This window comes from Sus scrofa, chromosome 13 (genome assembly GCF_000003025.6).
Source record: "Sus scrofa isolate TJ Tabasco breed Duroc chromosome 13, Sscrofa11.1, whole genome shotgun sequence".
Classification (NCBI taxonomy): domain Eukaryota; kingdom Metazoa; phylum Chordata; class Mammalia; order Artiodactyla; family Suidae; genus Sus; species Sus scrofa.
Window position 1 is genome coordinate 24,029,692 of NC_010455.5, and position 70,819 is coordinate 24,100,510.

The following is a 70,819-nucleotide window of genomic DNA, read 5'->3' on the forward strand; positions in this document are numbered from 1 at the left end:
GTAACCCCTATCTTTAAGGGATAAAAAACCCTATAGGACAATAGGAAGGGGGGACTCCTTCTCCCTCCCAGCTGTCCTGGGAGTTGTTTGCTTTCCTGTAATAAAGACTTGGCTGGCTTGCTACCTGTGTGTTAGTGAGGTTCATTCTTCCCCTCCCTTGAATAAGAACCTGGATTCAGGTAACATCTTTCCAGTATCAGTTTCATTATGTAATAATGTAAAGATTACTCAGGAGATTATTTTATCTTATTGCCATGTTTTATTTATTTACTTATTTTTGTCTTTTTGCCATTTCTTGGGCCGCTCCCACGGCATATGGAGGTTCCCAGGCTAGGGGTCGAATTGGAGCTGTAGACACCTTCGCCAGAGCCACAGCAAAGGGGGATCCGAGCCTCGTCTGTGACCTACACCACAGCTCATGCAACGCCAGATCCTTAACCCACTGAGCAAGGCCAGGGATCGAACCCACAATCTCGTGGTTCTTAGTCGGATTCGTTAACCACTGCACCACAATGGGAACTCCTCGCCATGTTTTAAAAAATCTCTTCAGCACATTTCTGAGGTGAAGTTTTCAGCGTTTAAAGGGAAATGTGGATGTGCCAAAACAAAAAACTCCTGTTTAACCGGAAAATATTCCACATTGCTTCGGTTTTTTAAAAAAGTTAATTAAAATTAAATGAAATGTAAAATTCTGGTCTTCAGTCACACTAGCCATATTTCAAGTGTTATACAGCCATAGATGGCTACTGGCAACCCTATAGGTCACAGCAGGTCTCGACCGTAGCTGTTCTCCAACCGGGCCCTCAAAAGCATACGTCGGCGCAGATGACCGACCTAGTAAGCTCTGGGCACAAGAAAGCCACAAATCCTGCAGTTTCAGATCTCTCCACCAGGTGGCACTAAAGAGCACACCCTCGCCAGCGCGTGACGCGTTTCCAACCCCGGAAGCTAAATCCAGCTGTTCTATCCAGTTCCTCCCGCTTTCTCCACCTCCCGGTCGCACCCAGGCTAATATTCTCAAGTCATCAAGTCGGCAGCAGGGCATGATGGGCAGGACAGCAGGGCCGCAGAGTCTGCGAAGCGAGTGAAGAGAGGCGCCTGGAGCACACAAGGGCAGTGGGCTCGCAGGCCGGGACCCCTGACTGGCGCAGACTACAAAGAGGCCCCCGCAGTAGAACGCGTCGCCTGGCTACCGCCATCGAGTTGTCTTCTCCAGGACCTCCAGGGTCGGACCTGAGTTCCCACGGTCGGCAACCCGGGCCCAGTACACTCGCAGGCCTCCCCTCCAATGATCCAGAAGTCACGCCCGGCGCTGCTGCAGCCTCAGGATGTTGGAGACAGAGTGGAAACTCTTATGGTAAAGTGCGAGGAAGGGAAGGCAGGGGTTCCTGCATCGTCGGCTTGGGGAGGGAAATGTGGAAGGTTGCCGAGGCTCAGCAGCCCACGGTGAACCTTTTTTTTTTTTTTTTTTTTTTTGCGCCCCAGATACACGCATAACAGGTTGGGGACCTGGCAGCAGAAATGGAGTTTGACTAAGATTAAAAGAGGGAGGGAGAAGGAAAGAAGTTGCAGTCCAACCCTTGGGACAGGCAAGCAGAGGTCTCGATACTACATTGGGTAGAGATAGGCGGAATTGCTGGGGCCTTGGGAGGTATGAGGGGAATGTGCCCGTGTGGCCCGGAATGAGGTGCGAGTGCTACAGGAAGTTGCTTTGATTTGGAAGTCTAAAGTGACAGATGGGAGGACACCTGGGTAGATATTTGGACCATTGCAAGGCCTGGTAGTAGCGCTAAGCCTAGGAAGCGGTCGGTCCTCGAGGGAGGTGGGTTCGGACTGTACCGCTCCCACAAGCTGGACGAGAGGACCCTCTGGGTATCCCCCACTTCGCGGCTTGCCTGGAGCAGTTGCTGTTTGCTTGAGCCTCCAAGCCACGCCCCTCCCATGTCTGGATTGGCTGCCATGGTCGTGTCGCGGGGCTGCTATTGGTGGGGGCGGAGGCGGGGCTGGGCAGGCGGGGCTAGGAGGAAGGTCCCGCTGAGTTACTACTCGTGGTGAAACGAGGCTTAGTTGCCGCTTGGCCTTAGGCTGGGAGCGCTGGTCTGCAGCGGCGGCGGAAGCTTTCCTCTCTGAGGTCAAGGTTATGGTCCACCTGCGCTCAGGGCAGGGCTGGAGTGTGGTTTTTTGTTTTGTTTTGTTTTGTTTTAAGCCAAGGCTGTGGTGTCTTCTCTACGTCTATATCTTTGAACACATGCTTACCTGTTTCTCTGGGTCTTCCAGCTCCGGCCTGGAGATTTGAATTGGATTTAGAGATTTCTTTTTTTTTAAAGGAGGATAGGAGTTGCTTGGGAACTTATTTGCTAATTACTTAAGTGCTGCTTATTGCCTTTATGTATCCGTGTATTATTGTTGGATTGGGTTGTTTGTTTTAGTTTTCGTTTTTTTGTTTTTTGGGGGTGCTGCACACGCATCATGCGAAACATCATGTTTGGTTGTATTTATTGCCCACCCCCTCTCAAAACAAAACAAAACCCAGATGTATCACTTAGTTTATTTACCTTGAATAACTTTGGGCCGTTTAGAAAAAAAAAAAAAAAAAGAAAGAAACAGCAAGCACAGCTTAAAGGATGTGCCATCTACCATTGACAATACGCTAAGACTATTCCGGGGTTTTCTTTTCTTTTGGCCCCGAGGGTTAAGGATCCAGTGTTGACACTGCAGCGGCTGGAGTTGGTGCTGGGGCCTGGGTTTGATCCCTGGCTGGAGAACTTCCACATGCTGCAGACAAGGTCAAAAAAAAAAAAAAAAAAAAGGACTATTCAAAATGAAAATTGTTTTTTGGAGTTCCCTTTGTTGCTCAGCAGTAACAAACTCAACTAGTATCCATAAGGATGCAGATTTGATCCCTGGCCTCGCTCAGTGAATTAAGGCCCTGGCTTTGCCATGAGCTGTGTTGTAGATCAAAGACTCAGCTTGGATCCTGTATTCCTATGGCTTGTGGCTATACCTGGCAGCTGCAGCTCCAATTCAGCTCCTAGCCTGGGAACATCCATATGCCAGGGGTGCAGCCCTAAAAAGCAAAAAAAAAGAAAAAAAGTGGGGGGTTTGTTTTTGTTTTGTTTTACGCTTATATTGCCAGGTGCTTTTTGAATTTTAACTATTAGAGGTCAGTCTATACTGCTGTTATATATTTTGCATCTGCTCTATGCTAATGAACCTAGAAAATCACAAAGTTTAAAAAGTTATGGGCTCTATTCATGTATTCAGCAAATATTTATTGAGGCAGTAATATGTCCAAGCAAATAAAAACAAAAACATAAAGGAGATAGTTGCTGCAATGGGAAAGAGTGTGGTGTGTGTGTGTGTGTGTATGTATGGGTAGGTCCCTGCAATCCCCAAAAGAGCATGGGAAAAAGCACCAGTGAAGAGAACAGCTTAGAAGCTGTAACTGCAGGTTATTCCTACAGCCTTACTGGAGCAAAGGGCTCCATAGAGAGGTACCCTGTCCAGGGATGGGGTATGCAGGGCCTGTTCAGCTTTATCCTGTGGAATTGTATTCAGCAGAGAGTCATGTGCAGATTTCCTGTTAGATGACAGGATTCACTCACTCTTGACTACTGAGCACCTGCAGTGGACCGGCCTCCATGGTCAGTGCCTCTTCTGTCCTGGACCCTCAGTCCTAAGGGAGGTGGGCCAGGGCACAGTGGAAGCACTGAGGAGTGCAGAGTGCCGTGTTAGGGTCTCTCCGAGTCAGTTGAGATCTAAGCAGAGGCTCCCAGGGTGAATTAACGTGGACAGAAGAGTGGAAAAGAAGAGCTTCTTTGCATGTGAAGGAGGGGAGGCCCGGGAAGTAGAAGGAAAACCCGGACAGTGTTAATCTGAGAAGCCAGAGGCAGAGTGTATTTCAAGGAGGAGCTGGTAGTGGTCAACAGCCAACAGTGGAACAGTGCTGAGCTCCCTGGCAAATGCCCTGAACTGTTGCTGAGACTGGGTGAAAAAAGTGTGAGCTTTGAGTCCTAGGCAGTGGCTTCGAACCCTGGGACTTAGGACACATTGTCATCTCTTTGAGCTCCAGTTTCAACTGTAAAGTGGGTTTGACCATCAAGCTCTTGAGAGTGTTGTAAGGGTGTTCCTGTCGTAGCTCAGCAAGTTACAAACCTGACTAGTATCCATGAGGATGCAGGTTCGATCCCTGGCCTCGCTCAGTAGGTTAAGGATCTGGTGTTGCTGTGAGCTGTGGTGTAGGTTGCAGACAGGGCTTGCATATGGCATTGTTGTGGCTGTGGCGTAGCCTGGCAGTTGTCACTCCAATTTGACCCCTAACCTGGAAACTTCCATATGCTGCAGGTGTGGCCCTAGGAAAAAAGGCAAAAAAAAAAAAAAGTATTGTAAGGTTTCCAGGTGATGTGTATGGATGCCTCACTGTGCTGCTCTGGGAGGGAGGCTGGCACTGCTGAGGCTGGAGACTCCCCAAGGAGGTCACTGGGGCAGATGGGTGGGGGTGGGGAGGCAGGCTGTGAGAGGAAAGAGAGGATGAAACAGTAGGCAGATCAAGGAGTCTTATTTGTCTCCTGAATGTCCTGCTGGAACATCTCAGTGTGGACTGAAGGAGAGGCAAGCTTGTGGAGAACGTTGTGGAGTTTCCATTTTGGCTGTGGAGCTGGAGAAGGCTGCACACCATGGGAGGGGAGGTGGGGGAGGTGTGGGGATAGTAAAGTCTGGAAAGAGGCTGGACCGGGTTGTAGATGTGGGCGTTGCCAGCATGTGTGTGTGAAGCGTGGCATGGGTGGGGTTGAGGTTCCCCCGAGAAGCTGCAGCTGCAAGGAGATAAGAGGAACAGCAACATCTGTGGACTGAGAAAAGGAAACTTTTAGAAGGGCAGCTAGGAGAGGAGAGAGAAACCAAAAAAGAGAGGAGCTGCAGTCAGCTGTCTCAAATGCACCAGAGAGGCCAAGTAAGAAAAGGCCACGGATGGGAAGGGGGTCCTGGGAGGCAGCAGGGCCTTTGTGAGCACGTGGGGCAGCTTTAGCCGAGAGGCTTTCGCTGGATGGCAAATTTTGGGGACCTGAGGGCTGAGCAGTGAAGAGGGAGTGGAGCTGATGTAGTATCAGGCTGGAAAGATGGGGAGCTTTTGAGCTTGTTTCCAGTCAGAGGAGAAGACGTAGGAAGTAAGAGGCTGAGTGTGCAGGGGAGATGGACTCATTGATGCCATAAAATCTATCTAGGATGAGGCTGAGAAACAAAAGACTCACAGGAATACGGGTTAGCAGAAGGAGCAGGCCCCTTCTGAGGCGCACCTGACAAAGAATACCCAGTTTGCTTGGTTATACTTGTCTTATCCATTCTATCAACCTTTGGTGTTTTTTTGAAAAAAAATTTTTTTGAAGTATAGTTGATTCATAGTGTTCTGTTAATTTCCTCTGGTGCTTTAAAAGCTATTTGAATGTGGTTGTAAACTCCCACATACATAATGTGAAATCATTTAGTCCTTTTAAAGGACTCCAGTTATAATTTAAGACTTTGCTCATTTGGTAGAATGTGGAAAAATCTCTCTTCTCGGTGCAACAAATACCACAGATTACAAACATTTTGGTTCTGGTAGGTAGTTGTGTGATGTGTATAACAGGCAACTTCATATTCATCTTAAGAATTCATCTTAATTCATGGAGTTCCTGTCGTGGCTCAGTGGTTAAAGAATCCGACTAGGAACCATGAGGTTGAAGGTTCGATCTCTGGCCTCGCTCAGTGGGTTAAGGATCCCACGTTGCTGTGAGCTGTGGTGTAGGTCGCAGACAGGGTTTGCATATGGCATTGCTGTGGCTGTAGTGTAGGCTGGCAGCTGTAGCTCTGATTAGACCCCTAGCCTGGGAACCTCCATATGCCATGGGTGTGGCCCTAGAAAAGACAAAAAGACAAAAAAAAAAAAAAAAAAAAAAAAAGAGAGAGAGAGAATTCATCTTAATTCATCTTTAGGCCAACAGCATGCCATCTATCAAAAAATATTAGTGCAGGAGTTCCTGTCGTGGCTCAGTGGTTAATGAATCTGACTAGGAATCATGAGGTTGCAGGTTTGATTGCTGGCCTTGCTCAGTGGGTTAAAGATCTGGCATTGTCCTGAGCTGTGGTATAGGTCACAGACACAGCTCGGATCCTGTGTTCCTGTGGCTGTGGCGTAGGCCAGTGGCTATAGCTCCAATTCAACCCCCAGCCTGGAAACCTCCATATGCTGTGGGTGTGGCCTTAGAAAAGGCAAAAAGACCAAAAAAAAAAAAAAAAAAGAAAGAAAGAAAAAAAATATTAGTGCAAATGCCATTTAATGAGGAGAGCGCTTTTTGGATGGTGTTTGCCAAGTGTCTGTCTCCTTGGGCTTTTTATGCCTGGATTTTTCAAAGTGCTTTTTCACAACCATTTGATAGAGGCTAGATTGCTTTGCAGCCACCGAGAGTGTGTTTGGGAAGTTGGTCCGAGAGGAAGTCCTGCCCTTCTGGATGGTGCCTCTAAATTAGCTGGAATGTGTGACTCTCCACACTTAAAGCACAGTAGAGGAAACCCAGGCTTACAGTGCCTCTGCAATCTGTTTAGGTCTCAGTCAGGTGAATGAGAAAGGGAAAGTTTTTTTTTTTAATAAGGGCCGCACCTGTGGCATATGGGTGTTCCCAGGCTAGGGGTCATATCAGAGCTACAGCTGCCGGCCTACGCCACAGACACAGCAATGCGGGATCCGAGTCTCATCTGCGACCTACATCACAGCTCACTGCAATGCCAGATCCTTAACCCACTGAGCGAGGCCAGGGTTGAACCCGCATCCTCATGGATAATAGTTGGGTTGGTAACAACTAGCCACAGGAACTCCAGAGGGGAAAGTTTTAAATTCTGGAAATGCTTGGGTTTACAGGAAGTGGTACATAGGTTTCACAATGCATTTGCTCACTTATGCTTTCACTTCCTTTGTCTTACTCCTCTAAAAAATCTGCGGGTCCTGCCACCAAGGGAACCTGAAACCAGCAGTTCAGAGTTCAAACACTGTTCAATTGATTTTTTTTTCTTTTTTTTTTTTTTTTTTCTTTTTTAGGGCCACACCTGAGGCATATGGAGAGTCTCAAGCTAGGGGTCTAATCAGAGCTGTAGTTGCCAGCCTATGCCAGAGCCACAGCAACACCACATCCAAATCACATCTGTGACCTACACCACAGCTCATGGCAACGCCGGATCCTTAACCCACTGAGCAAGGCCAGAGATCAAACCCGCAACCTCATTGTTCCTAGTTGTATTTGTTTCCACTGTGCCATGATGGGAACTCCGTGTTCAGTTGATTTTGCTTTTGGGAAGGAGTCGGCTGATAACTTATCATCAGGACAAATAGGGGGTTGTGGCCTATGGCATCATTCACAGATGGAAATAGCCATGGTGTCTAGTAGGTGCAAAGTTATTCTCAGTAAGATTTTATTGTAGGTAATTACTAAGGTTGTTATCAATAAGACCAGAGAGATACCCCTGGGAGTGTGCTGTGTTCTCAACAACTTTCCAACTCTGTTCATTCCTGGCTACCCTTTTCCCTTCTCTGAAGTCTGAAGATAATACAGGGTGCCACCAGGTGAGTATCTAACAGTTCCTTAGAAAGGACTTGCCCAGGTGTGGGAAAAGGTGGGGCAAAGAATGCTGACATGCTGTTCTCTTGCCCTGCAGTTGCAGCCAGTGGTCAAAGCTTTCTTATGTGGCTCCATCAGTGGGACTTTCTCCGCCCTCCTTTTCCAACCCCTGGATCTCCTCAAAACGCGCCTGCAGACTGTCCAGCCCTCAGCCCATGGGTAAGGCCTGCTGTCCCCGAGTTCACTGAGGAACTGATTTCAACAACTTCTCTCAGACATGGGAGCATCTTTAGTGGGTTAAGTCAACTTCCATTCTCTTGGATGCTCAAAGAGAAACACAGGCCTGGCCCAACTTTCCTGTGCTTTGTATATATTCTTTTTTGTTGGCTGTGCCCATGGCATGTGGATGTTCCCAGGGGTCAAATCCAAGCCACAGCACTGACAATGCTGACTCCTTACCATTGGGCCACCAGGGGATTCCTGGATATATACACATTTACATCACATGTTAGTTAAGTGGAGTCATACCCTGAGCGGCTTCCTGGGATCTGCCCTGGTGACATTTGTATTTTATTGTGCTAGCCTGCAATGTTATAATTGAGCTGCCTAGCACAGGCAGTGGGTGGTTTTCTGGAAATAACATAAATATTGTCTCTTGTGTGCCCCCTTGTTGGGCTCAGCACTGTGCCAAATGTGTGTCAAATGAGAGATCATCCCATTGTTTGCACTGTGGATAGACAAATAATCATGTACGAGCCACATCCTGAACACATGGGAACTCCAGGTAATTCCAAGATGCATTGTGGAGAGTCTCAAATTCAAGTGTTCCAGAAAAAAGTCCATACAGAGAAGTCTTTGAGAGGGGGGTTCTTGCATGAGGACCTGATCTAAGTGTTTTTTTTCCTTCCTTGCCTCTGTTTTGTCTGCCTTCAGATCCAGACGCATTGGGATGTTGGCTTTGCTCTTGAATGTGGTTCGCACAGAGAGTCTGCTGGGCCTTTGGAAAGGGATGTCTCCTGTAAGCTGCCTTCTGGGTCTTCTGCATCCTCTCCTTTTATAATTAACCATTCCTCACCCACCTTGCACATACCCTCTTTTAAGGGTGCGTTAGAGTTGGAGGTGGTGGGAGGGCCTTTGTGGTTCTGCCTCGCTCTCTCACTGTCACCCTGGGTGCCCTGGGCATGACTTAGTCTCCAGAGCAGATGCAGCTGGCGGGCGGGGGTGTCAGCAGGGCCTCACCCTCCCCCATCCAGTGCTTCTATACCTGCATTTCTTTGCCTGGAAGGCTTTTTCTGCCCTAGGAACTCACTTTGCCAGAAATGAGGAATTCACGCTCACCCCAACCCCACAGCAACCCCTAACCGGTGAAAGAGGCTTTTAAAACCTCCCTTCCCTCAAGTGGAGGGATAAGCCAGGCATTCAACACTGATTCCCAGTGTCCCCCAAGGGGATTGCCCAGGGCGATAACTGATTAGATGCTGCACCCTTTTCCCATCTCCTTTCCCTTCTGCCTTTAGTGTTCCCGGCACACCTTCAATCAACTGCTTGCAGGCACATCCTGGGTCTTTGGGGGAAGCCCCAGCTCAGCTTGGGGTCTTCCACGTTGGTCTTTGATTCCTTTCCTCCCTCTGGCTCTTCCTGCAGTCCATTGTCAGGTGTGTCCCTGGAGTTGGAATCTACTTCGGCTCGCTCTACTCTTTGAAGCAGTACTTCCTGCGAGGCCACCCCCCGACCGCCCTGGAGTCAGTTATCCTGGGGGTGGGCTCCCGCTCAATTGCAGGGGTCTGCATGTCACCCATCACTGTGATCAAGACACGGTATGAGGTGAGCTCGACAACTTCGGGCCCTTGGGATGAGTAAACAAGACACTGGGCTCTGAGTCAAGTGGCCACTGATGCCAACTCCCAATTTAGAACCCAACAGAAAGGCCGACATGGTCAGAGAACCCATCTGTGTAGTCAGGCCAAGCCACAAGTGAACCGGAGCCCCCTTGGTCCAGGGAGGTACCCTGAGGGTGGCATGGTTCAGGGCGCAAACCAGGTCCACCTACCAGCTGCTGGTTCTGTGCTTCCTTTGCAGAGTGGACGGTACGGCTATGAGAGCATCTACTCAGCCCTGAGGAGCATCTATCACAGCGAGGGGTACCGGGGCCTCTTCAGTGGCCTGACAGCAACACTCCTTCGTGACGCCCCCTTTTCTGGAATCTATCTGATGTTTTACAACCAGACCAAAAACATTGTGCTCCATGGTACGGTTAAAGGAAGGTGTGGTGGGAAGAGATACGCCTTGAGAGATCACATTCTCACCACTTTCTCTGAGATGGGAGACTATCCCTGTTCTTAGCAGCTCCAGATTCTAAGCCTAGTCTTAGGAATTAAGCCATGTCTGCATTGTGTGAGGCATGGGGCCAATGCTGGGATACAGCCGTGGCCATGACAGGCATGGTCCCCACCTTTCTGTGTTGATAGCTTACTAAGGCAGAGGACTGATGTAATTCCTAAGTCAGGGAGGGGGTGGAATGAAGCATGTTTTGCACAGGCCTTGTGCTGATACTCCCCACATCTGCTCGATCTTGATTTCTGGGTCCTACCCAAGGCCTCCTAAGTCAGAAGCTTTGGAGTAAGACCTGGGAGACTATATTTTTCTTTTTCTTTTTTTTTTTTTTTTGTCTTTTCTAGGGGTGCACCCATGGCATATGGAGGTTCCCAGGCTAGGGGTTGAATTGGAGCTGTACCACCGGCCTACACCAGAGCCACAGCAACTCAGGATCCGAGCCGCGTCTGCAACCTACACCACAGCTCACGGCAACGCTGGATCCTTAACCCACTGAGCAAGGTCAGGGATCGAACCCGCAACCTCATGTTCTTAGTCGGATTTGAGCCACGACAGGAACTCCCCAACCTATAGTCTTTAATTTCTCCAGTTTTCCCAATAATGTACTTTGTAGCAATTTTTTTTTTTTGGTTGTTGTTGTTGTTGTTGTTGTTGCTATTTCTTGGGCCCCTCCCACGGCATATGGAGGTTCCCAGGCTAGGGGTCCAATCGGAGCTGTAGCCACCGGCCTACGCCAGAGCCACAGCAACGCGGGATCCGAGCCGCGTCTGCAACCTACACCACAGCTCATGGCAACGCCGGATCGTTAACCCACTGAGCAAGGGCAGGGACCAAACCCGCAACCTCATGGTTCCTAGTTGGATTCGTTAACCACTGCGCCACGACGGGAACTCCAGCAATTTTTATTTATTTTCAAGCATATAAGCCAACTTCATACTCTTAGCATGGGTTTATCTGATATTTGCTCTTGACTAGAGTCATTTGTACCTTTTTAGCAAGAGGAGCCATAACTGATCCCAGTACCTTATATCAGGAAGCTAAGGACATCCACTTGACCCACTGTGGGTGATGTTAACTTTTTGTCACTTTTTATCACACGATAAAAATTGTATCTCCTCTGAAAGCCCAATAGTTTTTTTCTTTTGTAATTTGTAAGTATCTCTGTGGGGAGATATTTTGAATTTATATGAATCTATATAAACCCCCCCTGTTTTATCATCCATATATTTTAGCATCAGTCAACAATTCTTGCCTGAATCAATGATGATGTGCATGGTTGTGAAAAGGTGAATTTTTAGTCCCATTTTTCTATTTGCATTCTATTTATACCTTTAAATGTTAAATTCTTGGCTTTGTTTGAATCCCAGCCCCTCCTGGCTTTGAGGAAGAATTAATGGGCACTGGCACTGCTATTTATCTGTGACTGTGAGATTTATCTATAGCTGAATGTTGCCTCTGTTCGTTTCAGACCAGTTGGATGCAGTCCTTGTACCTGTTGCAAACTTCAGCTGTGGGATATTTGCTGGTATTCTGGCCTCACTGGTCACTCAGCCCGCAGATGTTATCAAGACGCACATGCAGCTCTCCCCGGTGAAATTTCGGTGGATTGGCCAGGCAGTGACACTCATTTTCAAAGTAAGGCTTTAGAATAAATATTGGGGAGTTCCTGCCATGGCTCAGTGAAAATGAATCTGAGTAGTATCCATGAGGACACAGGTTCGATCCCAGGCCTCACTCAGTGAGTTAAGGATCCAGTGTTGCCCTGAGCTGTGGTGTAGGTCACAGATGCGGCATTGCTGTGACGGTGGCGTTGGCCAGTGGGTGCAGCTCTGATTGGACCCCTAGCCTGGGAACCTCCATATGCCACGGGTATAGCCCTAAAAAGGCCAAAAAAAAAAAAAAAAAAAAAGAAAGAATAAATATTGGTTCATATTAAGACCTGCTTTCTAAAGCCATAGCTCACAGCCTTTACGCATTAGAATCACCTGGGGAGCTTTGAAAAATCCCCCTCCCAGGGTGGAACCTGGACTCATCATATTAGATTCTCTGGGGAGATGAAACCCTGGTGTCAATATTTTAAGTTCCCCTAATGATTCCAATATGTTTCCAAGGTTGAGAATCACTGCTAAAAATCTATAGTTATGGGTTGTTTTTTTTGTTTGTTTGTTTGGATTTTTAGGGAGGGAGCCTTTCATCAGGATAGCCCGAGATGTTTGCTAAACAAACATGCACATGGGTTTGTTTTGTGGTGGTACCCACCACATGCAGAAGTTCCTGAGCCAGGGATCGAACCTGTGCCACAGCCACAGAAGTAACCAGAGCTATAGTAGTGACAATACCAGATCCCTAACCCTCTGAGCCACCAGGGTACTCCACATTCTTGGGCTCTACCCGGACCTACTGAATCAGGAGATCTGGGCGGACTTACTAACCTAATTAAGGAGCTAGGAGGAAATGTAGTCAGAAAAAAAACCCAGAAGGACATTGTTTGTTTCTGGAGTTTGCTCTAAATCAGATGGACAGATGGTACTGAAGATAAAAAGTACAGTAGATGTAAAGGACACTAAAATGCTATTTAAAAGCCACCCAGTTGGCCCTTTGGAAACATGTACTTTTAACAGATTTTTTTTTTTTTAAGGGCCACACCTGCGGCATATGGAAGTTCCCAGGCTAGGGGTTGAATCAGAGCTGCACCTGCCAGCCTATGCCACAGCCACAGCAACGCCAGATCCAAGCCTCACCTGTGACGTACACCATAGCTCAAGGCAACGCTGGATCCTTAACCCACTGATTGAGGCCAGGGATTGAACCTGTATCCTCATGGATACTAACCCGCTAAGCCACAATGGGACCTCCCAGATATTCTTGTTCAAGGTAAATTTGCCACCTAGATCTTTAGATTTTTCTGTACTTCTCAAAATTTTCTACATAGCAGAGGAAACATGTAAGCATATGCAGCAAGTATCTGTCTTACCTTAGATATCAGCAAATATTTGTGAATCTGATCATATTCCTCACAAGTGCTTAGGTTGCCTGATTTCTTATTCTTCATACCTAAAATCGGGAAGTTTGAAAATTTATTTTTCAGTATATGTGAAAATGGCAGGAATGATAACAATAGGAAGGAACCATCCAGATTAAGAGGCATTTTGTCTTTAATTCCTATATAGGCAACCAAGAACATGCAGTGAATTTAAAAAAAAGATTCTCCCCCCAGACAAGCAAATTGCCAAAAAGGCACATTCTTCTTTAGCCTGGAGCCAGGGCCCAGGGCTTGGCAAGCAGACCTGCATCTGGATTTCAGCTGCCGCTTGGGGTTTGGGGCTTCTGTGCCTTGTATAAGCTGTACCACTGTACAGTGTATATAGTAACCCTATAAGATTGTCATCTAAGAAATAAATTTCCCCTGGATAGAAGACACCTTAAGTTTAGCAATGATACCCCCCAATTTTTTGCTTCCGTTTTCTTCCCAGGACTATGGGCTGCGTGGCTTCTTCCAAGGCAGTGTTCCTCGGACCCTCCGCAGGACTCTGGTGGCAGCCATGGCGTGGACAGTCTATGAAGAGATGATGGCCAAGATGGGCCTAAAGTCCTGACCAAGTGGGGACTGGGCAGAGATGGGATCTATTGCCCATATTGTTTTATGCCAAGGGCCACTTCATCTCACTAGCCGGGAACAGGATGAAGTCCTACCTGGAAAGCCAGGCAGACATGTCACCCTCACTTACCCAGTTCAAACAGAGAATTGGTGGGCCTTGACTCAAGCCTTCCAAATCTCCAGAAGAGGAGTCACTGATACGGACACACAGTGGGGAGTTAAGAGAAGGGTTTGCATGCCCTGCAATGCTACTTGAAAAGGTATTTCCAGAGAGAGCTCTGTCAGGTGGCTCTGCACAGCCACCTACACCACGATTCCTCTTTGGAACTGCTCTTGGGCAAGGAATTGCAACACCAAGGACGCTGTGGGCTGAGGACTCCAGCAGGGATCTGGATCTACAGAGAGGAGCCACTGTCACCAGTGGCTGGATCTGCATCTGAGGGGATGTTAGGATAAGGAAGAAAAGATGGCACCACTTGGTTCCTAATCAATTTCTCAGAGGCTCCAGTGCAGGGAGACCATGACTTCCTAGCCTCTACATATCCAAATAATACTTTTTGATCTTGGCCCCTGCACTGCTTCAACTCCTAGTTGTTCTGCCACTTTTCTGCAGCTGAAGTTGCGATAAATAAAGTGAAGCACTTTATCACTGAAAAACCTCAAGTGTCATCACTGTTCCAAAATAACAAAACAGTCTAAGGTGGCTGGCTTTTGATCTGTGTAGGTCCTCAAAGCTAAAAATTTTTAAAATATGTATTATATGATTCATCACTGCCTGTGAGGCAGGGTGTTCAGGTGTCTTGATCTCTTCAGTCTTCCTTGACTCTCATCTTGGGGTGATGGGAGGCTGATGCCATTGAGGGCCCTGTGGGAGCTGGGGGGCGGGGGTGGGGGGCTGGGGTTGGGGCAGAGATGAGGCCTGAGGTCTGGAGGTACAGGCTTCATTCCAATGCAGATGAGCTTATCTCATACACAGCTGGTGGATTCCAGCCACCAGAGTCCCCTTCCTTGCTCCGCATTTGTTCTTTTGGGGGCAAAAAAATCTTTTTTTTTCTTTTTTTTAATTATTCAAATGAATTTATCACATCTGTAGTTGTATAATGATCATAACAATCTGATTTCACAGGATTTCCATCCCACAGCCCAGGCACATCCCCTCCCCCCAAAAAATCTTAAAATTTGGAGAAATAGTCTCATTTTCTCGAAATGGGGTCAATCTGAAACTTGCCTTTATGAAGTCTGTGGTCTGCATATCCCAGTCCTCAAGAATTTGTTTTTTCTGCTCCCGCAGTCTCCCACAAGTATTAAAGCTGAGAAAGGAAGTGGTTGATGAGCTTCAGCTGGCTTTGGGAACACTGCCCAGTGCCCTTTTAAATAAAACTGATTTTGGAGTTCCCGTTGTGGCACAGCGGAAATGAATCCGACTAGGAACCATGAGGTTGCAGGTTCGATCCCTGGCCTCACTCAGTGGGTTAAGAATCCGGTATTGCCGTGAGCTGTGGTGTAGGCTGGCAGCTGTAGCTCTGATTTGACCCTTAGCCTGGGAACCTCTATATTGCTGTGGGTGCGGCCCTAAGAAAACAAAGATATTAAAAAAAAAAAAAAAAACTGATTTCGTTCTTGGCTGCCTCAGACTTGAAGCAAATTACTTAGGGGTGGGGCTTTGTGGGAGTAAACAGTCATCTGGCAGCTGGAGATAAGACCTAGTAAGGCTCCAGGCAACAAGGACAGAAACACTGCTTTCAAGTTGTGTTATACTCAATTTCCAAGAATATATTATGAAATACCTCAAAAGATCACAAGAGTAAATGATACATTGCCCCTTCACTCACGTCACTCAAATGGAACAATTATCAGGATTTAATTTAACCACTTTTGCTTGTCTTTCTCCTCTCCCCCACCTCCTTTTTTCTTTCCTTAAGGAGATTGCAGACATCATACCATTCCACTCTTCACACGTCAATGCATTTCTAAAAATTATGGACATTCTTCTTACATAACTACAACGTTCTTATCCCACCTGAAAAAAAGTTAACAATTTTCTTGCTTATCCAACACTCAGCCCATATTCACATTTCCTTGATAGTCTCAAGAATGGTTTTTTCAGTTGGCTTATTTGAGTCAGGATTCAAACAAGTTCTGAGATTGTTTCACCGGCTGTTCTAAATGGTAAGTGATTTTGAGGCAATCCAGGATTAGTTAGTTCCTAAGGGCCCAATCAAGTTAGGGAACCTAGCAATTAAGGACTCTGGGGGTTGCAAAGCTGAGATCTGCTGGCCAAGGCAGTGCTCCTACCAGGGTCCCCAGGCCAGAGCAGTGTGCATTTCTAACTTCTTGCTGACTTCATATTGTCAGGTTAACAGCTTTTCTCACCACATCCCGGTCTGGAGTCGAAAATCAATGGTTCTCAAACTTGGCTGCACATTGGAATCTTCTGAAGACCTCTGAAAATCATTGGTGCCCGGGGTTGCCGCCCAGAGGTTCTAGGGTAATTCAGCTTGGATTGTGGCCTGGTTATGAGGAGTTTCAAAAGTCCCTCTGGTGATTTTTTTTTTTTCCCTTTTACCGGCCACACCTATGGCATATGGAAGTTCTTGGGCTAGGAGTCCAATTGCGGGATGGGAGCCGTTTCTGTGACCTAACGTGGCAACGCCAGATACTTAACCCACCGACTGAGGCCGGGGATCGAACCCGCATCCTCTGGGATACTAGTCGGGTTTGTAACCTGTTGAGCCGCAACGGGAACTCCGCCCCCTAGTGGTCCTAATGCGCTGCCAAGGTAGAAAACCACTGAGGAGCCTGCAAGGCCTGACAGCTCAGCTTCAGCCTAGCGCTGCTCCAAGGGTTAAAGCAGGAGCTTCTCTGGGCCGGCATAAGAGGGACTGGGGGATGCGGGGCGTGGCTCCAGGACGGGGGCGGGACGGGGGCGTGTCTTTGGCCTGAGAGGATAAGGCGGGAGCGTCTAGGCCGCCGGACAACCTACCTCTGGCGGGGCTTTGTAGGATAGCGGAAACGCCTCTATTTTTCAAAACAAAGAGAAGCGGGAGGCGTGTGCTGCGCGCAGGGCTCACGTTGGTTCGTCTCACCCAGGCTCTTCGGCATCGTAGGCTAACAATGGAGGAAAGCCCGGGAAGCGGCCGGCACTTGGAGAGGAACCTTTGGAGGACGCCTCTGAAGCTCCCGCCCTTGCCGATCCGCTTGCAGGAGACGCTGGACCAGCTGTCCCCGCAGGAGCTGCGCGACTTCCGTACCATCCTCAAGAATGTGGACGCGGAGCCGCGCGTGAAGGAGCTGCGGTTGGAGCTGGAGGGCGGCAACGCGTCGGGGCTGGCCCAGCTCCTCGCCAAATACTACGACTCGGAGGCCGCCAGGCGCGTCATGGTTCAGGTGCTGCAACAGCTGCCCCGCGCCGACCTGCTGCCGCGCTGGCGGAGCGCCGCCCCTGCTGTGGTCGCGGCTGGCCAGGGTGAGCTCGCGGGGATTCCAGGGGCGGGGGCAGTGGAGCGGGTCCTCGGTGACCGCGGGATTAGGCCACACAGCCCGGGGATTCTCGGGCTGAGGGAAGGGGAACTGGAGAGGGGAGAAAGGACTGGCGGGGGAAGGGTCGGATGTGAGCTCCAGGTTAGGCCCTGGCGTCCAGGTGAGCGCCAAGGGAGCGGAGCTGGAAGATTGCGGGCTGCTAGGGACCGAGTGAAAGCGCGATGGGAGATGGGAGCCCTGGGTAAGCGGCCAGGAGAGAGACGGTTCCCAGGCACCGAATACAAGTGACCAAAGAGTAGCCATTAGAGTCTACCAACTCCTTCTGGAGCGGGCTTAGAAATCACTGACTCAGCAGGCTTGAAATGCATTTTTAAACAAGTTCCTCTTAACGATTGTGGGAAGGAGAAGGGAAAGATGATGTGAGAAACCCAGTGTTGGAATCCCTCTGAAACACGTCCATACCATTAGAACATTTGCCATAAATTTGGGAAGTTGCGGCTTAGGATCAAGGAATAGTAACAAGTGGGGAGGTTAGGGTTTCTCCCCACAAATTTAATAAACGTATGCGTTTGTAATATGCGAGTGTGTGTATGTGTGTATACATAGAAGGCGAGAGAGAGAGAAAGCAGTTCTTAAACCGGGCGCATTGAGGTAGACACTAAAATAAACCGTTGCTGGTCTCTGCCAGTCCCGTGCTTATGATCTGGTTGAGTTTTGAGGTTTGTTCCTTTGCCAATTGTTTTAGGTTTTTACTAGATGACAACTGTAAACCACCTCAAAACATGGTCAGTAGGAGGAATACCTGCCCTGTGAAGCCTTTCATTCTCCTTTGACTTCAGCTGCACAGCACTTATGATAGTATCTCTCTAGGCTTAGTTGATGTATCATGCTTTTCTCATCACTCCTTTAGACTGTGAGTCTCTTGCAATTACAGTGGTTTCTTTTGTTCCTTTGTTAATTTTTAGAATCAAACTGCCCAGTACAATGACTACACACTATAGAAACCCAATAAATATTTGAATTGAATTCTAAGAGATTGTTTAATTAAAAAAATCAAATAGGGTCCAGTTTATTTGACTTCATTTTTCTCTTTATTGATGTCTTGGTCTCCTTTTCAGGAGGCGCATGTGCAGTCGTGTTCATTGGTCCTTAACCTTTTCACCTCTGCTCTGGGTCTCCCTGTCCCTGAGCCTGACTGGGGTCTAAGGGAGTTTTGTTAAGTTTCCATCCTCCTGATTTTGGGAGAGGCTATTAGAAAACGGTTCTAAAGCAAGATTGAAGGTTGCCGGGCCCCAAAACATAAGAGGCAACTGAATTCCTTGGGAGATGCACCTTGTTAACAGGAATGACAGTAGATCTTGATTAAAAAGAGAAAAATGTGGGAAAAAAATTTTTTTCTCTGTTTTATTGTTTTCTCATGAAAATTCATTCAGTGATTCCAAGAAAGATGGCAAAGAGAAGTTATGACTGTATGGAAGATGAATTGGTAAGTTTCTTGACTCTTACCCCGACACTATACACAGGTCAGCAGATAGGTCAGTCACCATTTGCATTTTTTGTGCTGCCTCAGTTGGGTTGAAGGCAAGTATTTGTGGGGTTTTCTCAAGTGGTCAGATCTCCATGCTTCCTGTCATCAATAGTAAAAGCAAAACATGAGCCAGTTAAACCACTTTGCATACATTAACCAAATGAGGTAAGCACTGTTATTATCTCCATTTTACAAATCCGGGCTTTGCAGGCTGTTATGGCCTTGGGCAACTACAGAAGTTGCTGGCTTCGGGCTCTTTTCGTTTTGTTTGCCTCTTTTATTAGGAACATGTAAAACTGAAGTAGAGGAAATGTAAAGTAGAGAAAATAGAAAAATGAATCTTCAAACTCCAGCCCAACCTACTTACTGCCCTGCTTCTACAATTAGCAACAAGTGGCCAATCTTTTTTCTTCTGTCCCCCCCATTATTTTAAAGCAAATCCAGATATCATATCACTTTCATACATATTAATACTTTAGAATGTATCTAAAGAAAGATTTTTTTTTTGAAGTCCGTAATACCATTATTCTACCTAGAAACAAATTCCTTAAACTTGGCAAAAGATGCTTTTTTTGGGGCTGTGCTCTTAGCATGGGGAAGTTCCCAGGCCAGGGACTGAATCCGAGCCACAGTAGTGTCAGAGAGAGAGAAAGTAGTACTTAAACTTAACCTGCTGAGCCACCAGGAGATTTCTGCCTTCAGATTTCCTTGGCTGGTTCCTTTCTCTTTTACATTTGAATTGTTTTGAGTCAGGATCTGATTCAGACAAGGTCTATACAATTACATTTGATGGTTTGTCTCTTAAGAGACTCTTAATTTATGATATCTCTCCCTTTAACCTCTTATTTGTTGACAAAACCAGGTTATTTCGCTTTTAAAATGTCTCACATTCTGGATTTTAATAACTGTTGCCCTGTGTTGTCATTTACTATTTTCCTTTAGTGGTAATGGGTGTGTATAGGCATTTAAAAATGAGATTGGGAGTTCCCGTCGTGGTGCAGCAGAAACAAATCTGACTAGGAACCATGAGGTTGCGGATTCAATCCCTGGCCTTGCTCAGTGGGTTAAAGATCCGGCATTGCCGTGGGCTGTGGTGTAGGTTGCAGACATGGCTCGGATCTGATGTTGCTGTCGTATAGACCAGCAGCTATAGCTCCAATTGGATCGCTAGCCTGGAAACGTCCATGTGCTGCAGGTGTGGCCCTAAAAAGACAAAAGCCAAAAGATAAAAATAAATAAATAAGTAAAAATGAGATCGGCTTGTTCATCCTAGTTTGAGAAGGTATTTGAAAGAAATACAGATCTTGCCAGGCCTCGCCCCAGAACTGATGAGAGAGGAAATCGGTGTTATGCTCCTTCTCTGAACTGGGAAACCTCATCATTAACCTTAGAAAACACTCATTTCACATATGTGGCATATTTGGATTTCTGAGTTTGGTTTCATTTAAATATTGTTTCTTGGCTGTCTTTGAAAACAGGACTGCTATGACCTGAGTGGCAGTCGGAAGGCCTTCCTCATGTGTGTGCAGAAGAACAGGCCAGGTGCTGAGCAAGATATCCAGTGGATGGAGGAATGGCTTGACCAGTGCCATTTTGAACGTACATTGTGCATCGATCCCAACAAGATGGTAGCAAGTTAAATACAAAAGCAAAAATTTGTAGCTTGGATATGATAATTTTTCTTCTTTTTTACAACATTTGGGGGCCTTCCTGCTGTGGCACAATGGGATCAGCAGTGTCTCTGCAGTGCTGGGACACAGGTTTGATCCCTGGTCCAGTGCAGTGGGTTATAGGATCCAGAGCTGTCGAAGTGGCAGCATAGGTAGCAGCTGTGGCCTGGATCTGACCCTGGCCTAGGAACTCCATATGCTAGGGACAGCCAAAAAAGAAAAAAAGTAAAAAGATAAATAATTTAAAAATAAATTTAAAAAATTGAGTTTTATGACCTGGTTAGAACCAGGGCCTGCTGAGCAATGGATGTGAATGTCCTGATGAAATTCTCCAGCTTACCTATTAGATACAGGTGGTTTTGTCATGTTAAGTGTGTGATACTGCTTGGAGCCCAGCAGGGACCTCTTGGGTTTCAGTCTTGGCTAAGGGCTGAGCCGGTTACAAACCTGACTAGTATCCATGAGGACACAGGTTCGATCCCTGGCCTCACTCAGTGGGTTAAGCATCCGGCATGGCCTTGAGCTGTGGTATAGGTTGCAGACTTGACTTGGGCTTGTGGCTGTGGTGTAGGCCAGCAGCAGCAGCTCCGATTCAACCCCATATGGGAACTTCCATATGCTTTTTAGGGCCATGGGTTTGGCCCTAAAAAGTAAAAAAAAAAAAAAAAAAAAAAAAAAAAGCCAGAGGAATCTCAGCATCCCAGCAGCATTGTAGCCTAGGGGCTTTGAAAGGTCCTAATAGGACTTCCTTGGCACAGTGGGAGGAACAGGGAGAGGGATTGCTGAGAGCCCTGGGCAGAATTACATTGGGATTGAGTTAGATGAGGTGACACGGGAATACAAAGAAGTGGAGGTGGGTGGGAACTCCATTTTGACCTCTCTGACTCCAGCTGAATCCTGGCTTAGCCTTGCCCTTATCTGGGGATAATAATTTAGGAAAGTCTTTGATAGACCCCAGGAGTCACTCCTCACAAATATCAAGGAACAGCATAGCAGAGGAGGAATCCTGCCTCTTCCTAGTTGTTACCTTAACTGAGAGTGATTTTGCCCCCAATGCCCTCAGGACATTTGATAGTGTCTGAGGACATTTTTGGATGCCAGAATAGAAGCCAGGGTGTCTACTGAAGACCCTACAGTGCACAGGCCAGTACCCACAGTGAAGAGTGACCAGACTTGAAGTGTCACTAGTGCAATAATTCTAGAAATTCTGCCTGAAATTAAATGACTGCTTTCTTCTCTAAAATGGGGATGGGGATGATGATAGTAGTTGATTCTGTAGGGCTGTGGTAAGGATGAAATGAGCTGCTTTGTATAAAAGTTCTCAGAATAGTAACTGAGATAGTAAATGCTCACTAAATTTTGATTTTATTATTTCAAAGCTAAAAACAGATCCCTTCATGTTTCCCAAGGAATGTACCAGAATCTCTTCCACATTAGGCAGTCTTTTAAATCTAGTCTTCCATTCACATGGCAAATCTTATCAGTGTTCTGGTTTATTTTCCCAAAGGTCCAGAAGCAGCCTCTTTTCTCTACTTCCTATCAACATTTATTTGTAAATATTGAACAATCTTGGGAGTTTTCCAGTGGCCTAGTAGTTAAGGATTTGGCGTTGTTATGCTGTAGCTTAGGTTTGATCCCTGGCCTGGGAATCTTCTACATGCTTCAGGTGTGGCTAAAAAACTAAAAGCTAAAACAAACCAAAAAAAACAGCATGAAAAAATTGAGCAATGTTACTGGTAAAATTATTTCACTTTTTTTTTTTTGCCGTACTCGCAGCAATGTGGAAGTTCAGGGATCAAACCCACAGCATAGTTGTGGCAACACCAGAGGATCTTTAACTGGCTGTGCCACAAGGGAACTTCCTATTTCACTGTTGTAAGTTTCATTTTCCTGATTATTAGTTTTGGTTGAACATTACTGGCTATTTGTTTTCGTCTATGAGTTACCTATTTGTATTCTTAGCCATTTTTCCTGATGGATTTTCTTTTTTCTTATTCTGTAGTTCATTTAGACAAAATAGGATGTAAATATTTTTGTCCTACCTCGTTACCTGCTTTTTGACATTTTGTTAAGCCATATGGAATTCTTTGAGGTTTTGTGAGGAAACTTGTCAGTCTTTCTTTTTGTCAGCTTCTTGGTTTTTGTGTCTTGATTAAACCCATGCCTTTCCAACTTAAATTTTTTTAAATTATTTTGTCTACATTTAAAAAAAAAAATAGTTTAAGGTCAGCCTTCTACTTGCTGGAATTTTTGGGGACAGTGAAGTGGGTGGTCTAACTTTATTTCTGAGTGGATAGCCAGTCATCTCATTTTTTTTTCTTTTTTTCTTTTTCATATGGAAGTTCCCAGGCTAGGGGTCAAATTGCTGCCAGCCTATGCCACTGCAGGATCCAAGCCCAGTCTGTGACCTACACCACAGCTCATGGCAACGCTGGATCCTTAACCCAGTGAGTGGGGCCAGAGAACAAACCCACCTCATGGATACTAGTCAAGTCTGTTACCCCTGAGCCACAAAGGGAACTCATTTGTTGATGATACATCTTTTTCCTAAGTTTTTGAAATTCCACTCGTACCATTAACTAAATCTCTGTGTATACTTGGATCAATTTCTGGATTCTAAAATAGTCCATTCTGAAGTTCCCATCGTGGTGCAGCAGAAACGAATCTGACTAGGAACCGTGAGGTTGCAGGTTTGATCCTTGGCCTTGTTCAGTAGGTTAAGGATCCAGCATTGCCGTGAACTGTGGTGTAGGTGGCAGACATGGCTTGGATTCCGTGTTGCTGTGGCTATGGTGTAGGCCAGCAGCTACAGCTCTGATTAAACTCCTAGCTTGGGAACGTCCATATGCCACAGGTGCGGCCCTAAAAAGACAAAAAGACTAAAAAATAGTAATAATAAAAAATATTAAAATAGTCCATCATATATTTGTTTATACCTATGCTAGTATATCACTGTTTTATTCACCACGACTTTTATAGTTTTATTTTGATGTCTGATATGATCTATCCCCCATTCATTGTTTTTTGGTTTTCTTTCTTTTTTCTTTGGTCTTTTTAGGGCCACACATGAGGCATATGGAATTTCCCAAGATGGGAATTGAATCGGAGCTATAGCTGCGGGCCTATATCACAGCCTATATGTTGTGATATAGCTGCGGGCCTATATCACAATGTGGGATTCTTTTTTTTTTTTTTTTTTTTTTTTTTTGTCTTTTGTTGTTGTTGTTGCTATTTCTTGGGCCGCTCCTGCGGCATATGGAGGTTCCCAGGCTAGGGGTCCAATCGGAGCTGTAGCCCCCGGCCTATGTCAGAGCCACAGCAACGCGGGATGCGAGCCGCGTCTGCAACCTACACCACAGCTCAAGGCAACGCCGGATCGTTAACCCACTGAGCCAGGGCAGGGACCGAACCCGCAACCTCATGGTTCCTAGTCGGATTCGTTAACCACTGCGCCACGACAGGAACTCCCACAATGTGGGATTCTTAACCCATGGAATGAGGCTCAGGATTGAACCTGCATACTAGTTGGGTTCGTTACTGCTGAGCCACAATGGCAACTCCTCTTTTTAACTTGTGAATGTTCGTTTTGCTGTTCTTGAGCATCTGTTCTCTAAGACCTTGAGAATCATCTGGTAAAGTTTCACAGAAATCCTTTGAGATTTTGATTGACATGACACTGAATTGAGGTTAATTTGGAGTTAACTGGCAAATTAATAGTATTAAGTCATCTCAAAAACATCTGCATGTCATGGTTTGTTTATGTTGCCTCTTCACTAAAGTTCTTTTTTATTTTTATTTTTTTTGTCTTTTTGTCTTTTAGGGCCGCACCTGGGGCATATGGAGGTTCCCAGGCTAGGGGTCTAATTGGAGCTGTAGCTGCTGGCCTACACCACAGCCACAGCAATGCCAGATCTGAGCCATGTCTGCAACCTACACCACAGCTCACGGCAACTCTGGATCCTTAACCCACTGAGGAAGGCCAGGGATTGAACCCGCAACCTCATGGTTCCTAGTTGGATTTGTTTCCACTGTGCCACAATGGGAACTCCCATCTCTGGTATTTCTGACTTTTTCTACCTTCAGTTCCTTTTTCTTTTGTTTGCTGTGCCCATGGCATGTGGAAATTCCTGGGCCATGGATCAAACCTCTGTCATAGCAGTGACAGTGCCAGGTCCTTAACTGCTAGGCCACCAGAGAATTCCCTCCTACCTCCAGTTCTTTTTAATACTCTACCCTGTTTTACAGGAGTTACTTGAAAAAATAAGATCATTTCGTGATGGACTAAATGAAATTAAAGATGGCGTTGGCTGTTGCCTTGTTACTCTTATGTCCCATGGAGAAGAAGGCTTTCTTAAAATGAACAATGGTGAAAAAGTCAGCCTGGAAAGCATCTTTGAAATGTTTAACAATAAAAACTGTCCAGCACTTCAAGAGAAACCAAAAATCTTTATAATCCAGGCCTGCAGAGGAGGTAAATAGAGACTTCTTTGTAATAGCTCTGTTTCTAGAAAATAGGAAATTCTCATATTGATGACTGAGGAAGAAAATTAAGGGAGTTCCCGTCGTGGCGCAGTGGTTAACGAATCCGACTAGGAACCATGAGGTTGCGGGTTCAATCCCTACCCTTGCTCAGTGGGTTAACGATCCGGCGTTGCCTTGAGCTGTGGTGTAGGTTGCAGACATGGCTCGGATCCCGTGTTGCTGTGGCTCTGGCGTAGGCCGGTGGCTACAGCTCCGATTCAACCCCTAGCCTGGGAACCTCCATATGCTGCAGGAGCGGCTCAAGAAATAGCAACAATAACAACAACAACAACAACAACAACAAAAAAGACAAAAGACAAAAAAAAAAAAAAAAAAAGAAAATTAAGTTTTGTGGTTTTGGGGGGGTTGTCTTTTTTTTTTTTTTCTTAGGGCCACACACATGGCATATGAAGGTTCCCAGGCTGGAGTCAAATTGGAACTACAGCTGCTGGCCTACACCACAGCCATAGCCAAATCCTACAACACAGCTCTTGGTAATGCCAGATTCTTAACCCACTGAGCAAGGCCAGGGATTGAACCTGCATCCTCATGGATACTAGTCAGATTCATTTCTATTGAGCCATGACAGACACTCTGAAAAGGAAGTTTTAAATAAAATTATTTTACATTAGTGGACCCACAGGCACAGCTTTCATTGTGTAGTATGCTAGGGACTTTGAGCTGGGAGGAAGGGACAGTGGGAAAATGTACCTGGGATAGGATAGTTACTTTAGGCCAAGGAAGGTGTAAGTCATTAACTTCATGAGGCAGATCAGGAAACCTCAAATTTGAGAGAGAGGTGGGCAGTTTCCTGGGAGGGGGGATGTCCCATCCTTTGTGTGATTCTAGGTGGGTCATGGGACTAATACTGAACTTATGTAACTTTAGTGGGTATTTCTCTCTCTTGTGGAGACACAGGCTTGTTGAAACTTTTGTCGATGGTTACTGGTATCAATGGTATGTTATCATAGGTTGTATTTTCATTTATCAAAAAATAGAGAGAAGAGACATTGGTGTGGAAACGGATGATGAACCCATGGACTCAGATGATGTATCTGAGAAGAGGCTGCCTACATTCAGTGATTATTTCATCATCTACCCCACCCGGGCAGGTAAGACAGTGAGGTTTGGTGATAGTGAGAAACATATTCATCCTTTTAAAAAGATATTATCTGTGCTTTACAAATTGATGTATGTAAGGAGAAATTTTCATTAACCCATCCATCTCACTTTAGAAACTATTCCACAGAGTTCCTGCTGTGGCACAGCAGGATTGGTGGCATCTTGGGCGCACTGTGATGCAGGTTCGATCCCCAGCCTGGGACACTGGGTTAAGGGTCCTTAAGGCCAAAAAATTTTAAAAAAGAGAGTTCCTATTGTGGTTCAGCAGTAACAAACCCAACTAATATCCATGAAGATGAGGGTTGTATCCCTGGCCTTGCTCAATGGGGTTAAGGATCCAGCATTGCCATGAGCTGTGGTGTAAATTATAGACAAGACTCGGATCTGGTGTTGCTGTGGCTGTGGTGTAGGCTGGCAGCTGCAGCTCCGAGTCAACCTGTAGCCTGAGAACTTCTGTATGTCGAAAGTGTGGCCCTAAGAAAAAAAGAAAAAAGGGAGAGAGACAGGGAGGAAGGAGGAAAAGGGAAAGGAAGGGAAGGGACTGACCTACTTTCAGAGATGGCAGGTTTGCATCTGTTCATCTCTTTCTTGTGGGACTACACCAACCTCTTTGCAAAGTATCACATAATAAAATAAGATGATTGGCTTTCATGTGAAAAAGATCTTGATCCAAAGCCAGTTCTGTCACTTGCTGTCTTTGAGTCCTTCAACTTCCTTAGCCTCTAGATGTGTCAGTTTCTTTATGCAAAATAAGATAAAATATATTTATGTCGTTGGGATGTTATATAAATTAAATTATGCAATACAGATGTGCTTATCATAATAACTGGCATAATAAGTTTTAAAAAGAAATTAACCAATATGTTATGCTGATAATATTATTATTATTGCTAGTAATATTACTAATACTAAGTTAAAATCCCAAAGAATCTTCTGTGCTGAAGGGGTGGACTTGACTCAGTCATGAAGGGAAACAGGAAAATCTAGAGAGAAGATAGAAGTGGTCAAGGGCATTTATTTAGCTGTTTGTTTCTTGGTTTTCTTCAAAAAGAATTAAAGTAGGAATTCCCATTGTGGTGCAGTGGAAGCAAATCTGACTAGGCACCATGAGGTTTCAGGTTCGATGTCCTCGCTCAGTGGGTTAAAGATCTGGTGTTGCCATGAGCTGTGGTGTAAGTCGAAGATGAGGCTCAGAATCTGCATTGTTGTGGCTTTGGCGTAGGTCAGCAGCTGCAGCTCTGATTCAACCCCTAGCCTGGGAACCTCCATATGCTTCAGGTGTGGCCCTAAAAAGCAAAAAAAAAAAAAAAAAAGAATTGAAGCAGTTTGCAATTCAAGATAAAATGTTAGTGAATAAATGGAAGCAAAGCAAAATAAAGACAGTAATGTAAAATGAAAATGTCTATGTTAAAGTTAGATGTAACTTTATTCACCCAAGAGAGATGAAAGTGCGTGTATTTTTTTTTTTTTTAAGAGCTGCACCTGCAGCATATGGAAGTTCTCAGGCTAGAGGTCAGTCAGATCTTCAGCTGCTGGCTTCTGCCACAGCCACAGCAAGGCTGGATCTGAGTCTTGTCTGCAACCTACACCACTGCTCACAGCAATGCTGGATCCTTAACCCACTGAGCGAGGCCAGGGATCGAACCTGCAACCTCATGGTTCCTAGTCGGATTCATTTCCGCTGCGCCAAGATGGGAACTCTCATTGTATCTTTAATGACGTGAAATTCCTCTTAGTTCCTTACCTTCTTTACTGCTATTATTTGTGGCTTCTTTTATTCTTGATCTGTCTTGTCAGTGGCTTACTTAGTTTAGAATCCTTTTTTTTTTTTTTTTTTTTTTTTTGGCTGCATCTGCGCCACATGGAGGTTCCCAGGCTAGGGGTTGAATCTGAGCTACATCTGCTGCCTACACCACAGCCATAGCAACACTAGATCTGAGCCGCATCTGCGACCTACACCACACCTCATGGCAATGCTGGATCCCTGACCCACTGAGGGGGTCTAGGGATCAAACCTGCAACTTCATGGTTCCTAGTCGGATTTGTTTCCACTGCGCCTCGACAGGAACTCTGTTAAGAATCCATTTTTAGTTTTGTTAATCCTCTCTAGTATTATGTTTGTTTTTTATTTCATTCATTTGGGCCCAGATTTCCATTTTTCTCCTTTTTTTTTTTTTTTTTTTTGCTTTAGCTGTGCTGCAGCATATGGAGTTCCTAGGCCAGGGATCAGATGTAGGCCCAGTTTCGACTTAAGCCACATCTGTGGCAATGCTGGAGTCTTAACCCACTGCGCCAGGCTGGGGATCAAACCTGCATCCCAGTGCTCCCAAGACACCACTGATCCCCTTATGCCATGGCAGGAAATCCAGGACAATTTACTTTTTTTTTTTTTTTTTTTTTTTTTTTGTCTTTTGTTGTTGTTGTTGCTATTTCTTGGGCCGCTCCCGCGGCATATGGAGGTTCCCAGGCTAGGGGTCAAATCGGAGCTGTAGTCTCCGGCCTATGTCAGAGCCACAGCAACTCGGGATCCGAGCCGCGTCTGCAACCTACACCACAGCTCACGGCAACGCCGGATCGTTAACCCACTGAGCAAGGGCAGGGACCGAACCCGCAACCTCATGGTTCCTAGTCGGATTCGTTAACCACTGCGCCACGACGGGAACTCCACAATTTACTTTTATTGTTAGCATTCATATATTTACACTTTTACCATTTTACTTTTTGCTATTTATTTTTATTTGCTTTATTCCACTTAAAACAATGAAGTAAAGTTGCTGTGTGCAATATTATGTTAGTCTTACTGCTCTTATTTCTGCTTGATTATGAATTTAGGTTGTTATTCTTAAATTTTCTCCTGGTACTGACTTGGAAGGTATGCATTTCATATCTCCTTATGGTTCCCCATTAAATTTTATTCACATGTATTTAGTCTTAAGTTAATACAAAGCTTATCCATACTTCTTGATGATACATGGAATCTTAGAACACTAAGTCTTATCACCTTCCACATTTAAGCACTATTATTTAACATTTTTTCTTATCCCCTATTTTTTGTAACTTTTAGTATATGAAATTATTATGTATTCTTACACTCCTTCCACCCTGATTTTCTTCTGAATTAAGACATTAAATCAACACATTTTCATCAACTAGGTTGGCATGTACTAAGGTGGCAAGCATTATTCTAGGTAATGCCTGTCCATTTTTTAAAACCCCACAAATTAGAATATTTTTGTAACATTTTATACAGTCTTTGTTTACTCTTGTGTTTACCATTTTCTTTGTCCTCTATTCTTTTCTGAGTCTCAGATCATTTTTCTGTGGTCATTTTCTTTTTACTTAAAGTATATCTTTTAGAAATTCACTCAAGGAGGAGTTCCCCATTGTGGTGCAGTGGAAACAAATCCGACTAGTATCCATGAGGATGTGGGTTTGATTCCCAGCCTCGCTCAGTGGGTTGGGGGCGGGGGATGGCGGGATGTGTGTGGGGGGATCCTGCATTGCCCTGAGCTGTGGTGTAGGTTGCAGTTGTGGCACGGATCCTGAATTGTGGCTGTGGCTGTGGCTGTGGCTGGGGCCAGCAGCTACAACTTGGATTGAACCCCTAGCCTGGGAAATTCCATATGCCATGGGCGCATCCCTAAAAAGAAAAGAAAAGAAAAGAAAAGAAAAGAAAGAAATTCATTTAAGGAAGATTTGTAGGTGGTAAATTCATTTTACACCCAAATGTGGCTGATCATGTGACAGTATCTTTGCTCGTTTCCTTCTTGTGATGCCATCTTTTATTTCTTTAAACATTTCATGCAGTTATTTTATGTTTTATATCTAATATTTCTAATATCTAAAGTCTTTGGGGGGGGGTTGCTCTTTTGGTTGTTTCTGCTGCCTGTCACTTGTGGGAGTTTGTGTGTTTGAGCCGTTAGTTCCTTCTGTAGAATTTTAATCTCTGGTACTCCTGGGGGCATACATTGGGAATATTTCTTTTAAAGGGGATCATCGACCACATGGATCTCTGTGGCTCTCTCTCTTCAGGGTCTCTTGGTTAATGCAGGAATGCTAAATTCATCTCCCTACCTCCCAGGCACATTTTCCCAGCTTTACTTTCCACTGGAGTAGATATTTCCCCTGAGGCACAGTGCAACTCTGGTTTTTATGTTTGCTTTCTGCTCCTAGCTCAAGTTTCAACTTCCTCATTTGGAGGAATGGAATGCTTTGGGGATTTCCATTAATTCCTCTCAGCTCAGAATAGCATTAAAATTTTGTTCCAGTCAAGCATCAAGTTTTGGAGTTCCCATTGTGGCTCAGCAGTTACGAACCTGACTAGTGTCCAGGAAGATGCAGGTTAGATCTCTGGCCTTGCCCATGTCAGTCAGTTAAGGATCCGGCATTGCCATGAGCTGTGGTGTAGTTCACGAACCAAATTCAGATCCTCTGCTGCTGTGGCTGTGTGGTAGGCTGGCAGCTGCTCCTCTGATTTGACTTCTAGCCTGGGAATTTCTATATACCACAAGTGTGGCCCTAAAGAAAAAATATAAAAAGAATCAGGTTTTATCGTTGGAGGGGTATATAAAAGTTCTAGTGCCTAAAGTGGGAAACTGGACTGTGTGTTAAAGTGAAACTTTATGGGTCCCCCGCTTTTACCTGATCGGATGAGGCAGTACCAAATATGTGTGGGGAGGTGGGACAGTGGGTTCCTTTATCTCCCATCGACGAGAGACAGGTATACTGCCTCCTTAGACAGCAGTGTGTGATCCTAGAAAGTAAAAAGTATGTTTATTCCAAGACCCAGCAGTTTCACTTCCAGGTATACACACTAGTGCTGTGGTCCCCCAGTTGAGCTCTACTTTTCTGAACCACTAGCTCAGGTAATTTATGGCTCCAAAAATTAGATCGTGCTACACTCTTTTATTTTATTTTATTTTATTTCTTTTGTGTGTGTGTGTGTGTCTTTTTGCCTTTTCTAGGGCCGCTCCCGCGGCATATGGAGGTTCCCAGGCTAGGGGTCTAATCAGAGCTGTAGCCACTGGCCTACGCCAGAGCCACAGCAACGTGGGATCCGAACTGCATCTGTGACCTACACCACAGCTCACGGCAATACCGGATCCTTAACCCACTGAGCAAGGCCAGGGATTGAACCTGCAACCTCATGGTTCCTAGTCAGATTCGTTAACCACTGCACCACGATGGGAACTCCATATACTCTTTTAGATGTTATCATTTTCAGGGATAGCTAGGCTTTGGAGGACTGCTGAGATAAAGAGCCAGTGTTATGGTGGTGTCCTAGCTTGAGAAGTCCTGCAGTGCCCAACAGGGGTACACATCCCACTAGTAATTTAGCAATGAAATAAAAATATTTTTCTTTCAATTTGAATGGGTTTTTTTGGGATCACCTATTCATGTGCCTGTTGGCCATTGATGGCCTTCTTTTGCCCAATCTTATATTGGATTGGCTTTCTCTTTTTTTTTTTTTTTTTTTTGTTGCCCCACAGCATATGGAGTTCCCCTGCGAGGGATCAGATCAAAGCCACAGGTATGGCATAGGTGCAATGCTGGATCCTTAACCCACTGATGGAGGCCAGAGATTGAAACTGCATCCTCACATAGACAACATCTGGTCCTTTACCTGCTGAGCCACAACGAGAACTCCCAAAAGCAAAAGTTTTGAAGCATTGATAGTTCAGTGGTAGAGTTCTTAGCTGCCAAAAAGCAAACATTTTAGATTTTAACTTCAATTTATCAGTTTTTCCTTTTATGATTTATGCTTTTTGTGTTCTAAGAAACCTTTGACTACCTTGAAGTTGTAAAGATGTCCCATATTTTTTCTATGCCAACCCAGAATTACTATGAAAACATGCAATTTTGATATTCCCATTGAGTTTCCATACTAGACACATTTATGTTTCTTAATTTAATAACAAAAATAGTAGTTAAATTTTTGAGTACCTCCAAATCAATTCCATATGGATGTATTTACACCTATTTAGCTTAAAATTCTAGTGTAAAAGTCAGCAATAAAAAAATAGAAAAGGGGAGTTCCTCTTGTGGCGTAGCAGTAATGAACCTGATTAGTATCCATGAGGACATGGGTTTGATCCCTGACCCCACTCCATGGGTTAAGGATCCAGCGTTGCTGTGAGATGCGGTATATGTTAGAGATGCTGCTTAGATCCCACGTGACTGTGGCTGTGACTGTGTCTGGTGTAGGCTGGCACCTGTAGCTCCCATTCGACCCCTTGCCTGGGAAGTTCCATATATCTTGGGTGTGGCCCTGAAAATTAAAAAAAAAAAAGAAAGAAAGAAAAGGGATAAATAAATATGACAAAATGATAACTCTTAAATCTGAAGGATGATTATGTGGGGCAGGGATTATTAAACTTTGCTTACTATTTTTGTGTATATTTGAAAACTTATGCTTTAAAAATGCATATAAAGGGAGTTCCCATTGTAGTTCAGTGGAAATGAACCCAACTAGTATCCATCAGGATGCGGGTTCAATACCTGGCCTCTCTCAGTGGGTTAAGGATCTGGCATTTTGTCGTGAACTATGGTGTAGGTTGCAGATGCAGCTCAAATCTGGCATTGCTGTGGCTGTGGTGTAGTTGGGCAGCTGCATCTCTAGTTCTACCCCTAGCCTGGGAATGTCCATTGGGTACAGGCGCACCCCCCCACACACACAAAAAAGCACATAAAAAAGAATGTCCTCCTAGGAATTCCCTGGTGACCTGGCAGTTAAGGATCTAGAGCTGTCAGTGCTGTGGGGCAGGTTCAGTCCCTGGCTTAGGAATTTTGCCTGCCAAGAGTGTGGCCAAAAAAAAAATGTCCTTCTGAGGTTATGTGCTATTGGTCACATGAGTCTCATGTCTTAAGGCAAGTGTTTATTTTTTAAAAATTTTTATTAAAGTATAGTTGATTTACAATGTTCTGTTAATTTTCAGGTGTACAGTAAATTTTTCTCTTTTTTAGATTCTTTTCCATAATGCAAGTGTTTATTCTCAGTTCAAAGCCATTTTCTAGGTTTTAGCTGTGGATCAAAGAAAAATGCAAACTTGCTAGTTAGAGAAGGAAAATGGACGAAATTTTTTTTTCTTTTGTAGCTCATGTTGCTTTACGGGACCCCCATACCGGCTCTGTGATGATCAGAGCAATGTCTAACGTCTTTCAAGAGTATGGAAATAAGTGGCACATTGCTGACTTCTTCACCAAAGTAAGTAAATTCCAAGTAAACGTGTGCTCTAATCAGTCTAAAGCGAATAAGACCCTTGAGAACATTTTCATGAGAAGATTGACTTTAGCCATGAGAACATGAGTGATGCTGCTGAGTTGCTTGGAAACAGTGGGCTGATGGGAAGTTTAGAGAACCGTGGCAGCCTTGTTCAGAATTCTCGGCCGAGGGAAACTGATAGGGCCACTCTATTTACTGGTACATGAGTGAGGTGGATATCAGGTGAGCTTTTGAAGATCCTCCCTGCTCAGTGGTCCTGCCTGCCTGACTCAGCTCTCCCGAGGGAGGGGAGAACCCGAGGGCTTCTTTAAGGACTGACACTGGCTCACATTTGTCTGCCCAGCTTGCAGCCCATGGTAAATGTTCACTGAATGAATATGAGTGGCCAAGGACTGCGGTGGGTTAATATAGGAACCATAGTTTGGAGAAGGTCCCGATGATAGTGGTTTATCATATCAAGATTGAAGAGTAATTTTCTTTTTCTTTTCTTTTTTTTCTTTTTTTTTTTTGCTTTTGCTTTTTAGGGCCACACCCGTGGCATATGGAGGTTCCCAGGCTGGGGATCAAAATGGAGCTGTAGCTGCTGGCCTACACCACAGCTCACAGCAACAATGGATCCTTAACCCACTGAGCAAAGCCAGAGATCAAACCTGTATCCTCATGGATCCTAGTCGGATTCATTAACCTCTGAGCCACGAAGGGAACTCTGAAGAGTAATTTTCTTCTTGATCTGGGAGTTTTATACCTAAAGAGAGCTAATTAGAAAAGACTGTAGGAGTTCCCACTGTAGCATAGTGGATTAAGAACTTGACTGCAGCGGCTTGGGTTGTTGTGATGGCGTGGGTTCTATCCCGCGCCCAGTACAGTAGGTTACAGTCTTGCTGCAGCTGTGGTGTAGGTTGAAGCTGTGGCTTAGATTTGATCCTTTGCCCGAGAACTTCCATATCCCGTGGGTGCAGCCATTTAAAAAAAAAAAGAAAGAAAAGAAAAGAGAGAAAAGGTTGTAAATGAGCACAGTAATAGTAGTACTATTACCCACTGCACAGCTCATTCTGCACCAAGAGCTGTTCCCTGCGCTTTACAGATGTGAATCCATTTAAGTCTTACAATAGCCCTCAGGGTGGGTATTGGGATTCATGTCCCCTATTACAGATGGACAGCTCGGAAGTGGCAGCCTTGGCCTCCCAGCCCAGGCAGAGTGCTGCTGGAGCTCATGCCTTGATCACAATTATGGAGTATTTTACTTGTGCCTTACCTCCCCGAGGGATAGTAACTCTTATTTCTTTAAAAAAAGATTTAACGTTAATGGTTTACATATGATGATTAAGATCCTTCAAAACTTTTTCACCTCATTTTGAGGTGAGCTCTTGGGGGGAAAAATGTTAACAGGAAGGACTATAGATAATGTATAGACAGTCTTTCCGACCATATTCCCATATCTCTTATATTGCTCAGTTTATCTCTTTAAGAAAATAGTTTCTTTGATCACGTTGCTATTCAGCAGAAACTGGCACAACATTATTTCCCAGGCTAGGGGTCGAATCAGAGCTGTAGCCACCGGCCTACACCACAGCCACAGCAATGCAGGATCTGAGCCTTGTCGGTAACCGACACCACAGCTCACGGCATTGCTGGATCCTTAACCCACTGAAGGAAGCCCGGGATTGAACCCGCATCGTCATGGATACTAGTTGGATTAATTTTTGCTGAGCCATGATGGGAACTCCCCAAATCAACTATACTTTAATTTAAAAAATTAATGCAAAAAAAAAAGTCAGACACAGAAAAAGAATTTTTAAGAGAAAATAGTTTCTTCTCGGCTTCTCAAGAATGTGTAATAAAAAAAGACAGATTAAACCAACTATAAATAGAAATCCATTTTAGTTAAAGCTAACTGAAAAACTATTTTGCTGACCAGTGTTCGTTAAGTCTTTATTAAACCTCATTCTTTTTTTAATTGAAAGCTGATTTTTTTTAATTGAATGAAAGATTCTTTAAATTCTATAGTGCTTTACAATTTCCAAAAGTTTCACACACATGATTTTATACAATCCCTTTATAACTCTTTTTCCCTCTCTAACTTTATATTACCCCTCCCCTGCTTCCCTCTCCCCACTGGTAACCACTAGTTCATTCTTTGTATCTGTGAGTCTGCGTCTTTATTTATTTTTTGTCTTTTTAGGGCTGTACCTGAGGCACTTGGAGATTCCAAGGCTAGGGGTCAAATTGGAGCTACAGCTGCTGTCCTACGCCACAGCCACAGCAACGCCAGATCCCAGCCATGTCTTTGACCTACATCACCATCACGGCAATGCCAGATCCTTAACCCACTGAGCAAGGCCAGGGATCAAACCTGCATCCTTGTGGATACTAGTCAGAGTCGTTTCTGCTGAGCCATGACAGGAACTCTGCTTCTTTTTTGTTTTATTCACTAGTTTGTTATATTTTTTTAGATTCCACAAATAAGTGGTATTATACCATATTTATCTTCCTGTCTGACTTATTTCACTTAGCATAATACTCTACAACCCATCCATGTTGCTGCAAATAGCAAAATCTCAGTAATAGTCCATTGTATGCATGCACCACATCTTCCTTATCCATTCTTCTATTGATGGACACTTAGGTTGCTTCTATACCTTGGCTATTGTAAATAATGCTGCTATGAACATTGAGGTGCCTGTATCTTTTTGAATTAGCGTTTTTGGGTTTTTTTTTTTTTTTTGGACAAATGCCCAGGAATGGAATTGCTGGGTCATATGGTATGAGCACTGTTCATTTTTATTTTTTTATTGTTTTCTAGGGCCGTACCTGTGGCATATGGCGGTTCCCAGGCTAGGGGTCTAATCGGAGCTGTAGCCACTGGCCTACTCCAAAGCCACAGCAACGCCAGATTTGAGCCTCGTCTGCAACCAACACCACAGCTCATGGCAACTCGGGATCCTTAACCCACTGAGCGAGGCCAGGGATTGAACCTGAAACCTCATGGTTCCTAGTCGGATTCATTTCCGCTGCACCACGATGGGAACTCCAAGCACTGTTCATTTTTTAAGCACTTTCTGAGTAGACACTGGCATGAAAGTCCAAAAATGAGCAGAATGTGGCCTCTGCATTAAAGGCACTTATAGCTTAGTGAGGTAGCAGATGGCAGGTGTGCTTACAACCAAGCCTGGAATTAATAGAGCAGTTGTATATTTGGTACGTAACGTAATCCACCCCTTTCATTTTACCATGAGGCTCAGAGAAGCTTAATATGTTGCCCGGTATGACCCAGGGGCAGGTTGACCCTCAAACTCAAGTCTGTGTGTGCTTCAGTGCCCTTTCCAGCTCGCAGTGCTGCCTTCCAAGCATTTGCTGGGACCTGCGTGCAGTTTGCATCATTTTCTTGGTGCAGTCGAAGGACTCTGCCATCTCCTTCTGTGAGGTTTACTAAGAAGCTTTCGCTAGGAGCTTTACATTCTTTTGGACAGTTTGTGCTTTTATTTTACAGGTGAATAACAGGGTGGTGCACAGTGAATTTAATCTCCAAAAGGAACCAGTAAAAGTAACACTTGTAATGGAATCAACTTTAACCAAGTTTGTATACTTTTGACATCAGGAAGATTGAAAAGAAACAAGGCCTGCCTTACAACAGACTTTGTAAAGAGCTGGGAGCATTTGTAGCATTGTACAAATGGTTGCCATTTTGCATTATTCTTGTCACTAGCTGTGTTTCTCAAATTTGTTTTGTAAATATATGTGTATGTTATTTTTCTACAATTTAACTATGCTTATTTGATACTTGTAAATAATTTGACTTTTTTTTTTTTTTTTTTTTTTTAAGATCACTGTTTTCTGAAAAAACTTTCCTGAACTTTTATCAAAACATGCAAGTCCAGACATTCCCGCTGTGACTCACTGGGTTAAGAACCCAACTAGTATCCATGAGGATGTGGGTTCCATCCCTACCCTCACTCAGTGGGTTAAGGATCTGGCGTTGCCCCAAGCTGTGGCGTAGGTTGCAGATGTGGCTTGGATCTGGTATTGGTGTGGCTGCGACATAGGCCGGCAGCTGCAGCTTCGATTGACCCCTGGCCTGGGAACTTCCATATGCCAAGAGTGTGACCCGAAAAAAAGGAAAACCATGAAAGTCCAGCTCCATTCGCGTTCTATTGATCATGTGCTTCTCTTGCTGCTTATTCCCCACCCTCTCTGTTCTCAGTTTGGTTTTGGTGCTGGTGTTAAGCCTCATTTTCTTGGCTTAGTCGAGAATTGTCTTTGTGTGGCCTTGTCCTCTGTTTTTCCTTATTTCCCCAGATTATTGTCTGCAGCCAGTCTGATCTCTTTGACTCTGTATGCCTTTCTCTAGTCTTAGCTGGATGTCTCTGTGCCCTTAAGGCCTTCATGTTTTTACCTCCTGCCCATTGCCCAGCTTCCCCCTTATCTCCATATACCTTTGAACTGCTGTTCTCTCTACCTTGAACCTTCTGTTCTACCCCACGTAGGTAAATCCTTTCTATCCTTCAGAGTTTGGTCTAAGCATCACTTGCTCAGGAAACTTTCCACAAGCCCTCATGCTAAGTCAGCTCTAAGTGCTCAGAGACCCTCTACTGCTCTTCTGTAGCATTGGAATAACTGTGCGGTGGCTGTTTAATCTGTCTCTCCAGTTCAGTCGTAAACTGCCAGCGGCAGAGGCCATATGTTCTGTTCATGGCTGTATCCTAGCCTCCACCTGCCTTAGGACACAGGCCATGCAGTGAACATTCAGTGAGTGACTGATCACTGTCTTAACATTATCCATCACTCAGACCTTGCCTGTTTGTTACCTTTGTGCTTATCTAGTCATCTGCTACCCATGCCCCCTCCCCCCTGCCATGGATGTCTCATGACGGCTTTAACTCAACAAGTTGGAAGTTAACTTCAGTTTCCCCTATTCTCTTCATATAGCCTATCCCCTTCTTTATAATCCTTTGATTCCCCACTGCCTGCAGGAACTACCCCCAAGTCCCCTGGAAGAATATTCCAAGTCTTTCTGTTAGACTTATCCTACACTACTCATGTACTAATGTTTGTCCTGGTAACTTGCCTTCCCTTAATAATCCTCTCACAGAATTGGGCTCACGGATTAAGGAATGTGGATGAATGCTCTTGCATATGTCATCGTACTGTGGTTCATTCTCTTTTCTGCCTGAAAGGCCTTTCATTCTCACTGTGCATTTTTCAGGGTGCAACCTGGGTTGCATCCCACCACAAAGAAAACCTGTATGTAAACTAGTATTTTTAGAGTGACACACTGTGGACTGAGCATGAATTTTAATTGTTACTGTGTTCTAACTTTTGGTGTAACTCTAGACTGTATTTGGACCTGGGTGTCCTCATCTGTATAAAAGGAGACTTGGCTCAGCAGATCCTGAGAGCTCATCGCACTGGACCTCAGTGAACTTTGACTTCTTAGTGAACTCGCTCCTGAACACCCTCCAGAAATGGCTGTTCCTGAACCTTGGGAATCAAGCTGGCGGTTGCATATGGCCTTTGGGCCTTTGTGAGGATGTAGGCATTTGGTGAAATACTCTGAAGATTGAGAGCCAAATGGACTTCAGCAATCCAGAATCTCCAGCCCTGTCTCCATTTCAGGGATAATTATGTCCTTTTTAGTTAATTGTGGTTTCAAATATTAATACATGTAATTTACTTTGGAAACTTTTGAGTTATGAAATTTGGGGTGGTTTTTTTTGGGGGGGGGGTGTTTGTCCGTGCTTACAGAAGTTCCCAGGCCAGGGATCGAACCTGCACCACCTGAGCAGTGACCCAAGCTGCTTCAGCGACAATGCCAGATCCCCAACCTGCTGCACTGCATGGGAACTCTGAGTTCTGACATTTGATATGTACCTTTGGTTTATAGAGCATTGAAATGTCTCTGGTTCATAAATAATATCAGGTGAGCCTTCTCTGTCCATTTAGATCCTGGAAGATTTCTGGGCACAAAGCCTTGTTTCAGGGGGACAGCAGCAACAGCTGAAATAGCAACAGCTGTCTTTTTTTTTCTTATTTTTTTTGGCCAGCATGCAGAAGTTCCCAGGAAAGGGAATAAACCTGCAGCACAGCAATGATGATGCCGGATCCTTAACCTGGTGTGCCACCAAGGAACTCCCTTAACAGCTCGTATTTTCTGGGAGAGGTTAAGTGACTTGTTCAGAGTCACAGTTAGCATGTGTGAAACTGAGATTCACAAGACACAAAGTGCCAAATGATGGAGAAAAGTTTTAAGACAGAATGCTTTTGATGGACAGAAGGGACCATCCCATTACCACTTAACTGTTGGCATGAAGGCTTTGGGACAAGGGTGGGGGAGTGATTTTGGAACCCTGCTCAGATCACTACAGGTCAGAGTCCTGGAGAGAACTGTGGGGCAAGTGGATACCAGACAGGCAAGGAGGAATTCTGGTTAGAAAGGTAGGTGGCCCAAGATGGATTTGATGCCTAGGACCAGCCAGCTGCCCCATATTCTCTTCACTTCAAGTAAGAATAGACTCTCCTACCCATCCAGTGCCCAAATATAGACCCCAAAACTAGTCCCTGGCACAGCTTTATATTGAAAAAAATTTTTTGTCTTTTTAGGGCCACACTGGTGCCATACGGAAGTTCCCAGGCTAGGGGTTGAACTGGAGCTGCAGCTGCCGGCCTACACCACAGCCACAGCAACATGGAAACCTGTGCTGCAGCTTGTGGCAATACTGTATCCTTAACTCACTGAGCAAGGCCAGGGATCAAACCAGCATCCTCATTGGATACTAGTCAGGTTCTTAATCTGCTGAACCACAACAGTTAATTTTTTTTTTTCCTTACATACAGATCCAAGAAACCAAAGTTTACAAAAAGAAGGCTCTGAGATTTTCATTAAAAATGTGCATTGATGGAGTACCCTGGTGGCCTAGTGGTTAAGGATCTGGTATTGTCACTGTCATGTCTCAGGTTTCATCCCTGGCCCAGGAAATTCCCTATGCCATGGGTGTGGCCCCTCAAGATGTGCATGAGTTAAAAATAATGGAGCAACTTGTGCAGAGGACCAGGAGGCTGAGAGGTGGGGAGGACAGATGGCTGGGGAGCAATAGCCCTTCTTTGCCAAGTGCCTCTTGGGCCAAGGGCTCCTCACCATGGTTTACTCTCATTACAGTATGTTTTCATCTTTGGGCTTAATTAACCCACTTCCTTGCCACAAATTTTCTTCATGCAGATCACTTCTCAAGGACAAAGTTAGTGGGGAAAAAAATATTTTGTAGAGGAACGAAACCTAAACATTGGAGTTCCCATTGTGGCTCAGTGGAAACAAATCTGTATCCATGAGGACGCAGGTTTGTTCCCTGGCCTCGCTCAGTGGGTTAAGGATACAGCATTGTTGTGAGCTGTGCTGTGGGTCGCAGACGTGGCTCGGATCTGCTGTAGCTATGGCTGTGGTGTAGGCTGGCAGCTCCAGCTCCAGTTCGAACCCCAGCCTGGGAACTTCTGTGTGGCCCTAAAAGACCAAAAAACCACACACACAAAAAAAAACCCTAAACATAAGTATAGTACAATTTTATAGTTGTTAACAAAGGAAGTATTTTGGAGGTTCTTTGCTGACATAGTTTGGGACTGACCCAGAACACCCTCCCTTGGAGTCCTGCAATGACAGAAAACTGCCCCTAAAAGCCATCTATTGGTTTTAAGCCTCTCCCCCTACCCCCGACATTTTTTTTTTTTTTTTTTTTTGAGAGCCAAAATGTCTGCAAATATTCTCGGCAGTTTCTAAGGATGCTTTTAAAGCCATGACTTTTCTTGGCTATCAGTTCTTTATTTAAATGCTGTGGGGTTTGTTTTCTTTCAATTTAAAAACCTGTTGAGTTCCCATTGCAGCTTAGCAGTAATGAACCTGACTGGTATCCATGAGGCCATGGGTTCAATCCCTGGCCTTGCTCAGTGGGTTAAGGATTTCGAGTTGCTTGTGAGCTGTGGTGTAGATTCCCATGTGGCTGTGGCTGTGGCTGTGGTGTAGGTGAGCAGCTGCAGCTCTGATTCAATCCCTAGCCTGGGACCTTCCATATGTCACAGGTGTGGCCCCAAAAAGACAAAATAAATAAATAAATAAATAAAAACCTGTTCCTCATAGAAATCTCAAAAAACGAAAAATGAGGCCAAAAAATCTACCAGTTTCTCTACTTGTGTATCTGTAGTTCACATTAAAATTAATCTAGATTTTTTTTTTTTGGTTTGGAGTTGGGCATATGTTTAAAAGATGTCCAAGGAGTTCCCACTGTGGTGCAGAGGGTTAAGAATCCAACTGCAAAAGCTTGGGTCTCTGCAAAGGTTTGGATTTGATCCCCAACCTGGTGAAGTAGGTTAAAGGATCCAGTGTTGCTGCAGCAGCGGTGGAATTTCCACAAGTTGGGGATACAGCCTTTAAAAAAAGAAGCAAACAGAAAAAACTCCAAGTAATTCTAAGTGCAACCAGGCTTAAATCTTCATACGCCTAATAATCAGGCATTGATTGATAGACTGATTGATTGATTCTTAAGACCAGGGCATACAGAGAATCTGCACCACAGCAGCGAAAGGAGTCATAGCAGTGACAGCGTGGAAACCTAAACCTGCTGCACCAGGAGGGAACTCCAGTTTTCTTTACAATAATTTAATGCCTAGGGTTTCAATTTCTCAAAATAATCGCCCTCATCCGGCAACTCCCTTTTGTACCATAGAATGTATTTCTTTTTAATTTTTAAACTTTTTTGCTTTTTAGGGCCACACCTGTGGCATATGGAAGTTCCTGGGCTAGAGGTTGAATTGCAGCAGGAGCTGCCGGCCTACATCACAGCCTCTGCAAAGCTGGGCTTAACCCAGTGAGCAAGGCCTGGAATCAAACCTGCAACCTCATGCATACTAGTTGGGTTGGTAACCACTGAACCACAATAGGAACTCATTTTATTTTTAAACCACTTTATTATTTTTTTCCTTTTTTGGCCACCAGGTGGTATATGGAGTTCTCTAGCCAGGTATCGGATCAGACATCCAGTGGCTACCTGGGTGCAGCAACGCGGGGTCCTTAACCCATCGTCCAGGACCGGGAATCAAATCTTTGTCCCAGCGCTCCCAAGATGCCCACGGACCGCACTGCACCAAAGCGGGGACTAAAGTATTTTATTTTTTTAAGGACTTTATGGTATTGGGTGGAATAAATACTAACTAATCTATTAATGGATATTATAATTTTCACTCCACAAGAAAAAAAGTATGCAAACTATTCCTGCAGTCTTGTTCTGCCCCCCCCAAACTTCCTGTAAAATAATTTTTTCCTAGGAGACTTGTTAATTTTTTATTTTATATTGGAGTATACTTGGTTTACAATGCTGTGAAGATAACTTTTTAAAAATCTGAATTACACAGTAACTTGTCCTCCAAAAAAATCAAAATGAGTTTTCCAGCTTTTGTTTACCCAAAACAAGCTTGTGTTCAACACCCCTTTGCACGTAAGGAAACTGCAGCTTACAAGAGAGACCACTCAAGTTGATAGGTACGAAAAGCTGCGAAGGAACTCGGATGCCCGACTGGCTGGTTGGCTGGTTTCCCGGACGCGTCCCTGCACACAAACCGTGCGCTCCCAGGACCCAGCCCGCGAGGGACTTCGCTGACGTCCACCGCAACGCCGCAGCCGGTCTTCCGGAGGAAGGCCCGCCCCCATGACTGCCTGCTTAGTTCGCCCTTCCGCTCGGCTCTTCGTTGTCATTGGCTGGCAGCAGACTATATAAGGACGTCATTTCCGCTTACCCTTCCTTTCCGCGCTGCCCAGACCGGGGTCCACACGGCGTTGTTCTTGGTGAGTTGTTTGTGGGTGTCCGGGCGTCCCCCAAGGCCACCAGAGCGAGCTTCTCGTTCAGAGGAGCAGTGCGGGGACCTGGGGGGAAGTTTTCAGACGGAGCGCGTCTGTCTCGGGCCGGCGCGCTCCCCTTCAGGTCGGGCGGCCTGCACGTGGCGGGACTCGGGCCCGTGTGTTCCCACAAGGCCTCGGAAGCAGACTGGGGCCTCGACCCCGGGTGCCGGTGGGCAGGATGCCTAGAGTTAGGCCTACGCAAAGCATTGTTGTCGCTTCAACATTCGGCGGTAAACCCAGAGATTTAGCCGCCGATATTCTCCAGTTTCTTGGGCTTGTCGGTTTTCCCTGTTCCCCGTTCAGGAGTTAGAATTTCTGATGCTGGACAGGCTAAATAAAAGGTCCAGGTTCTGTCCAAAAGAATTTGGACAAGGAATGCAAATTAGAAGTCACAGAAATTGTGGGGTAGACAGAAATGAAGCAGTTTATTAAGGGGCGGAGGCGAAAGTACTCCCAAAGAATGTAGGCGGCTTCCTGGGTGAGAAGCGCACGGAACGCTTTTTCTGATTAGGGGCGGAAGATGCATTGCTGGGAGCTTTGTGGTGGGTTCTTGATTGCACCTGGCTACATCATGTTCTGTTCTGTTGCTGCGTGTCTCCTGGAGCCGCTGCATGCGCTTTAAAAGCCATTTCACCTTACTATTAAAGCGCAAAATGTGGAAAATAGTAACGGCGATCACCTACAGCCTGAGTATAAGTACTGCGCAAGCTCGGCCAAGCTCTGAGTTTTATGGTTTTCTTTCTTTATGCCCTGCATTTGGCATACCATTTGTGAGCGCTTATACAAATGAGTGGGTGTTACAGTCATTGGTGGGGGGTGTGTGTGAGGGGTCATGTTCTCTTATTTTCATTCCAGCTGCACCTTCCCAAAGAAAGGGATTTTTGTCCTTATTTAGTTTTTACCTGAAATGTCATGAAGTTGTGCATAATGGAAACTTTACCGGCAAGGCTAATTTCATTGTAATGAAGGTATAATGTGCAAACTGGTTACATTCAGACCCTTGAAATTACTGTCTTTTCCCACCTTTCTTAGTTTTCCTCCAGGGCACTTATGTCTCCAAGATGTGTGGTTTCCTGTCATTCTGGAGATTGCTGCTTTTCTTTGTCTTCTAAGGGAATCCTGTTGTTTACGTGATGGATGGTTTCCTGCCATTTGGCCCTTGGCTCCCCTTTCTCTACTCACACCTAGACCACTCTTTCTAAAGAAAGATCACAGGATTTGTTGCAATTTTTTGTTTGTTTGTTTTTTGTCTTTTTGCCATTTCTTGGGCCGCTCCCGCGGCATATGGAGGTTCCCAGGCTAGGGGTCGAATCAGCTGTATCTGCCAGCCTAGGCCAGAGCCACAGCAATGCAGGATCCGAGCCTCGTCTGCGACCTACACCACAGCTCACGGCAATGGCCGGATCATTAACCCACTGAGCAAGGGCAGGGATCCAACCCACGACCTCATGGTTCCTAGTCAGATTCGTTAACCACTGCGCCACTACGGGAACTCCCTGTTGCAGTTTTTTAAGATGTGGTATATCTATTAATATTGTCTCATTCCACTAGACTAATCCCTCTGTAGGAAGTGTGGTCCATGGTGAGATTTAAACATTGTCATTTAACTCGAGGGGTGTTAGGATGCACTTGTTACCCCATCCCATTTGACTCAGTGAAACGGCCTTTTAATTTTTTTCAGATTCCCGTCGTAACTTAAAGGGAGACTTTCACAATGTCCGGAGCCCTCGATGTCCTACAAATGAAAGAGGAGGATGTCCTCAAGTTCCTTGCAGCAGGAACCCACCTTGGTGGCACCAACCTTGACTTCCAAATGGAACAGTACATCTACAAAAGGAAAAGTGATGGTCAGTCATCACTTCAGGTTTTTTTTGTTTCCCTTCTTTATTACAGTTAGAAGGACAATTATTAACCATCCTATTCTGATTGGTAGTGCTGGTGATGTGATTTCTAAAATATGAAAACTCTCTCATGAAGTATTAGGTTAAACTATAGATTGGTAAGAAGATTTAAAAGAGTAAAGGTGGGAGTGCCTGTTGTGGCTCAGTGGTTAATGAATCCAACTAGGAACCATGAGGTTGCAGGTTTGATACCTGGCCTCTCAGTGGGTTAAGGATCCAGCATTGCTGTGAGCTGTGGTGTAGGCTGACAGCTGTAGCTCTGATTGGACCCTAGCCTGGGAACTGCTGCAGGTGTGGCCCTAAAGAGAAAAACAAAAAACAAACCAGTAAAGGTGAAATTCCCTCGTGGTGCAGTGGGTTAAGAATCTGGCATTGACACTGCCGTGGATGGGTTTGATCCCTGGCCTGAGAACTTAAACATGCTGTAGGTGCAGACACCTGCCCCCAAACAAAAAAACTTAAGTAAAAGTGCTCTGGTGTGTTCCCCTCACCCCCAAAGTCTTTAGGGCTGTGCCTGAGGCATATGGAAGTTACCAGGCTAGGTGTTGATTCAGAGTTGTAGCTGCCAGCCTATACACCACAGCCATAGTAACATGGGATCTGAGCCATGTCTGTGTCCTATACCACAGCTCATGGCAACACCAGATTTCTTAAACTGAATGAGGCCAGGGATCAAACATGAATGCTCATAGATCTTAGTCGGGTATATTATGAGCTCAGCCACGATGGGAATTCTTGTAAAACTGAATTTTGAGAGGAAGGTAGAGCCAGAGATGGGAATAAAGAATTTAGCTTGCTTTGTATCAGAAAAGGGAAGGTAGGTTGTGATGAGAATATGGAAGTCATTAAGTTCTTTGGCTTAGCGATGGAATCACTGAAAGACCTAAGCTGGTATGCTACATGGTTTAAACAAGTTTGGGATGAATCTAACATCAGGACAGATAACGGAAAGAGTGGTAAGAGGCTAGGAAGCAGGTAAGGGCTTGTAGGATTCCATGTGGGGTGCCTGAAGATTGATTGACTTTGCATACTGAATCAATTCTGCACGCTATTAAAGCTCAGAGTAGAGGCCAGTCTTGGCCAATGAACTTCTGAGTGTCGGAAGTGTGCTATATTAATGGCAGGATTTTCGCTAACACCAGTAGAGCTTGCCTCTATGACTGGAGTTTGATAGTACTCTCTGCCACATGCATTAAGCTTTTTAGAAGAATATTCACTTGGAAAGCTTGGTCTGGTGTTAACGCAGCCTGTGTCCTCACCTAGGCATCTACATCATAAATCTGAAGAGAACCTGGGAGAAACTTCTGTTGGCGGCTCGTGCCATCGTTGCCATTGAAAACCCAGCCGATGTCAGTGTCATATCCTCCAGGAATACTGGCCAGGTTTGTGGAATAATGTGCTTGGGTTTTGTTGTTAAAAATAAATAATAAAAGATGTTTTGAAATGTATAGAAAAGTATAAGAAAAGAAAAGTAGGGTTTCCCCTGTAGTTAACAGTCCAGCGCTATCTCTATCAACTGCTGATTCAACTCCCCAGCACAGCATGGTGGGTTAAGGATCTGGCATTGCCGCAGCTGTGGCTCAGTCAAATTTCATCCCTGGCCTGGGAACTTCCATATGCTGTGGATTCAGCAGAAAAGAAAAAACTCATAATTCTATTGTTTAGGTACCATTTGAAGTTGGCCCAAGTCACACTAATTGTCAGAATTCAACATTTATGACATTGCTTTTTTCTGACGGTATGTTAAGGTTCATGTTTTCACATTGGGTATTTTGTTGTGCTAGTAAATACTGAGGGTCACATTTTGCTGCAGTGAGCTTTTTGTATTTAAAATGTTGAAATACTAAGTTAGTAAATATTGGGAGTTCCTGCTGTGGTATAGCAGATTAAGAATCTGATTGCAGTGGCTCAGGTTACTGCACAGTGGATTAAAGGATCTGGTGGAATTCAGATGCCTGGCCCAGGAACTTACGGTGCAGGTGCTTCCATTAAAAAGAAAAGAGCAAATAGTAAATATCAACTTTTAAATTTTTCAGGATGGTTTTCCAAGAGTAGGGTAGCACAAGTCTCATAAACAGGAATAATAATCTTCGCCATATTCCCCCCCTCCATGGGCACACCCACAGTATATGAAGGTTCCCAGGCCAGGGATTAAACTGCCTCTGCCTCTGCAGATTAATTTGAGCCACTGCAGTCAGGTTCTTAACCCATGGCACAATGGGAACTCCTACCAGTTTTATTTTATTTATTTATTTATTTTGTGGTCTTTTTGCTATTTCTTTGGGCCGCTTCTGCGGCATATGGAGGTTCCCAGGCTAGGGGTCTAATTGGAGCTGTAGCCACTGGCCTACGCCAGAGCCACAGCAACTCGGGATCCGAGCTGCGTCTGCAACCTACACCACAGCTCACGGCAACGAGGGATCGTTAACCCACTGAGCAAGGGCATGGACCGAACCCGCAACCTCATGGTTCCTAGTCGGATTCGTTAACCACTGCGCCATGACGGGAACTCCCCCAGTTTTATTTTTAAAGGATTATTTGTTATTTTTTGTCTTTATTTTTTAAGATAACTGAATATTAACATTTTTTTTGTCTTTTCTAGGGCTGCACCTGCAGCACATGGAGGTTCCCAGACTAGGGGTCTAATTAGAGCTGTAGCCGCCATCCTACACCACAGCCACAGCAACACTAGATCTGAGCCACATCTATGACCTACACCACAGTTCACAGCAACACCAGATCATTAACCCACTGAGTGAGGCCAGGGATCAAACCCGCAACCTCATGGTTCCTAGTTGGATTCGTTAGCCACTGAGCCATGACAGGAACTCCTTAAAAATTTTTATATTATAGTTGATTTACAGTGTTCTGTCAATTTCTGCTGTAGTATTGACTTGATTTTTTTTTAATGGCAGGTGAAGTAACTTTGTCTTTTTTGTCCCATTTCTGTTTTGATAATTATATTCCCCTTTTCTTTTTCTGTTGAGACAACTAATATCAAAGCCAGTTTTTAAAAATCCGTAAGTGTACAGTTCCTGTCGTGGAGCAGGGGAAACGAATCCAACTAGGAACCATGAGGTTGCAGGTTCAATCCCTGGCCTCTCCAGGTGGGTTGAGGATCCAGCGTTGCCATGGGCTGTGGTGTAGGCTGACAGCTGTAACTCTGCTTAGATCCCTAGCCTGGGAACCACATTGTGCTGCAGATGTGGCTGTAAAGAGACAAAAGACCAAAAAAAAAAAAAAATCCGTAAATGCATTAAAGCTCCTAAATGAATTTCATTCATAACACTACTATTTCATAAGTGGGCCTGGGCAGGATGTGCAGGTTTTTTGGTTGTGTTTTTTTTCTTTTTTTGCCCCTCTACATGGAGAAACCCACTCTGTAGCAACAACCAGAGCCACTGCAGTGACATCAGATCCTTAACCTGTTGAGCTGCTAGAAAACTGACAGATTTTAAAAATTATGTAGTAAGATAGTCCTTTGGGAGTTCCTTGTTTGGATACCTAGTCCCATTAACTGAAGATGTGGGGTTTTTGTTTTTGGCTTTTTTTTTTTTTTTTTTTTTTTTTTTTTTTTTTTTTTTTAAGGGCTGCACCCACAGTAAATGGAAGTTCCTAGGCTGGGGGTTGAAATCTGAGCTATAACTGCTGGCCTACACCACAGCTCGTGGCAATGTCAGTCAGATCCTTAACCCACTGAGTGAGGCCAGGGATTGAACCTGCATATTCTCATGGATCCTAGTCGGGTTCGTTAATCTCTGAGCCACAAAGGGGAACTCCTGAATGTGATTTAACAGGAGGTTATTCCCCTAGAGGCTGGCTTATGACAACTTTTGTGGGAGGTTTTTTGTTTGTTTTTAAAGGGCCATACCTACAGCATGTGGAAGTTTCCAGACTAGGGTCAAATTGGAGCTGTAGCTGCTGGCCTACACCATAGCCACAGCAACTCAGGATCCGAACCATGTCTGCAACCTACACGACACCGCTCACGGTAATGCCAGATCCTTAACCCAATGAGTGAGGCCAGGATTCCAACCCACATCCTCATGGATACAAGTTGAGTTCATTATTGCTGTGCAGCAACAGCAACTCCCTGGGAGTTTTTTTTCTTTTCTTTCTTTTGGCTGCATCTGCTGCACTCAGGTGTTTCCTGGCCAGGGATCAAACCCATGTCCAGATTGACCAACCTGATCCTTAACCTGCTGAGCCACAAGGGAAGTCATCAATGGTTTTAATTACCGCTGTAGAGTGAACGTAGTGGCCACTTTATGCTTCCCTCAGCAAAACTTGACTCAGTATATAGGTTGGCCCAGGCAGTGCTGGCTGAGTGCTTGGAATATAGCAGTCAAGCAATCTTTTTGAAGGGAGGCAGGAAATTAGCTTGGGGGTTGGGGGAAGTAAGGGAGGGTAAAGAAAGGTGGGTGTGTTCCTGCTTTATGTACATTAGCTCTGCAAAACCATTGACCTAAGCACAGAAGTGCCAGCTGGATACCAAGTACTGTTCTATGTTGTATATTTTTTTGTCTTTCAGGGCTACACTTGCAGTATATGGAAGTTCCAAGGCTAGAGGTCCATTTGGAGCTGTAGCCACTGGCCTATGCCAGAGCCACAGCAACACAAGATCTGAGCTATGTCTGCAACCTATGCCACAGCTCACAGAATGCCAGATCCTTAACCCACTGAGCAAAGCCAGGGATCGAACCTGTGTCCTCATGGATGCTAGTTGTGGTTGTTAACTGCTGAGCCACGATGGAAACTCCCTTTATGTTGTATTGATTCATGTAATTTTTATAATCCTATGAGGACCTTGGAAGCACATGGTTCATTGCCCCTGTTACTACAAGTGGCCTACTTGGTACTTGAACTAGGCTGTTTGGTTCTGGATCCTGCAGAAGTGAGGAAGCTTGTGAGCCTGTCGGGTACTTGAGGGGAGAGCATCCCCAACAGAGGGTATGGGGTGGGGCTTTGCTTATCATGTTTTTTGGTTCTAGTTCTGTATTTCTCAGGTAATAAATGGAGGATATAGAAGAGTTACTGGATGTTTTAGGTGTTTTACTTGATGTTTTCATTGTTGAGGAAGGGGTTTGGGGTGGGGGTTCTACTAAAGAGGCTGCTTCATGTGATTACAAAACCTGGTGTTGGCACATTTATACTTGCAGAACTCCTATTGGACCATCTCTAGCACACTGCTAACTCTTAATTCTTCTAGCGAGCTGTGCTGAAGTTTGCTGCTGCCACTGGAGCCACTCCTATTGCTGGCCGCTTCACTCCTGGAACCTTCACTAACCAGATCCAGGCAGCCTTCCGGGAGCCAAGACTTCTGGTGGTTACTGATCCCAGGGCTGACCACCAGCCTCTCACAGAGGCCTCTTATGTTAACCTGCCTACCATTGCTCTGTGTAACACAGACTCACCTCTGCGTTATGTGGACATTGCCATCCCGTGCAACAACAAGGTAACAATTTTACAATCTAAAGCTGGACGAGAAACGCTCTAGAGATGGACATTCCTCTGCACATTGTTAGAGCTTGGAGTTGAGGCCACTGGCCGATGAGCTCTCAAGTGTAGGTAGTGTGCTACACGAGGGGCAAGTTTTTCGCTAACACCACAAGGGTCTCTGGCCCAATGAGTGGAGTTGGATAGTAATACTTGCTACAAGTATGATTTTAATGTATGAGAGTTTTAAGGAGAGATGAAAACATTTTTTTAAATGGTCTGTTTTCTTTGGCTTTTTTCTCTATTATTTCTTACTCTTGGGCCTTTCAGGTATTACTTGGCCTTTGTTTTCAGAGCAACTAGGTGTATCCTGCTATAAGATCCTTCAAAGGTGGGTTGCATATGGTTCGAATTGGTCCAGTTTGTCACTGGTCTCAAGCAATTCCACAAAAGAACCAGGCAAAGTGTTTTTATTAATTTACCAGTGTCTGGGCACTGACCCCAAGTAATTAAATTTTTTGCCTTGCATGGCATCTTGATTAATCCCCACGATTCTAATGGCAATCAAGTTTGAGAACCAGAGTTAATAGAATAATTTTGTATGAACATGTTCAGATTAAGAGACATGTCTGTTGTCATGGTATCAAAGGCGGTCCTCCCTCAATGTTACGGTGACAGGTTAGGTGGAATGGGAGGTGCTTGCTGTATGAGATGGCCAAGTGTCACTTTATAATAATCTGGCACCCCTGCAGGGAGCTCACTCAGTGGGTCTGATGTGGTGGATGCTCGCCCGGGAAGTTCTGCGCATGCGTGGCACCATCTCCCGGGAACACCCATGGGAAGTCATGCCTGACCTCTACTTCTACAGAGATCCTGAAGAGGTGAGCTTGCACCACAAAGGTTTGTGGTCACAAGAGCAAATTGAACACAATTGTTACTCTTGCAAGTAAAATCTGTCATTGACTATAAACCCTCCTCCCCCAACCCAGATTGAAAAGGAAGAGCAGGCCGCAGCTGAGAAGGCTGTAACCAAGGAGGAATTTCAGGGTGAATGGACTGCGCCAGCTCCTGAGTTCACTGCCACTCAACCTGAGGTGGCAGATTGGTCCGAAGGTGTGCAGGTGCCTTCTGTGCCCATCCAGCAATTCCCTACTGGTATGTATCATGATCTAAGGGCATCAGGCTTGTAGTTTGGAACTTCTGTTTTTAATCTAACTCATTATTTCCATGGCTGTGTATGTATATATTGAAAGGTTTTCATCCCAGTGTGCTATAGCTGTGCCAATAACCTGATAGATTGAATTCAGGTGGTTTTTGAAATGCTGTCTTTTCTTTAGTCTTTTGAAATGTGGGGAGACAAAAATATTCTTAGAAGGGGCTGATGGCTTTTTTTTTTCTCCCTTCAACAGAAGATTGGAGTGCTCAGCCTACCACTGAAGATTGGTCTGCAGCTCCCACTGCGCAGGCCACTGAATGGGTAGGAACAACCACTGAGTGGTCTTAAGTTCTTCCATGAACTCTTATTTTCTAAAAATAGAAGTGAGTTGGATGTAAAATAAACAGTTTCTAAATTGTGTTTATTTCAGTTTATTGGGCAGGCCTGGGATGCTAAACGTTGATGCTATCAAAGGGTCTTTTGTTAGCACATAATTTAAAATTTTTTTGTCAGATGCATCATACATGCAGATGATCATACAAAGACATCACCCATGTTAAAAGAATCAAGTTAAAGCCTCTGTAACAGATTATCCAAGTTAGGAAGGTGCCAAGACCTGAGAAAATCTCACCATTCTCCTCTCTGCTCCTCCTTCCCTGAAGGCACACACTCCTCTCCTGCATTCCTTTGATTTGACCATTTTATTTATCTTTTTTTAGGGCCTCACCTGCAGTATATGGAGGTTACCACTCTAGGGACTCCAATCAGGGCTGTAAGTGTTGGCCTACTTCACAGCAATGCCAGATCCAAGCCTACTCTGGGATCCAGGTCGTAGCTGTCAGCAACCCTAAAAGCAAGGCCAGGAGACAAACCCACATACTCGGAGGCTAGTCTGGCTTGTAACCCACTGAGCTACTACAGGAACTCTGGCATGGCTTCTTGCTGACCTCTCAAAGCTGGGTTCCTTACAGCTGAAGGAACTCCCTCTTTTAATGGCTGCACCTCCAGCATGTGGAAGTTCCCTGGCCAGCTATGACCTACACAGCAGCTGTAACAATACCAGATCCTTTAACCCACTGTGTCAGGCCTGGGATTCAACTCGGCCTTCACAGGGACCTAAGCCACTGCTGTTGGATTCTTAACTCACTGTGCCATACCTGGAACTCCTGGCCATGTTAACCTTTTAAATCAACTATTTTGGAGCATTTAACCATTTACATTTATGGTAATTCTCAATGTGTGTATTTTCATTGCCATTTAGTTAATTGATAAGTTTTTGTAGCTTTTTCTTCCCTTTTCTCCTATGATTTGATGATCATCTGTTTGGATGACCAGTGTGTGTATGTTGTAGATTTTTGTTTAAAGGTTACCCAAGGTTTTGATACAGCATTCTTTATGCAACATTGTTGTAAGTTGTTGGTTTTTTAATTCCAATGCTTTTGGCATATCCTGCATTTGTACCTCACAATTGCTGGTTGTGCTGGTTGTTAAAAAAGGGCCATATATGTGGCATATCAAAGTTCCTAGGCTAGGGGATGATTTGGAGCTACACCCAGCAGCCTGCGCCACAGCCACAGAGGATCCAACCCTTGTCTGCAACCTACTGCAGCTCACAGCAAGGCCATTTTAACCCACAGAGTAAGGCCAGGGATTGAACCTCCATTTTCATGGTTACCAGTCTAGTTTGTTACTACTGAGCCACAACGTAAACTCCCATGATTGCTGTATTTGATAAATCATATTTGTGGATGATTTCCTGCCTTCACTGTTTGCCTTTGTTAGCTTTCCCATTTGTAATTGTTCATAGTGGCGGCATTAAATTTTCTACCTAGAGAGGTTCTTCAGTATTTGTTGTAAAGCCGGTTTGGTGATGCTGAGTTCTCTTAAGTTTTGTCTGTAAAGTTTTTGATTTGTCCCTTGGAAACTCAACGAGAGCCTTGCTGGATAGAGTGTCTTGGTTGTTAGTTTTTCACTTCTCATCCTTTAAATAGGTTGTGCTACTCTTTTCTGGCCTGCAGAGTCTGCTGCCAAATCAGCTGATAAACTTATGGGGATTCTGTTTTATGTTATTTGTTGCTTTTTCATTGTTGGGTTTAATATTTCCTCTTTGTTTTGAATTTTTGTCAACTTGATTAATAGGTGTCTCAGGTGTTTTCTCCTTGGGTTTATCCTGTATGGGACTCCATACTTCCTGGACTTGAGTGATCATTACTCTGAATTCTATTTCAGGCAGATTGCTTATCTCTACTTAACTTAGTTGTTCTTTTAGGGTGTTTGTCTTGTTAACCTTCTGTGTTTGTAGTCTCCTCTCCATGGGCTGTAGGGCTATAGTATCTCTTGCTTCTGATGTCATTGTCATCCCTCTGATGTGCTGTGGATGAGACTGGTCCAGGGGCTTGTGCAGGCTTACTGGTGGGAGGGACTTCTGCCTGCCAACAGCAGTCCTGTGGAGCTGGTCTTGTCCCTCTGGTGGGCAGGTCCAAGTCAAGGGGTGTGTTAAGCAGCAGCTGTGGGGGAGTTGCTGTCATGGCGCAGCAGAAATGAATCCAACTTGGAACCATGAGGTTGCAGGTTTGATCCTTGGCCTTGCTTGGTGGGTTAAGGACCCAGGGTTGCTGTGAGCTGTGGTGTAGGCCGAAGACATGGCTTGGAACTTGTGTTGCTCTGGCGAAGGCTGGCAGCTGTAGCTCCGATTAGACTCCTAGCCTGGGAACCTCTATATGCCGCGGGTGCAGCCCTAAAAAGCAAAAAACAAACACACAAACAAAAAAACCCAGCAGCAGCAGCTGTGGGTTTACAAACAAGACTTTAGGCTACCTGTCTGAGGAGGACTGGGGCTGTGTTCCCACCGTATTGGGTATTTGGCCTGAGGTATCCCTGCACAGCTTGTACTGATCAGTATCTCCTGGGGCTTCTGCCGCCAGTATCCTTCCCCCCACATTGAGCCACAGGAGACCCTCCACGGCCTGCCCCAGATTTTTATGGAATCCCCGCTTTGCCCTGGGACCCAGTGAGACCTTGAGCACCCTCCCAGAGTGGAGTCTATCTCTCATTCCTGTGGAGGTACTGTGCTCAAACTCCACTGACCTTTAACTCCAAATGTTCTGGAGCTCGTCTTCCCCATGCCAGACCCCCAGGCTGGGGAGCCTGATGGGGAGATCAGAACTCTCACTCCTATAGGAGATTATCGTGATACAAATATTTTCCAGCTTGTGGATCACCCCACCTGGCAGGCATGAGATTCGATTCCTACCTTTTCATGGTTTCTTTTGGATTATCTTTACTGGTAGGTCTCAGTCTTTTTTCTTACAGTTCACCAGTTGGTTGTAATTTGGTGTTTTCCTGATAGGTGAGTCCAGTCCTTCTACTCTACCATTTTGTCTCTTCCCAGGACTTGTTTTATTTTGTTAGCTTCCTGTAGATGGACTCAAAGCATAGTTTGTGAGTTTCTATAAATGGGATCATAGCATGTCTTGGGTGTCTTGCGTCTTTCCCTCAGTGTACCAGTGGCAGTTTGGGTTTTCCATGTTCTGGCCATTATCAACAGAGCTTACTTTGAACATTTGTGATAGATTATGGTACACAGAAATTTCCCCATCCTGGGTTTAAAATGGCACCCCTGTGGCATATGAAGTTTCCAGGCTGAGGATCAAACTCACCCCTGCAGAGATATCACTGATCCTGTTTTGCCACAGTGGGAACTCTTGGGTTTTAAACTCTTAATTTCACCAGATACAATGGTTTCACAGTCAAAATCTGAATACAGCCACAACCTTTAGCACTTTCTATTGAAAACACTGCTCCCTGCTCAGAACTGTTGTCTCTCAAATGCAGGCTCCATCCATGCAAGGTGTGGTCCTGGCCTCTTCCCCACTGCCCCCAGTCAGTCCCCTGCTGATGCTACACTATCCTTCCTCTAGTAAAGAGTTTTATGATCCACTATGGTAATGAGTAGGAAAATCTTACCTTCCCTTTTTCCAAGTGTTGTAGCTATTAGTGGATCTTTGACATTGCCATAAACATTGTTTAAACCTAGTGCTATACCAGTGTAAAGCCAGTTGGGATTGCATTGATTCAGTAATTTAGAGCAGGAGTTCCCACTGTAGCACAGAATCTGGCTTGCAGAGGTGCAGGTCCCTGGCCTGGGAACTTCCATATGCCATGAGTGCAGCCATAAAGAAAAATTTAGAGTAGTGTTAACACATACAGCATTAGGGATCCTTTTGAAATCCTATTTTAAATAAGGGTTATGTAGTAGTAAATGTCCCCATTGCCTTGGGTTTCTGACATACCTGAGCAATGCAGACCCTTTGTGCAAGGCAAAGATGAGATGACCAATATTAGAACTTTACTCTGGAACAGATATTCTAAGCACTGGGGGTAGGGCAGTGAATGGAGACAAGGCCTGTGACCTTGTGGCAGTTAGATTTCAGTCAAGGAGGCAGTAACTAAGTACACCACTTACTGTACGATTAAAGGTGAGGATATAGATTGAAGGTTTGTTTAAAATGAGAATCATAGGCATCAGGATATAGAAGAGAAAAATGGAGACTGTCACTGGGGATAATCAGAAGAGCCCTTAAGAAACCCCTCTGGAAGGAGGAGTCTCAGTCAAGTCTCACCAAGACAAGCTCTGGGAGGTGTTCTGCCCCCGTGGGGATCTGGGCCTTTACCTGAGTCCATGCTATGGACAACTCATGGGGGAAAAGGTTTTCTCCTTTTCTAGATACTTCTGGAAGTAACTTGGGGACCAGAGAGGAAAGTATCAGCACAGACATCTGTCCCAGCTCCGTACCCTGCTGTACCCTCACTGAAAGGCAGTGTCTCAAGGAGCATTCTCTCCACCCCACATGTGGCTCACACAGTTCACACGTGCAGAGCACTCAACATTGCCAGAGGTGTCAGACACCACCATCATGTCCTCACTGGAAGGCTTGCAGCCACTAGTCTCAATTTCTTTCCACCCAGTACTCTGTGCCAACACAAGGGGTGTCTTCTGTTTGTCATTTTCAAGAGAGTTACAACTCTGAGTGTGGGAAAGTAGCCCTCCATCCAGACCATGGTGGCCACACGAAATTCTGCACAGGGGCCTCTCAAGATTTCAAGGCTGGAGGAATGACAGGGCTGGCTTGCTGTTTGCTTTAAAATTTTTTTTGTATTAGTGTTTATCATTTTATATAGAAATGTGTTGTAAACTGCTTTTAAAAGACAATCTAGTGGTTAACACAATTGGAAGATTAAAAAGACTCGAGTTGGTGAACTAGAAAAATGAAATAACAAGGAAGAGAAGATACACAGAGTAAAATGATTTGATACAGCTAGTTGGAGTTTCAGAGGAAGAAAAGGAAAGTCAGTATTGAAAAGTCTGAAATTTTTCTGTAGTTATGAATCCTCAAATTCAGGGATTCCAGTGTGTACCAAGTAGGATCCATTTATTTTTTAAAGAAAAACCTGTCCTTTGTTGAGTCATGGAAACAACCAAACATAAAAGTGTTGAAATTAACCAAGTAGAAGAATGACCCCTGACTTCCCCATCTACAGTGACAGCTTAAGACAACAGAATGAGAAGGACCTATTAACCCAACTCTGCTATCCAAGAATTAGGACACCATATTTCTCCAGAAAACAAAAGTTTAAGAAAAGTGATACCATAAAACTGTGGAAGAGTGCTGATATTTTACCAATGTCCCTTATCTCTTCTGTAGTACCAGGTGCCCTGATTTCTAGCTGGCTAGGCTAAGATGCTTTTGCCTGGCATTACATGGTAGTAAGATGTTCAGTCATGTTTGGAGGCCGCCTTTTTTTTTTTTTTTTTTTCTTTGTCTTTTTCTAGGGCTGCAGTGGTCTATGGAAATTCCCAGGCTAGGGGTCTAATCAGAGCTGTAGCCACCAGCCTACTCCAGGGCCACACAGCAATGTGGGATCTGAGCTGTGTCTGCAACCTACATCACAGCTCACGGCAACACTGGATCCATAACCCACTGAGTGAGGCCAGGGATCAGAACCTGCAACCTCATGGTTCCTAGTTGGATTTGTTAACCACTGAGCCACGACGGGAACTCCCTTTCTTTATTAGGGTAGACTATAATCTGACCAAATCTGTGGCATTAGGACGGGGTCAGGAAAATCCTGAACGGTGGATTATGTTGACATTTGACAAATACAAAGCATGGGGCATGTTTGACTGCTTTAAACAAAATCCTGTAAGAAATAACTCTAAATCTAGGCAGCTTGTAAGCAGAAATGGAAGATGCAGAGTTCTGCTAGTATAGGCATGTGCTGTCTGGCCTTCAGTGTATTTGGCCAAACACATGTGTGACCTTGTCAAGCAGTTAAGAGCTAAGAATTTGAAGGGGCCGACCCATGGAGAGCCAGCACACAGATTAGGTAGGATTAAAGAAGGTGTTTTTCACTACAAACCTAACAGAAAAGTCTGGAGTACCTGCTGTGGCACGATGGGATCAGCAGCATTGCTGCAGCTCCAGGATGCAGGTTCAGTCCCTGGCCTGGTGCAGGGGGATAAAGTATCTGAGGTTGCAGCTGTGGCTTGGATGTGATCCCAGGCCTGGAACTCCATATGCTTCAGGGGTCCCCCCCCAAAAAAAAGGGAAAAAATCTTGCAAGATCAGATTATGGTAGGAGGGCTTTGGAGCAGAAACTCCTACTGGCTGGTGGGAACATAAATTGCTATAGTTTAGCATTATTTAGTAACACAAGCATATGTAACATCCTCTTGGGTATGCACCAAAGAAACCTCTGCATATTTGCATTAGGGTTTGTGGACAGGAATTCCAATCAAACCTGGAAAGAGCTCTGGGTCTATCTAGAGCACAGGTCATAAGCTGCTTGCTGTATGTCTATCACAAAGCCCCATGCCACGGTGAAAATGAACAAAGCATAGCCAAATGCAATGACATGCAGAAATCTAACAAGCGTAAGTTTGGGCAAAAATGTTAAATTATTCCTATTATGAGATTCCACTTGTAAAAAGTTCAAGGACAGGCAAAGTTATGCTAGATGCTTTAGAGAAGTAGTCCTTAGTGTGAAACATGGAAATCAATAGAATGTCTAAATCATGGGGTAAAAGCCAAGTAGAATAAGAAAATTCAACAAAATACAAAGCATAGGGCATGTTGAAGTGTCTGAATGTCTCTATGAGAGAGGTGAGAATCTAAGAATGTCTGAATTCCCTGGTAGCTCCAAGGGTTAAGGATCTAGTGTTAGCACTCTGGCTCAAGTTGTAGCTGTCAAAGGGGTTTGATCCCTGACTCAGGAACTTGTGCATGGCATGGGCACAGCACAAAAAAAAGAAAAAAAAAAATTTCATCCACATGTTCATTGTGTAATGTGACCTTTCTACTAGCCCATGGCTGGAAGAAATCTACGTCCTCTCCCTTCTAACCTGAGTGGAACTGTGTGACTCTCAAACTAAGAAGGCCCAGTGGAAGCGATGCTATGTAATTTCCAAGCATAGAACATGAAAGTACCACTCCCTTCTGTATCTCTTGGGACACTGGTTCTGAGACTCAGCCATCAATCAGTAAGGAAGTCCAAACAGCTTAAGAGAATCCTGCTTAGAAAAGCAGCAAGGCCTTTTACCCCAGGCCCTGGACCAGCAGAACTGCCAGCTAATAGACAGTGTTAACTCGACGGCCCTGTAGATGATCTGTACTGAAAGTTAATTACCCATTGTCAACTAGAACCATCTCAACTGATGCCATGTGGAGCAGATGAAAGCCATTCCTGTCAGACTTTTTCAAAAACTGCATGTTTGTGAGCAAAAGGAATGATTGTTGTAGTTTTAAGCAACTTAGCTTTAGGAAAGCTTGATACAAAAACAGATACAATAGGAAAATTCTAGAAGCATTTTCACTAAAGTCAGAAACAAGACGTGGACACCCACTATTAACACTATCATAGCAGTGAACTTAGTAGGCAATAAAATTGTGAAAGAATAACTATATACACAATCTATACAACTGACGTTTCTTTATAGAATTTACCAGAAGCATTTCTCTACGATATTATAGCTATTATATATCTATTATATACATTAACTAGATAATAAAATATTAAGTGGCTATCACATACTTTATATACCTATTTTCCTATTTTTAATGTTTTCTAAATTTCTAGTTGTATAGACATAGCTATCATGAATATCCCATGGTTAACTGGATCAAATAACAGGAATATTTTAGGGATCTAAAGTAAAAGCATTAAGTATTCTGGGATTACATTTATAGTATCACCGAAAGGGACTAAAGGTTTCAATTTATCATTACCCACAGTAATTATTAATCTGTACTAAAACGATTAATGAAAAATTTCATTTCAATGCTGTTTTCTTTGCATTTCAGTTAGGTAGTGAGCAGCTGCTGACGTTCTTTGATTTGAACATACAGAAAGCCACAAACCTTGATGCTTCCAAAAGCATTCCTCCACATATGGGGAGGCGAGTCTAGGTGGCCTTAAGGTCCCTGTGCTAGCAACAGTCTATGCATAAGCTTACCAAATAAAAAAGCCACTGCCCAAGGTATATACAAAGTTATGAAAGGGAAAAATCTACAACCTAGATAGCCTGTCCAGCAAGATTATCACTTAAAATAGAAATTTCTCAGACAAGCAAAAACTAAAAGAATACAGCAATATGAAACCTATCCTAAAAATTTTTTCTTTTTTCGCTTTTTTATGGTTGTACCCGTAGCATATGGAAGTTCCCAGACTAGGTTTTGAATTGGAGCTGTAGCCACTGGCCTATGCCACAGCCACAGCAATGCCAGATCCAAGCCTCATCTGCAACCTACACCACAGTTTGTGGCAACGCCAGATTGGGCCAGGGATTGAACCTGCAATCTCACAGTTACTAGTCAGATTTGTTTCTGCTGAGCCACTATGGGAACTCCTAAAAGTGATACTGAAAGTTCTCTTCTAAATATAAAATAAATAAGATATAGGATGGATAATATCTAAATTGGAAAGTAATAACATAAATTAGCCAGTATACAGATCAAAAAGAAAAACCTATTTGTGAAAACAGTGATAAACACAAGTAACACAAGGATGAATATGAAGATTTTTAAAAAAGGACATCAAAATCAGAATGGGGAAGGAAAATAAGAAAATGTAGACACTTTGAAATGTGTTTGAGCCTATATGACTATCAATCTAAAGCAGGCAGGTAAAAGGTGAACATACCTGAAAAAATAGAGCAACCACAAATCAAAAATAAACAATAGAGTCACAGAAACCAAAAAGAAGATATAAGCAGAAAATGAAATCATCAAACCACAAAAAGAAAAAAAAAAAAACAATCAACTGGAAAACAAGGTTTAAAATGATGAAAACCACATATATATCAATAGTTACCTTAAATGTCAATGGAATGAATGCTCCAGTCAAAAGACATAGAGGAGTTCCTACTGTGGTGCAGTGGGTTAAGAAACTGACTGCTCAGGTCAGCGGGAGGCATGGGTTTGATCCCCACCCTGGGGCAGTGGTTTAAAGGATCCAGCATTGCCACAGCTGTGGCATAGGTTGCTGCTGTGGCTCAGGTTCAATCCCTGGCCCAGGAACTTCCATATCCCACAGGTGAGGCCCCCCCCCCAAAAAAAGAGTGGAGGACTGGATTAAAAAAAAAAAAACAAAAAACCTACAATATGCTGTCTACAAGAGACCCACATTAGGACAAAGGACACAGATAGATTGAAAGTGAAGGCATGGTAAAAGATGTTTTTTTTTTTTTTTTTTTTTTTTTTTTTGTTGTTGTTGTTGCTATTTCTTGGCCGCTCCGCGGCATATGGAGGTTCCAGGCTAGGGTTGAATCGGAGCTGTAGCCACCGGCCTACACCAGAGCCACAGCAACGCAGGATCCGAGCCACGTCTGCAATCTACACCACAGCTCACGCAACGCCGGATCGGAACCACTGAGCAAGGCAGGACCGAACCCGCAACCTCATGTCCTAGTCGATCGTTAACCACTGCACCACGACGGAACTCCCTAAAAGATGTTTCTTGCAAGCAGAAATGACGAAAGTGGGAACTGCAATACTCATATCAAACAAGATAGACTAAAAAGCCATTAAAAGAGAAGACACTATTTAATGATAAAAGGATCAGTTGAAGAGGAGACTATCATTCCTCAACATATATGGACCTAATATAGGAACATCCAAATACATAAAACAAATCCTAACAGACATAAAGGGAGAAATTGGGATAAAATAACATTAGGACACTTCAACACCCCACTCACAGCAATGGACAGATCTTTTGACAGAAAATCAATAAGGCAACAAATTCTAAATGATACAATAGAACAGTCACAGATACTTTCAGCACATTACATCCAAAAAAAAAAAAAAGTATACATTCTTTTCACCTGCACATGGAACATTCTCTATGACTGACCACATACTAAGGCATAAAACTAAACTTTTTTTTTTTTTTGGTCTTTACAGAGCTGCACCCGAGGCATATGGATATTCCCAGACTAGGGGTCAAATAAGAGCTGTAGCTGCTAGCCTACGCCACACCAATGCCAGATCCGAGCTGTGTTTGTAACTTATACCACAGTTCGCTGTAATGCCAGATCCCTAACCCTCTGAGCAAGGCCAGGGATCGAGCCTGAATCCTCATGGTTACTAGTCATATTCGTTACTGCTGAGCCACAATGGGAACTTCAAATTTTTTAGAGTGTAGAAATTATTTCAAGCATCCTATCTGACCATAACTGCATGAAACTACAAACCAACCAAAGGAAAAAGAAATGAGAAAAACAAAACAACAACAAAAAAAACAGCTACATGGAGACTAAACAATGTGCTATTAAAATATCAATGGTTCAGAGTTTCTGTTGTGGCTCAGTGGTTAACAAACCCGACTAGTTAGTATCCGTGAGGATGCAGGTTTAATCCCTGGCCTCGCTCAGCGGATTAAGGATCCAGCATTGCCCTGAGCTGTGGTGTAGGTTGCAGATGCAGCTTGTATCCCGAGTTGCTGTGGCTATGGCGTGGACCAGCAGTTAGAGCTCCAATTTGACCCCTATCCTGAGAACCTCCATATGCTGTGGCCGTGGCCCTAAAAGACAAGGAGAAAAAAACTAATGGTTCAATGAGGGAATAAAAAAGGGAAATTAAATACCTCAAGACAAACGACAATGAAAACACAATAAAATTTGTGCTGTGGGGAGTTTTCTTGTGATACAGGGAATTAAGGACCCAGAGTTCTCACTGCAGTGGCTTGCGTTTCTGCTGTGCCACAGTTTCCATCACTAGTCCAGGAACTTTCACATGCCTAGGGTGGGGGGGAACCTATGGGATACCACAAAAGCAGTTCTTGGAAGGTCACAGTGATACAGGCCTTCCCCTGAAAAACAAAAATTTCAAATAAACCTACCACCTAAAAGAATTAGCAAAAGAGCAACAACAACAACAACAACAAAAAACCCTAAAAGTCAGCAATAGGAAATAATAAGGAACAGAGAGAAAATAAAAGAGATTTTTTAAAATAGTAAAAAAAATAAAAATAAAAAAAATAAAACCAAAGCAGATTCTTTTGAAGGGTAAACAAAATTGACAAACCTCTGGCCAGGCTCACCAAGAAGAAAAGAGAGAAAACCCAAATAAATTAAAAAGTGAAAGAGGAGTTCCCGTCGTGGCGCAGTGGTTAACGAATCCGACTAGGAACCATGAGGTTGCGGGTTCAGTCCTTGCCCTTGCTCAGTGGGTTAAGGATCCTGCGTTGCCGTGAGCTGTGGTGTAGGTCGCAGATGCGGCTAGGATCCCGCATTGCTATGGCTCTGGCGTAGGTCGGTGGCTACAGCTCTGATTCGACCCCTAGCCTGGGAAACTCCATATGCTGCGGAAGCAGCCCTAGAAAACGCAAAAAGACCAAAAAAAAAAAAAAAAAAAGTGAAAGAAGGAGAAACCTTAACTGATACTGCCAAAATACAAAAAACATGAAAGAATACTATGAGCAATTAGATGCCAACAGGTTTGACAACCTAGAAATGGACAACTTTTAGAAACACAGCCTACCAAAACAGAATCAGAAGAAATAATTTGAAGAGATCGATCACTAGAAGTGAAAAAGAATATGTAATAATAATAACAAAAACTCCCTAGACACCTAACTCCAGGACCAGATGGCTTCAGAAGTGAATTCTACCAAACATACAAAGAACTTATACCTGTCCTTCTCAAACTCTTCCAAAGGACTGAGAAGAAAACACTCCTAAAGACATTCTATGAAGCCACCCCCCACCCAATACCAAAGCTACGCAAAGATACCAAAGAGAAAATTACAGGCCAATAGCTTTGATGAATATGGATGCAAAAATTCTCAACAAAATTTTAGCCAATCGAATCCTACAACACACAAAAAAGGTCTTACACCACGGCCAACTGGGATTCATCCCAAGTTCACGAGAATGGTTCAGCATATGCAAATTAATCATCATATACCATATTAACAAAAGAAAGGTAAAAAAACCACATGGTTATCTCAAAAGATGCAGAAAAATTATTTGACAAAGTGCAAAATCCATTCATGATAAAAATTCTTACCTAAGTGGATATAGAGGGAACATATGTCAACATTGTAAAAGCCATTTATGACAAAACCACAGCCAATATAATACCCAATAGAGAAAAGCTAAAAGCCTTCCCACGAAAATCTGGAAAAAGACAAGAATGCCCACTCTCACCACTTTTATTCAGCATAGTATTGGAAGTCCTAGCAATCAGCCAAACAAAAAGAAATGAAAGATATCCAGGAGTTCCCATTGTGGCGCAGTGGTTAACAGATCCAACTAGGAACAATGAGATTGCAGGTTCGATCCCTGGCTTTGCTCAGTGGGTTAAGGATCCAGCGTTGCTGTGAACTGTGGTGTAGGTTGCAGACACGGCTCGGATCCTGCGTTGCTGTGGCTCTGGCGTAGGCCAGTGGCTACAGCTCCGATTGGACCCCTAGCCTGGGAACCTCCATATGCCGCAGAAGCAGCCCTAGAAAAGGCAAAAAAAAAAAAAAAAAAGATATCCAAATTGGAAGGGAAGAGGTAAAACTGTCACTATATGCAGATGACATGATACTATATATAGAAAACCCTAAGGCCTCCACACAAAAACTGTTTGAAGTGATGAATTCAGCAAAGTAGCAGGATACAAGATTAACATTCAGAAATTGGTTGCATTTTTGTATACCAACAATGAAATATCAGGAAGGGAATGTAAAAAAAAAAAAAATACTTTTGAAATCACCGTCCCCCCCAAAAATACCTAGGAATGAACCTAACCAAGCAGGTGAAAAACTTCTATGATGAGAACTATTAAACCTTAATAAAGGAAATTAAAGGAGATTCAAAGAAATGGAAAGATATCCCATGCTTTTGGATTGGAAGAATTGGTATTCTTAAAGTGGCAATACTACCCAAAGCAATCTACTGATTTAATGCAATCCCTCTCAAATTACCCATGACATTTTTCACAGAACTAGAATAATCCAAAAATGTAGATGGAACCATAAATACCCAGAAATGTCCAAGTAATCCTGAGGGATAAAACAAAGAAAAAACTACCACCACAACAAAGAAGGGGCATAACTCACCCAGACTTCAGATAATACTACAAAGCTACAGTAATCAAAACTGTATAGTTTTGGCACAAAAATAGACATATGGATCAATGGAACTGAATAGAGAGCCCATAAATAAACCCTAGAGTCAATCTTCAACAGAGGAGGAAAGAGTATAAAATGGGGGAAAAGAGGACTTCCCATTGTGACTCAACTGATTAAGAACCTGACATTGTCCTATGAGGATGTGGGTTTGATCCCTGGCCTTGCTCTGTAGGTTAAGAATCTGGTGTTGCTGCAAGTTGTGGCGGAGGTCACAGATGCAGTTCAGATTCAGTGTTGCTGTGGAACAGGCCAGCAGCTGTAGCCCTGATTCGACCCCTAGCCATATACCGCAGATGAGGCCATAAAAAGAAAAAAAATGAGAAAAACACAATGTCTTCAGCAAGTGGTGCTGAGAAAACTGGACAGCTGCATGTAAAGCAATGAAATTAAAACACCTTCACACTGTGTCCAAAAATAAACTCAAAATGGCTTAAGAAACATAAGACAAGACACCATAAAACTAGAAGAGAACATAGGCAAAACATTCTTTGACATAAAATGTTAAATGCTTTATTAGGTCAGTTTTCCAAGTCAAAAGAAATAAAAACAAAAATAAACAAATGGGACCTAATCAAACTTACAAGCATTTACACAGCAAAGGAAACCACTAAAAAAAGAACACCTAGGAAGGAGGCTTGGGGGTTAAGAAGCTTACATGGTGTCCCTAAGGATGTGGATTTGATCTCCAGCCTTGCTCACTGGGTTAAGGATTTTAACTTTGCTGCAAGCTGCATCATAGGTTGCAGAGGTGGCTCGGATCCTGTGTTTCTGTGGCTCTGACATAGGTCAGTAGCTGAAGCTCAGGTTCAAGCCTTAGCCTGGGAACTTCCATATGCCACAGGTGCAGCCCTAAAAAGAAAAAATAGAATAAAAAAGAAACCTACAGAATGGGAGAAAATATTTGCAAGCAATGCAACCAACAAGGGCGTAAATCTCCAACATATACAAACAACTCATAAAATTCAACAACAACAACAACAAAAAAAACAAACAGCCCAATCAAAAAATAGGCATAAGACCTAAATAGACATTTCTCCAAAGAAGACATATGGATGGCCAAAAGGCACAGGAAAATATGCTCAACATCACTAATTATTAGGGAAATGCAAGTTAAAACTACAGTGAGGTATCACCTCAGACTGGTCAGAATGGCCATCATCATTAAATCTACAAATAAAAATGCTGGAGAGGGTGTGGAGAAAACAAAATACTGTTGGTTGGTCCAGCCACTATGGAAAACAGTTTGGAGGTTCCTGCAAAAACTAAAATAGAACACAGTTTTCCACAGTATCCCACTCCTGGGCATATATCCGGACAAAACAATCATTCAAAAAGATGCATGCACCCCCTATGTTCACAGCAGCACTATTCACAATAGTCAAGACAAGGGAAAAAAAGGAAAAAGGAGGAAAAAAAGAAAAAAGACAAGGAAACAGTCTAAATGTCCATTGACAGATGAATGGATTAAGAAAATTTGGTACATACACACAGTGGCATACTACTCATCCATAAAAGCGAATGAGTTAATGCCATTTGTAGCAACATGGATGGAACTAGAGATTCTCATACTAAGTGAAGTAAGTCAGAAAGACAAATACCATACAGTATCACTTATATGTGTGATCTAAAATATGGCAAAAATGGATCTATCTATAGAACAGAAACTGACATGGAGAAGAGACATGTGGCTGCCAAGAGGGAGAAGGAGAGAATAGGGTAGACTGAGTTTGGGGTTATTAGATGCAAACTATTACATTTAGAACGGATAAGCAATGATGTCCTGCTGTACAGCACAGGAAACTATATTCAATCTCCTGGGATAGACCATGATGGAAAAGCAGAAACAAATCTGACTAGGAACTGTGAGGTTGTGGGTTTGATCCCTAGCCTTGCTCAGTGGGTTAAGGATCCATTGTTGCCATGAGCTGTGGTGTAGATTGAAGATGCGGCTTGGATCTGGTGTTGCTGTGGCTGTGGTATAGGCCAGTAACTGTAGCTCCAATTAGACCCCTAGCCTGGGAACCTCCACATGCCATGGGTGTGGCCCTAAAAAGCAAAAGCAAAACAAAAAAAACCCTATATGTATATAAAATCTATATATAATATAGATTACTATATAATATATATCCAAGTCACTTTGTTATATAGAAGAAATTGGCACATTTAAACCAAGTATACTTTAAGAAAAAAAAACAGTAAAAATAAAGTTATTATGCCTTCCATGGTTGCTGCAAAAATAGAGAGTGATAACTGATTGTAATTTTACTAGTCAAGGATATTGTCTGAAAACTATGTGTTCTGCACAGAACTAGGAACATGGAGTTCCCAGAAAACTAAGGTGATTCCCTGTCCTTCAGGAACTTAGTCTGTAATTTGGAAAGAAAACAAACAGAAAGGCATCTATCATGTGAATGTGCCAAAGGCAGAGACACCTATGCCACTTATGGTTTTCTATCAAAACAGTAGATTTATGAGTTAAAAACATACATAACTTGAGAAAAATCTTTTACTTTATAGTTCAAAGAATTTAAATATTTTACCTTATCCATGCCCATAACAAAAACCACCAGGTAAATTAAAATGGGAAAATAGAGGCATTTATGGCTTTACTACATCTAAATCTAGAACCCTAAGCAGGGCACCTGCCAGGTCACTGTCAGTCACTCTGCTAACCATGGGAGGGCAGACTTCATGGGAAATGCTTCCTTGCTAGTACTTTTTCAAACCCTAGTGTAGACCTGGTATAAGTCTTCTCCGCTATCTGAGATCTGATGCTCAGGGGCCAGAACATGACTGAAGGGGCTGCAAACATAGTTTCTCACCTTTCAGTCTTGCACAAGGGTTCCACCAGGAGGTAGATCAAAGGCCAGAGAAAAACATGTCCCTTTTTGTGACATGAGATTGACAAAGAATTCCCCCGGCATCCTGCCATTGATCAGCAGTCCAAGGGGCTCAGTATTGCAGAGGGCTTCCTCCCGTTCAAATGGACATGGTAGATGAAAAGGGCTCTGGGTAATGAACATCTTTCTCACAGCACTTTCCTGAGGCTGGATGGGCTTGTACTGTCAGCACAAGCACAATTCCTGATGTTTGAACAGGCCCTGCATGACTCTCGTCATTAGTGTGGAAAAGTTTTGGTTTTTGCTTTTTTTCATTTTTTCATTTCTGTCTTAGACTCTTTTATTTTAGCTTTTTTTTTTTTTTTTTTTTTTTTTTTTTTTTTTTTTTTTTTTTTTTTAAGGGCTGCTCCAGTGGCATCTGGAGGTTCCCAGATTAGGAGTCGAATCGGAGCTACAGCTGCTGGCCTGCACCACAGCCACAGCAATGCCAGATCTGAGCTGCATCTGTGACCCACACCATAGCTCACAGCAATGCCAGATCCTCAAACCACTGAGCTAGGCCAGGGACTGAACCTGCACTCTCATGGATATTAGTCAGATTCATTTCCACTGCACCACAGCGGAAGATCCTAGACACTTTTGTTTTATTCTAACTTTGTTGTTCTCCAGATTCCCCAAGGTTATCTTCTTGGGTCAACATCTTGATGGTGCCCAGGTGTTACCAAGTCCAAGCCAGTCCTACTCGCCCCTGAACAAGCCAATAAATCAAAAGACAAGTTGTTGGGGCAAGGAATGGTGACCTTATTAGGAAATCCAGCAGGCTGAGAAGATGGTGGACTCGTGTCCAAAAAAACCATCTTGCCTGAGTTAGAACTCGGGCTTGTTTTATACTAAAAGGGGAGTGAGTAAAGTCAAAATTTCCTAGTCAGCCTTTGAGGGGGATGTGTTAAGTTTTTCTTCCTTCCAGTCATTCAGAGGTGGGCCTGGTTAGGATGTTTCCTGAGCTAAACAAAGGTATTTAAATTTTGTGTGTGCGTATGTGGCTGTGAATGGAAGAAAAAAGGGCCATAAGCCTCAAACTTGAAAGCATGCAGCTAGAGTAAGGACAGAGAATAGAATATAGAGGTCATGGAAAAACATGACCTCTTCTCGGAATGCCAAGAAGCTTATGCTAGGAAAAACTTAAGATAGTTAAGGCTTATGGTCCCTGTGAAGGGAACAAATAGGGCTGCTGTAGAAGTTAAGGCTTTGCTGAGGTAAGATCTGATGATTGTTAGAGCAAACTCTCTTAATTATACACCCCTCATAAGATATGTTTCCTGTATTGGTTTAGTAAGCTTTATCCATGATCTCTTTGAAATTTTTACCCCCCACACTTTTACACGTAGCCTTTGTTCAAAATCCTAATAAAAGATAGACTTTGAGTTTGCTCAGGGCTCTTGCTTGCTACAGCATTAGCTATCTCTGTGTCTTCTTCAAGCTGATCTCTAGGCATAGCCCAAGTTCTGATTGTCATAGATGGAGACATGTGGTCATGCCCATGGCATGTGGAAGCTCCTAGGCCAGGGATCAAACTCAAGCACAGCAGTGATGATGCCAGATCCTTAACTGCTAGGCCACCAGGGAACTCCCATTTTATTCTGTCTATAAACCCAACTAGTGCGTTACTTACCACAGCACAGACTCCAAACACTTGCTACTGTGTAAATGCCATCTACTGTTGTTCAGGAAACCAGAGCCTTATATGAAAGACTTAAAACTTGCAGCAAGTAAAAAACACCCAATAATTTAATTTTGTACAAGAAACTTGGTGCATTTATACACCTTCCCAATTAAAGCCTGCTTCTGTGAAACTACCCAAATTATTTTAGTTTTTGTTTGTATCTTTGAAAAAAAACCTTTAGGCAGTGACTTGACCCCTTCACCTGGGAGATTGTGGCTTATATCACCATTGGACACCCTACCAAAGTGCATAGCTCAGGGGCTTTGAAATATTTTCTAAGGTGGGACATCTTTGTGAAAGTGAATGGAATTTCTGATACATACTGAAAGAAGTTTGGAATGAATGAAGTGAATAAAAGGGCAATGAAAATGCACACTCCCATTTGAGACGGTAACTGACTTTTAGGAATGAGATCAAGTTCTTATGTGACTTCTAAGTTGGCACAAAGGAGATTTCCAGTGAGGGGTTCTAAACTTGCTTTTACCACCTAAAGGTCACTGTTCCTATGCAATTTCTGTCTTGAGTTTAAGGGCTTACCACTCATGAAACTTTACCCATATTTCCTGAAACTTTGTCGAAGGATTAGACCTGATTTTATAATGGTCAAGCTGCTCTTATCAGATATAATTTCCCCTGGATAACCACTAAAAACTCAGAGGAAAATATTTTTAAGAACTATTGCTGGAAGATGCTAAGAGAAAACAAAAGCATAGGTTCTGGAGAGGAACAGACCCCTACAGGAACAAAGTCACTGGGTGAGTTTCCCCCCAATTTTTTTTTTTTTTTTTTAGCTTTTATCTGTTGGTCAACCTCTGTCCATTCCAACCAGGACAGCTGAAACCTGGGCAGAATGCAGTGGGTCTTCTAACTTGAAGATCAAGAACTAGTTTGAGGCAATCACTGTAACCCCACTAGTACACATTGGCAATCATCTCAAAGAAAGAAAGAATTGTATTGCCTCAGATGTACAAGGATGGGAATGTGTACTTGAGATTGTTCAATGACAGAGAACCAACCACAGGGGGCAGCATGTAACAGATGTACAATGAACGTTAACTTCCTTTCTCCTCTTCGTTCTCAAGGAATAGGAACAACACTCTGAGTTCACATTTCATGTACCCAAATTCCTCTTTTGGTCCCTTCTCTGA

General features: G+C 44.0%; 3 protein-coding genes across 6 annotated transcripts; all 3 read left to right on the forward strand.

The window, feature by feature from the left end:
• On the forward strand, window positions 880-14,175 carry SLC25A38 (solute carrier family 25 member 38). Of its 3 annotated transcripts, none has more exons than XM_021071684.1 (8): window positions 943-1,357; window positions 7,565-7,591; window positions 7,684-7,805; window positions 8,520-8,604; window positions 9,231-9,410; window positions 9,666-9,834; window positions 11,389-11,555; window positions 13,394-14,175. In XM_021071684.1, exons 1-8 carry the CDS (start codon window positions 1,289-1,291, stop codon window positions 13,514-13,516), a joined length of 942 nt encoding a protein of 313 aa, XP_020927343.1. In that variant the 5' UTR covers window positions 943-1,288; the 3' UTR covers window positions 13,517-14,175. The 3 variants fall into 3 exon arrangements, with proteins under 3 accessions (XP_003358423.1, XP_020927343.1, XP_005669428.1); XM_005669371.3 differs by lacking the exon at window positions 943-1,357 and adding an exon at window positions 4,701-4,951; XM_003358375.2 differs by lacking the exon at window positions 7,565-7,591 and having other exon boundaries at window positions 880-1,357.
• Window positions 16,436-38,740, forward strand: LOC641352 (caspase-15). Of its 2 annotated transcripts, none has more exons than XM_021068629.1 (7): window positions 16,436-16,984; window positions 18,432-18,484; window positions 20,005-20,154; window positions 24,442-24,667; window positions 25,716-25,829; window positions 32,934-33,043; window positions 38,393-38,740. In XM_021068629.1, exons 1-7 carry the CDS (start codon window positions 16,633-16,635, stop codon window positions 38,603-38,605), a joined length of 1,218 nt encoding a protein of 405 aa, XP_020924288.1. In that variant the 5' UTR covers window positions 16,436-16,632; the 3' UTR covers window positions 38,606-38,740.
• Window positions 42,860-51,845, forward strand: RPSA (ribosomal protein SA). The gene is given in 7 exon segments (NM_001037146.2): window positions 42,860-42,884; window positions 44,620-44,785; window positions 46,103-46,221; window positions 50,049-50,294; window positions 51,028-51,156; window positions 51,265-51,430; window positions 51,685-51,845. Coding segments are annotated over 6 exon segments (888 nt in total). The 5' UTR covers window positions 42,860-42,884; window positions 44,620-44,652; the 3' UTR covers window positions 51,780-51,845.

What these genes read in the sequence shown, in the direction of transcription:
- SLC25A38 (XM_021071684.1), top strand. Translation starts at nt 1,289, where the DNA reads ATGATCCAGAAGTCACGCCCGGCGCTGCTGCAGCCTCAGGATGTTGGA. An exon ending in TTTGGAAAGGGATGTCTCCT is followed by an intron (nt 8,605 to 9,230) that starts GTAAGCTGCCTT and finishes CTCTTCCTGCAG; the next exon opens with TCCATTGTCAGGTGTGTCCC. An exon ending in TGATCAAGACACGGTATGAG is followed by an intron (nt 9,411 to 9,665) that starts GTGAGCTCGACA and finishes CTTCCTTTGCAG; the next exon opens with AGTGGACGGTACGGCTATGA.
- LOC641352 (XM_021068629.1), top strand. Translation starts at nt 16,633, where the DNA reads ATGGAGGAAAGCCCGGGAAGCGGCCGGCACTTGGAGAGGAACCTTTGG. An exon ending in GCATCGATCCCAACAAGATG is followed by an intron (nt 20,155 to 24,441) that starts GTAGCAAGTTAA and finishes CCTGTTTTACAG; the next exon opens with GAGTTACTTGAAAAAATAAG. An exon ending in CATCTACCCCACCCGGGCAG is followed by an intron (nt 25,830 to 32,933) that starts GTAAGACAGTGA and finishes TTTCTTTTGTAG; the next exon opens with CTCATGTTGCTTTACGGGAC.